The 72,089-nt window shown below is 37.3% G+C and overlaps 1 long non-coding RNA gene across 13 annotated transcripts; it reads left to right on the top strand.

Annotated features, from left to right (window-relative positions):
* Positions 1–29,750: 29,750 nt before the first annotated feature.
* On the top strand, positions 29,751–40,011 carry LOC309693820. 13 transcript variants are annotated; one of them, XR_014272709.1, is made up of 10 exons: positions 29,751–31,512; positions 32,179–32,335; positions 32,588–32,696; positions 32,802–32,921; positions 33,064–33,225; positions 37,100–37,213; positions 37,616–37,715; positions 37,940–38,097; positions 38,525–38,582; positions 39,536–40,011. It is a non-coding gene; the product is annotated as an uncharacterized lncRNA (long non-coding RNA). The 13 variants fall into 13 exon arrangements; XR_014272711.1 differs by lacking the exon at positions 37,616–37,715 and adding an exon at positions 31,828–31,908 and having other exon boundaries at positions 29,752–31,512; positions 32,174–32,335; positions 39,536–40,005; XR_014272719.1 differs by lacking the exon at positions 37,616–37,715 and having other exon boundaries at positions 29,753–30,134; positions 31,352–31,512; positions 39,536–39,996.
* Positions 40,012–72,089: the final 32,078 nt, after the last annotated feature.

Raw genomic sequence — 72,089 nt, forward strand, 5'->3', positions numbered from 1 at the left:
AAGACAGTGCGTTTCTCACTGTTACATGCATTTGAATGGGGAACTCGACCGAAACAAAGTATAGGTTTTCATTATGTGTATAACTTGAAAATCTTAGCTCAAACAGCTGCAAAACCTGTTTTCCCAGCAGGGGACCTTGAGTTCTATAAGATAAAGCCATAAACATGTGTATCCGAGTCTTCTACCAAAAGTTACAGCTATTTATATGAAGTTGTACAAAAACGCTTTATTTCGCCAAGACAGTGCGTTTCTCACTGTTACATGCATTTGAATGGGGAACTCGACCGAAACAAAGTATAGGTTTTCATTATGTGTATAACTTGAAAATCCTAGCTCAAACGGCTGCAAAACCTGTTTTCCCAGCACGGGAACCTTGAGTTCTATAAGATAAAGCCATAAACATGTTTGTCTGAGTCTTCTACCAAAAGTTACAGCTATTTATATGAAGTTGTACAAAAACGCTTTATTTCGCCAAGACAGTGCGTTTCTCACTGTTACATGCATTTGAATGGGGAACTCGACCAAAACAAAGTATAGGTTTTCATTATGTGTATAACTTGAAAATCCTAGCTCAAACAGCTGCAAATCCTGTTTTCCCAGCACGGGGACCTTGAGTTCTATAAGATAAAGCCATAAACATGTGTATCCGAGTCTTCTATCAAAAGTTACAGCTATTTATATGAGGTTGTTCAAAAACGCTTTCTTTCGCCAAGACAGTGCGTTTCTCACTGTTACATGCATTTGAATGGGGAACTCGACCGAAACAAAGTATAGGTTTTCATTATGTGTATAACTTGGAAATCTTAGTTCAAACAGCTGCAAATCCTGTTTTCCCAGCACAGGGACCCTGAGTTCTATAAGATAAAGCCATGAACATGTGTTTCCGAGTCTTCCATCAAAAGTTACAGCTATTTATATGAAGTTGTACAAAAACGCTTTCTTTCGCCAAGACAGTGCGTTTCTCACTGTTACATGCATTTGAATGGGGAACTCGACCGAAACAAAGTATAGGTTTTCATTATGTGTATAACTTGAAAATCTTAGCTCAAACAGCTGCAAAACCTGTTTTCCCAGCAGGGGACCTTGAGTTCTATAAGATAAAGCCATAAACATGTGTATCCGAGTCTTCTACCAAAAGTTACAGCTATTTATATGAAGTTGTACAAAAACGCTTTCTTTCGCCAAGACAGTGCGTTTCTCACTGTTACATGCATTTGAATGGGGAACTCGACCGAAACAAAGTATAGGTTTTCATTATGTGTATAACTTGAAAATCTTAGCTCAAACAGCTGCAAAACCTGTTTTCCCAGCAGGGGACCTTGAGTTCTATAAGATAAAGCCATAAACATGTGTATCCGAGTCTTCTACCAAAAGTTACAGCTATTTATATGAAGTTGTACAAAAACGCTTTATTTCGCCAAGACAGTGCGTTTCTCACTGTTACATGCATTTGAATGGGGAACTCGACCAAAACAAAGTATAGGTTTTCATTATGTGTATAACTTGAAAATCCTAGCTCAAACAGCTGCAAATCCTGTTTTCCCAGCACGGGGACCTTGAGTTCTATAAGATAAAGCCATAAACATGTTTGTCTGAGTCTTCTATCAAAAGTTACAGCGATTTATATGAAGTTGTACAAAAACGCTTTCTTTCGCCAAGACAGTGCGTTTCTCACTGTTACATGCATTTGAATGGGGAACTCGACCAAAACAAAGTATAGGTTTTCATTATGTGTATAACTTGAAAATCCTAGCTCAAACAGCTGCAAATCCTGTTTTCCCAGCACGGGGACCTTGAGTTCTATAAGATAAAGCCATAAACATGTGTATCCGCTTCTTCTATCAAAAGTTACAGCTATTTATATGAAGTTGTTCAAAAACGCTTTATTTCGCCAAGACAGTGCGTTTCTCACTGTTACATGCATTTGAATGGGGAACTCGACCGAAACAAAGTATAGGTTTTCATTATGTGTATAACTTGAAAATCCTAGCTCAAACGGCTGCAAAACCTGTTTTCCCAGCACGGGGATCTTGAGTTCTATAAGATAAAGCCATAAACATGTTTGTCTGAGTCTTCTACCAAAAGTTACAGCTATTTATATGAAGTTGTACAAAAACGCTTTATTTCGCCAAGACAGTGCGTTTCTCACTGTTACATGCATTTGAATGGGGAACTCGACCAAAACAAAGTATAGGTTTTCATTATGTGTATAACTTGAAAATCCTAGCTCAAACAGCTGCAAATCCTGTTTTCCCAGCACGGGGACCTTGAGTTCTATAAGATAAAGCCATAAACATGTGTATCCGAGTCTTCCATCAAAAGTTACAGCTATTTATATGAAGTTGTTCAAAAACGCTTTCTTTCGCCAAGACAGTGCGTTTCTCACTGTTACATGCATTTGAATGGGGAACTCGACCGAAACAAAGTATAGGTTTTCATTATGTGTATAACTTGAAAATCTTAGCTCAAACAGCTGCAAATCCTGTTTTCCCAGCACGGGGACCTTGAGTTCTATAAGATAAAGCCATGAACATGTGTTTCTGAGTCTTCCATCAAAAGTTACAGCTATTTATATGAAGTTGTACAAAAACGCTTTCTTTCGCCAAGACAGTGCGTTTCTCACTGTTATATGCATTTGAATGGGGAACTCGACCGAAACAAAGTATAGGTTTTCATTATGTGTATAACTTGAAAATCTTAGCTCAAACAGCTGCAAATCCTGTTTGCCCAGCACGGGGACCTTGAGTTCTATAAGATAAAGCCATAAACATGTGTATCCGAGTCTTCTATCAAAAGTTACAGCTATTTATATGAGGTTGTTCAAAAACGCTTTCTTTCGCCAAGACAGTGCGTTTCTCACTGTTACATGCATTTGAATGGGGAACTCGACCGAAACAAAGTATAGGTTTTCATTATGTGTATAACTTGAAAATCCTAGCTCAAACGGCTGCAAAACCTGTTTTCCCAGCACGGGGATCTTGAGTTCTATAAGATAAAGCCATAAACATGTTTGTCTGAGTCTTCTACCAAAAGTTACAGCTATTTATATGAAGTTGTACAAAAACGCTTTATTTCGCCAAGACAGTGCGTTTCTCACTGTTACATGCATTTGAATGGGGAACTCGACCAAAACAAAGTATAGGTTTTCATTATGTGTATAACTTGAAAATCCTAGCTCAAACAGCTGCAAATCCTGTTTTCCCAGCACGGGGACCTTGAGTTCTATAAGATAAAGCCATAAACATGTGTATCCGAGTCTTCTATCAAAAGTTACAGCTATTTATATGAAGTTGTTCAAAAACGCTTTCTTTCGCCAAGACAGTGCGTTTCTCACTGTTACATGCATTTGAATGGGGAACTCGACCGAAACAAAGTATAGGTTTTCATTATGTGTATAACTTGAAAATCTTAGCTCAAACAGCTGCAAATCCTGTTTTCCCAGCACGGGGACCTTGAGTTCTATAAGATAAAGCCATAAACATGTGTATCCGAGTCTTCTATCAAAAGTTACAACTATTTATATGAGGTTGTTCAAAAACGCTTTCTTTCGCCAAGACAGTGCGTTTCTCACTGTTACATGCATTTGAATGGGGAACTCGACCGAAACAAAGTATAGGTTTTCATTATGTGTATAACTTGGAAATCTTATCTCAAACAGCTGCAAATCCTGTTTTCCCAGCACGGGGACCTTGAGTTCTATAAGATAAAGCCATAAACATGTGTATCCGAGTCTTCTATCAAAAGTTACAGCTATTTATATGAAGTTGTTCAAAAACGCTTTCTTTCGCCAAGACAGTGCGTTTCTCACTGTTACATGCATTTGAATGGGGAACTGACCGAAACAAAGTATAGGTTTTCATTATGTGTATAACTTGAAAATCTTAGCTCAAACAGCTGCAAATCCTGTTTGCCCAGCACGGGGACCTTGAGTTCTATAAGATAAAGCCATAAACATGTGTATCCGAGTCTTCTATCAAAAGTTACAGCTATTTATATGAGGTTGTTCAAAAACGCTTTCTTTCGCCAAGACAGTGCGTTTCTCACTGTTACATGCATTTGAATGGGGAACTCGACCGAAACAAAGTATAGGTTTTCATTATGTGTATAACTTGGAAATCTTAGTTCAAACAGCTGCAAATCCTGTTTTCCCAGCACAGGGACCCTGAGTTCTATAAGATAAAGCCATGAACATGTGTTTCCGAGTCTTCCATAAAAAGTTACAGCTATTTATATGAAGTTGTACAAAAACGCTTTATTTCGCCAAGACAGTGCGTTTCTCACTGTTACATGCATTTGAATGGGGAACTCGACCAAAACAAAGTATAGGTTTTCATTATGTGTATAACTTGAAAATCCTAGCTCAAACAGCTGCAAATCCTGTTTTCCCAGCACGGGGACCTTGAGTTCTATAAGATAAAGCCATAAACATGTGTATCCGAGTCTTCTATCAAAAGTTACAGCTATTTATATGAGGTTGTTCAAAAACGCTTTCTTTCGCCAAGACAGTGCGTTTCTCACTGTTACATGCATTTGAATGGGGAACTCGACCGAAACAAAGTATAGGTTTTCATTATGTGTATAACTTGGAAATCTTAGTTCAAACAGCTGCAAATCCTGTTTTCCCAGCACAGGGACCCTGAGTTCTATAAGATAAAGCCATGAACATGTGTTTCCGAGTCTTCCATCAAAAGTTACAGCTATTTATATGAAGTTGTACAAAAACGCTTTCTTTCGCCAAGACAGTGCGTTTCTCACTGTTACATGCATTTGAATGGGGAACTCGACCGAAACAAAGTATAGGTTTTCATTATGTGTATAACTTGAAAATCTTAGCTCAAACAGCTGCAAAACCTGTTTTCCCAGCAGGGGACCTTGAGTTCTATAAGATAAAGCCATAAACATGTGTATCCGAGTCTTCTACCAAAAGTTACAGCTATTTATATGAAGTTGTACAAAAACGCTTTCTTTCGCCAAGACAGTGCGTTTCTCACTGTTACATGCATTTGAATGGGGAACTCGACCGAAACAAAGTATAGGTTTTCATTATGTGTATAACTTGAAAATCTTAGCTCAAACAGCTGCAAAACCTGTTTTCCCAGCAGGGGACCTTGAGTTCTATAAGATAAAGCCATAAACATGTGTATCCGAGTCTTCTACCAAAAGTTACAGCTATTTATATGAAGTTGTACAAAAACGCTTTATTTCGCCAAGACAGTGCGTTTCTCACTGTTACATGCATTTGAATGGGGAACTCGACCAAAACAAAGTATAGGTTTTCATTATGTGTATAACTTGAAAATCCTAGCTCAAACAGCTGCAAATCCTGTTTTCCCAGCACGGGGACCTTGAGTTCTATAAGATAAAGCCATAAACATGTTTGTCTGAGTTTTCTATCAAAAGTTACAGCGATTTATATGAAGTTGTTCAAAAACGCTTTATTTCGCCAAGACAGTGCGTTTCTCACTGTTACATGCATTTGAATGGGGAACTCGACCAAAACAAAGTATAGGTTTTCATTATGTGTATAACTTGAAAATCCTAGCTCAAACAGCTGCAAATCCTGTTTTCCCAGCACGGGGACCTTGAGTTCTATAAGATAAAGCCATAAACATGTGTATCCGCTTCTTCTATCAAAAGTTACAGCTATTTATATGAAGTTGTTCAAAAACGCTTTATTTCGCCAAGACAGTGCGTTTCTCACTGTTATATGCATTTGAATGGGGAACTCGACCGAAACAAAGTATAGGTTTTCATTATGTGTATAACTTGGAAATCTTAGCTCAAACAGCTGCAAATCCTGTTTTCCCAGCACAGGGACCCTGAGTTCTATAAGATAAAGCCATGAACATGTTTTTCTGAGTCTTCCATCAAACGTTACAGCTATTTATATGAAGTTGTACAAAAACGCTTTCTTTCGCCAAGACAGTGCGTTTCTCACTGTTACATGCATTTGAATGGGGAACTCGACCGAAACAAAGTATAGGTTTTCATTATGTGTATAACTTGGAAATCTTATCTCAAACAGCTGCAAATCCTGTTTTCCCAGCACGGGGACCTTGAGTTCTATAAGATAAAGCCATAAACATGTGTATCCGAGTCTTCTATCAAAAGTTACAGCTATTTATATGAAGTTGTACAAAAACGCTTTCTTTCGCCAAGACAATGCGTTTCTCACTGTTGCAAACATTTGAATGGGGAACTCGCCCGAAACAAAGTATAGGTTTTCATTATGTGTATAACTTGAAAATCTTAGCTCAAACAGCTGCAAATCCTGTTTGCCCAGCACGGGGACCTTGAGTTCTATAAGATAAAGCCATAAACATGTGTATCCGAGTCTTCTATCAAAAGTTACAGCTATTTATATGAGGTTGTTCAAAAACGCTTTCTTTCGCCAAGACAGTGCGTTTCTCACTGTTACATGCATTTGAATGGGGAACTCGACCGAAACAAAGTATAGGTTTTCATTATGTGTATAACTTGAAAATCCTAGCTCAAACGGCTGCAAAACCTGTTTTCCCAGCACGGGGATCTTGAGTTCTATAAGATAAAGCCATAAACATGTTTGTCTGAGTCTTCTACCAAAAGTTACAGCTATTTATATGAAGTTGTACAAAAACGCTTTATTTCGCCAAGACAGTGCGTTTCTCACTGTTACATGCATTTGAATGGGGAACTCGACCAAAACAAAGTATAGGTTTTCATTATGTGTATAACTTGAAAATCCTAGCTCAAACAGCTGCAAATCCTGTTTTCCCAGCACGGGGACCTTGAGTTCTATAAGATAAAGCCATAAACATGTGTATCCGAGTCTTCTATCAAAAGTTACAGCTATTTATATGAAGTTGTTCAAAAACGCTTTCTTTCGCCAAGACAGTGCGTTTCTCACTGTTACATGCATTTGAATGGGGAACTCGACCGAAACAAAGTATAGGTTTTCATTATGTGTATAACTTGAAAATCTTAGCTCAAACAGCTGCAAATCCTGTTTTCCCAGCACAGGGACCCTGAGTTCTATAAGATAAAGCCATGAACATGTGTTTCTGAGTCTTCCATCAAAAGTTACAGCTATTTATATGAAGTTGTACAAAAACGCTTTCTTTCGCCAAGACAGTGCGTTTCTCACTGTTATATGCATTTGAATGGGGAACTCGACCGAAACAAAGTATAGGTTTTCATTATGTGTATAACTTGAAAATCTTAGCTCAAACAGCTGCAAATCCTGTTTGCCCAGCACGGGGACCTTGAGTTCTATAAGATAAAGCCATAAACATGTGTATCCGAGTCTTCTATCAAAAGTTACAGCTATTTATATGAAGTTGTTCAAAAACGCTTTCTTTCGCCAAGACAGTGCGTTTCTCACTGTTACATGCATTTGAATGGGGAACTCGACCGAAACAAAGTATAGGTTTTCATTATGTGTATAACTTGAAAATCTTAGCTCAAACAGCTGCAAATCCTGTTTTCCCAGCACAGGGACCCTGAGTTCTATAAGATAAAGCCATGAACATGTGTTTCTGAGTCTTCCATCAAAAGTTACAGCTATTTATATGAAGTTGTACAAAAACGCTTTCTTTCGCCAAGACAGTGCGTTTCTCACTGTTATATGCATTTGAATGGGGAACTCGACTGAAACAAAGTATAGGTTTTCATTATGTGTATAACTTGAAAATCTTAGCTCAAACAGCTGCAAATCCTGTTTGCCCAGCACGGGGACCTTGAGTTCTATAAGATAAAGCCATAAACATGTGTATCCGAGTCTTCTATCAAAAGTTACAGCTATTTATATGAGGTTGTTCAAAAACGCTTTCTTTCGCCAAGACAGTGCGTTTCTCACTGTTACATGCATTTGAATGGGGAACTCGACCGAAACAAAGTATAGGTTTTCATTATGTGTATAACTTGGAAATCTTAGCTCAAACAGCTGCAAATCCTGTTTTCCCAGCACAGGGACCCTGAGTTCTATAAGATAAAGCCATGAACATGTTTTTCTGAGTCTTCTATCAAAAGTTACAGCTATTTATATGAAGTTGTACAAAAACGCTTTCTTTCGCCAAGACAGTGCGTTTCTCACTGTTACATGCATTTGAATGGGGAACTCGACCGAAACAAAGTATATGTTTTCATTATGTGTATAACTTTAAAATCTTAGCTCAAACAGCTGCAAATCCTGTTTTCCCAGCACGGGGACCTTGAGTTCTATAAGATAAAGCCATAAACATGTGTATCCGAGTCTTCTATCAAAAGTTACAGCTATTTATATGAAGTTGTACAAAAACGCTTTATTTCGCCAAGACAGTGCGTTTCTCACTGTTACATGCATTTGAATGGGGAACTCGACCAAAACAAAGTATAGGTTTTCATTATGTGTATAACTTGAAAATCTTAGCTCAAACAGCTGCAAAACCTGTTTTCCTAGCACGGGGACGTTGAGTTCTATAAGATAAAGCCATAAACATGTCTATCCGCGTCTTCTATCAAAAGTTACAGCTATTTATATGAAGTTGTTCAAAAACGCTTTCTTTCGCCAAGACAGTGCGTTTCTCACTGTTACATGCATTTGAATGGGGAACTCGACCAAAACAAAGTATAGGTTTTCATTATGTGTATAACTTGAAAATCTTAGCTCAAACAGCTGCAAAACCTGTTTTCCCAGCAAGGGGACCTTGAGTTCTATAAGATAAAGCCATAAACATGTGTATCCGAGTCTTCTACCAAAAGTTACAGCTATTTATATGAAGTTGTTCAAAAACGCTTTCTTTCGCCAAGACAGTGCGTTTCTCACTGTTACATGCATTTGAATGGGGAACTCGACCAAAACAAAGTATAGGTTTTCATTATGTGTATAACTTGGAAATCTTAGCTCAAACAGCTGCAAATCCTGTTTTCCCACCACAGGGACCCTGAGTTCTATAAGATAAAGCCATGAACATGTTTTTCTGAGTCTTCCATCAAAAGTTACAGCTATTTATATGAAGTTGTACAAAAACGCTTTCTTTCGCCAAGACAGTGCGTTTCTCACTGTTACATGCATTTGAATGGGGAACTCGACCGAAACAAAGTATAGGTTTTCATTATGTGTATAACTTGAAAATCCTAGCTCAAACGGCTGCAAAACCTGTTTTCCCAGCACGGGGATCTTGAGTTCTATAAGATAAAGCCATAAACATGTGTATCCGCTTCTTCTATCAAAAGTTACAGCTATTTATATGAAGTTGTTCAAAAACGCTTTCTTTCGCCAAGACAGTGCGTTTCTCACTGTTACATGCATTTGAATGGGGAACTCGACCAAAACAAAGTATAGGTTTTCATTATGTGTATAACTTGAAAATCCTAGCTCAAACAGCTGCAAATCCTGTTTTCCCAGCACGGGGACCTTGAGTTCTATAAGACAAAGCCATAAACATGTTTGTCTGAGTCTTCTATCAAAAGTTACAGCGATTTATATGAAGTTGTACAAAAACGCTTTCTTTCGCCAAGACAGTGCGTTTCTCACTGTTACATGCATTTGAATGGGGAACTCGACCGAAACAAAGTATAGGTTTTCATTATGTGTATAACTTGAAAATCTTAGCTCAAACAGCTGCAAAACCTGTTTTCCCAGCAAGGGGACCTTGAGTTCTATAAGATAAAGCCATAAACATGTTTGTCTGAGTCTTCTATCAAAAGTTACAGCTATTTATATGAAGTTGTACAAAAACGCTTTATTTCGCCAAGACAGTGCGTTTCTCACTGTTACATGCATTTGAATGGGGAACTCGACCGAAACAAAGTATAGGTTTTCATTATGTGTATAACTTGAAAATCCTAGCTCAAACGGCTGCAAAACCTGTTTTCCCAGCACGGGGATCTTGAGTTCTATAAGATAAAGCCATAAACATGTTTGTCTGAGTCTTCTACCAAAAGTTACAGCTATTTATATGAAGTTGTACAAAAACGCTTTATTTCGCCAAGACAGTGCGTTTCTCACTGTTACATGCATTTGAATGGGGAACTCGACCAAAACAAAGTATAGGTTTTCATTATGTGTATAACTTGAAAATCCTAGCTCAAACAGCTGCAAATCCTGTTTTCCCAGCACGGGGACCTTGAGTTCTATAAGATAAAGCCATAAACATGTGTATCCGAGTCTTCTATCAAAAGTTACAGCGATTTATATGAAGTTGCACAAAAACGCTTTCTTTCGCCAAGACAGTGCGTTTCTCACTGTTACATGCATTTGAATGGGGAACTCGACCAAAACAAAGTATAGGTTTTCATTATGTGTATAACTTGAAAATCCTAGCTCAAACAGCTGCAAATCCTGTTTTCCCAGCACGGGGACCTTGAGTTCTATAAGATAAAGCCATAAACATGTGTATCCGCTTCTTCTATCAAAAGTTACAGCTATTTATATGAAGTTGTTCAAAAACGCTTTCTTTCGCCAAGACAGTGCGTTTCTCACTGTTACATGCATTTGAATGGGGAACTCGACCGAAACAAAGTATAGGTTTTCATTATGTGTATAACTTGGAAATCTTAGCTCAAACAGCTGCAAATCCTGTTTTCCCAGCACGGGGACCTTGAGTTCTATAAGATAAAGCCATAAACATGTTTGTCTGAGTCTTCCATCAAAAGTTACAGCTATTTATATGAAGTTGTACAAAAACGCTTTCTTTCGCCAAGACAGTGCGTTTCTCACTGTTATATGCATTTGAATGGGGAACTCGACCGAAACAAAGTATAGGTTTTCATTATGTGTATAACTTGGAAATCTTAGCTCAAACAGCTGCAAATCCTGTTTTCCCAGCACAGGGACCCTGAGTTCTATAAGATAAAGCCATGAACATGTGTTTCTGAGTCTTCCATCAAAAGTTACAGCTATTTATATGAAGTTGTACAAAAACGCTTTGTTTCGCCAAGACAGTGCGTTTCTCACTGTTATATGCATTTGAATGGGGAACTCGACCGAAACAAAGTATAGGTTTTCATTATGTGTATAACTTGAAAATCTTAGCTCAAACAGCTGCAAATCCTGTTTGCCCAGCACGGGGACCTTGAGTTCTATAAGATAAAGCCATAAACATGTGTATCCGAGTCTTCTATCAAAAGTTACAGCTATTTATATGAGGTTGTTCAAAAACGCTTTCTTTCGCCAAGACAGTGCGTTTCTCACTGTTACATGCATTTGAATGGGGAACTCGACCGAAACAAAGTATAGGTTTTCATTATGTGTATAACTTGGAAATCTTAGCTCAAACAGCTGCAAATCCTGTTTTCCCAGCACAGGGACCCTGAGTTCTATAAGATAAAGCCATGAACATGTTTTTCTGAGTCTTCCATCAAAAGTTACAGCTATTTATATGAAGTTGTACAAAAACGCTTTCTTTCGCCAAGACAGTGCGTTTCTCACTGTTACATGCATTTGAATGGGGAACTCGACCGAAACAAAGTATAGGTTTTCATTATGTGTATAACTTTAAAATCTTAGCCCAAACAGCTGCAAATCCTGTTTTCCCAGCACGGGGACCTTGAGTTCTATAAGATAAAGCCATAAACATGTGTATCCGAGTCTTCTATCAAAAGTTACAGCTATTTATATGAAGTTGTACAAAAACGCTTTCTTTCGCCAAGACAGTGCGTTTCTCACTGTTACATGCATTTGAATGGGGAACTCGACCAAAACAAAGTATAAGTTTTCATTATGTGTATAACTTGGAAATCTTAGCTCAAACAGCTGCAAATCCTGTTTTCCCAGCACAGGGACCCTGAGTTCTATAAGATAAAGCCATGAACATGTTTTTCTGAGTCTTCCATCAAACGTTACAGCTATTTATATGAAGTTGTACAAAAACGCTTTCTTTCGCCAAGACAGTGCGTTTCTCACTGTTACATGCATTTGAATGGGGAACTCGACCGAAACAAAGTATAGGTTTTCATTATGTGTATAACTTGGAAATCTTATCTCAAACAGCTGCAAATCCTGTTTTCCCAGCACGGGGACCTTGAGTTCTATAAGATAAAGCCATAAACATGTGTATCCGAGTCTTCTATCAAAAGTTACAGCTATTTATATGAAGTTGTACAAAAACGCTTTCTTTCGCCAAGACAATGCGTTTCTCACTGTTGCAAACATTTGAATGGGGAACTCGCCCGAAACAAAGTATAGGTTTTCATTATGTGTATAACTTGAAAATCTTAGCTCAAACAGCTGCAAATCCTGTTTGCCCAGCACGGGGACCTTGAGTTCTATAAGATAAAGCCATAAACATGTGTATCCGAGTCTTCTATCAAAAGTTACAGCTATTTATATGAGGTTGTTCAAAAACGCTTTCTTTCGCCAAGACAGTGCGTTTCTCACTGTTACATGCATTTGAATGGGGAACTCGACCGAAACAAAGTATAGGTTTTCATTATGTGTATAACTTGGAAATCTTAGCTCAAACAGCTGCAAATCCTGTTTTCCCAGCACAGGGACCCTGAGTTCTATAAGATAAAGCCATGAACATGTTTTTCTGAGTCTTCCATCAAAAGTTACAGCTATTTATATGAAGTTGTACAAAAACGCTTTCTTTCGCCAAGACAGTGCGTTTCTCACTGTTACATGCATTTGAATGGGGAACTCGACCGAAACAAAGTATAGGTTTTCATTATGTGTATAACTTGAAAATCCTAGCTCAAACGGCTGCAAAACCTGTTTTCCCAGCACGGGGATCTTGAGTTCTATAAGATAAAGCCATAAACATGTTTGTCTGAGTCTTCTACCAAAAGTTACAGCTATTTATATGAAGTTGTACAAAAACGCTTTCTTTCGCCAAGACAATGCGTTTCTCACTGTTGCAAACATTTGAATGGGGAACTCGCCCGAAACAAAGTATAGGTTTTCATTATGTGTATAACTTGAAAATCTTAGCTCAAACAGCTGCAAATCCTGTTTTCCCAGCACAGGGACCCTGAGTTCTATAAGATAAAGCCATGAACATGTTTTTCTGAGTCTTCCATCAAAAGTTACAGCTATTTATATGAAGTTGTACAAAAACGCTTTCTTTCGCCAAGACAGTGCGTTTCTCACTGTTACATGCATTTGAATGGGGAACTCGACCAAAACAAAGTATAGGTTTTCATTATGTGTATAACTTGGAAATCTTAGCTCAAACAGCTGCAAATCCTGTTTTCCCAGCACAGGGACTCTGAGTTCTATAAGATAAAGCCATGAACATGTTTTTCTGAGTCTTCCATCAAAAGTTACAGCTATTTATATGAAGTTGTACAAAAACGCTTTCTTTCGCCAAGACAGTGCGTTTCTCACTGTTACATGCATTTGAATGGGGAACTCGACCGAAACAAAGTATATGTTTTCATTATGTGTATAACTTTAAAATCTTAGCTCAAACAGCTGCAAATCCTGTTTTCCCAGCACGGGGACCTTGAGTTCTATAAGATAAAGCCATAAACATGTGTATCCGAGTCTTCTATCAAAAGTTACAGCTATTTATATGAAGTTGTACAAAAACGCTTTATTTCGCCAAGACAGTGCGTTTCTCACTGTTACATGCATTTGAATGGGGAACTCGACCAAAACAAAGTATAGGTTTTCATTATGTGTATAACTTGAAAATCTTAGCTCAAACAGCTGCAAAACCTGTTTTCCTAGCACGGGGACCTTGAGTTCTATAAGATAAAGCCATAAACATGTCTATCCGCGTCTTCTATCAAAAGTTACAGCTATTTATATGAAGTTGTTCAAAAACGCTTTCTTTCGCCAAGACAGTGCGTTTCTCACTGTTACATGCATTTGAATGGGGAACTCGACCAAAACAAAGTATAGGTTTTCATTATGTGTATAACTTGAAAATCTTAGCTCAAACAGCTGCAAAACCTGTTTTCCCAGCAAGGGGACCTTGAGTTCTATAAGATAAAGCCATAAACATGTGTATCCGAGTCTTCTACCAAAAGTTACAGCTATTTATATGAAGTTGTACAAAAACGCTTTCTTTCGCCAAGACAGTGCGTTTCTCACTGTTACATGCATTTGAATGGGGAACTCGACCAAAACAAAGTATAGGTTTTCATTATGTGTATAACTTGAAAATCCTAGCTCAAACGGCTGCAAAACCTGTTTTCCCAGCACGGGGATCTTGAGTTCTATAAGATAAAGCCATAAACATGTGTATCCGCTTCTTCTATCAAAAGTTACAGCTATTTATATGAAGTTGTACAAAAACGCTTTATTTCGCCAAGACAATGCGTTTCTCACTGTTGCAAACATTTGAATGGGGAACTCCCCGAAACAAAGTATAGGTTTTCATTATGTGTATAACTTGAAAATCTTAGCTCAAACAGCTGCAAAACCTGTTTTCCCAGCACGGGGACCTTGAGTTCTATAAGATAAAGCCATAAACATGTCTATCCGCGTCTTCTATCAAAAGTTACAGCTATTTATATGAAGTTGTTCAAAAACGCTTTCTTTCGCCAAGACAGTGCGTTTCTCACTGTTACATGCATTTGAATGGGGAACTCGACCGAAACAAAGTATAGGTTTTCATTATGTGTATAACTTGAAAATCTTAGCTCAAACAGCTGCAAATCCTGTTTTCCCAGCACGGGGACCTTGAGTTCTATAAGATAAAGCCATAAACATGTATATCCGAGTCTTCTATCAAAAGTTACAGCTATTTATATGAAGTTGTACAAAAACGCTTTATTTCGCCAAGACAATGCGTTTCTCACTGTTACATGCATTTGAATGGGGAACTCGACCGAAACAAAGTATAGGTTTTCATTATGTGTATAACTTGAAAATCCTAGCTCAAACAGCTGCAAATCCTTTTTTCCCAGCACGGGGACCTTGAGTTCTATAAGATAAAGCCATAAACATGTGTATCCGAGTCTTCTATCAAAAGTTACAGCTATTTATATGAAGTTGTACAAAAACGCTTTCTTTCGCCAAGACAATAAGTTTCTCACTGTTGCAAACATTTGAATGGGGAACTCGACCGAAACAAAGTATAGGTTTTCATTATGTGTATAACTTGAAAATCTTAGCTCAAACAGCTGCAAAACCTGTTTTCCCAGCACGGGGACCTTGAGTTCTATAAGATAAAGCCATAAACATGTCTATCCGCGTCTTCTATCAAAAGTTACAGCTATTTATATGAAGTTGTTCAAAAACGCTTTCTTTCGCCAAGACAGTGCGTTTCTCACTGTTACATGCATTTGAATGGGGAACTCGACCGAAACAAAGTATAGGTTTTCATTATGTGTATAACTTGAAAATCTTAGCTCAAACAGCTGCAAATCCTGTTTTCCCAGCACAGGGACCCTGAGTTCTATAAGATAAAGCCATAAACATGTTTGTCTGAGTCTTCTATCAAAAGTTACAGCTATTTATATGAAGTTGTACAAAAACGCTTTATTTCGCCAAGACAATGCGTTTCTCACTGTTACATGCATTTGAATGGGGAACTCGACCGAAACAAAGTATAGGTTTTCATTATGTGTATAACTTTAAAATCTTAGCTCAAACAGCTGCAAATCCTGTTTTCCCAGCACGGGGACCTTGAGTTCTATAAGATAAAGCCATAAACATGTTTGTCTGAGTCTTCTACCAAAAGTTACAGCTATTTATATGAAGTTGTACAAAAACGCTTTATTTCGCCAAGACAGTGCGTTTCTCACTGTTACATGCATTTGAATGGGGAACTCGACCAAAACAATGTATAGGTTTTCATTATGTGTATAACTTGAAAATCTTAGCTCAAACAGCTGCAAATCCTGTTTTCCCAGCACGGGGACCTTGAGTTCTATAAGATAAAGCCATGAACATGTTTTTCTGAGTCTTCCATCAAAAGTTACAGCTATTTATATGAAGTTGTACAAAAACGCTTTATTTCGCCAAGACAGTGCGTTTCTCACTGTTACATGCATTTGAATGGGGAACTCGACCGAAACAAAGTATAGGTTTTCATTATGTGTATAACTTGAAAATCTTAGCTCAAACAGCTGCAAATCCTGTTTGCCCAGCACGGGGACCTTGAGTTCTATAAGATAAAGCCATAAACATGTGTATCCGAGTCTTCTATCAAAAGTTACAGCTATTTATATGAAGTTGTACAAAAAAGCTTTCTTTCGCCAGACAGTGCGTTTCTCACTGTTATATGCATTTGAATGGGGAACTCGACCGAAACAAAGTATAGGTTTTCATTATGTGTATAACTTGGAAATCTTAGCTCAAACAGCTGCAAAACCTGTTTTCCCAGCACGGGGACCTTGAGTTCTATAAGATAAAGCCATAAACATGTTTGTCTGAGTCTTCTACCAAAAGTTACAGCTATTTATATGAAGTTGTACAAAAACGCTTTATTTCGCCAAGACAGTGCGTTTCTCACTGTTATATGCATTTGAATGGGGAACTCGACCAAAACAAAGTATAGGTTTTCATTATGTGTATAACTTGAAAATCCTAGCTCAAACAGCTGCAAAACCTGTTTTCCCAGCACGGGGACCTTGAGTTCTATAAGATAAAGCCATAAACATGTTTGTCTGAGTCTTCTATCAAAAGTTACAGCTATTTATATGAAGTTGTACAAAAACGCTTTATTTCGCCAAGACAGTGCGTTTCTCACTGTTATATGCATTTGAATGGGGAACTCGACCAAAACAAAGTATAGGTTTTCATTATGTGTATAACTTGAAAATCCTAGCTCAAACAGCTGCAAAACCTGTTTTCCCAGCACGGGGACCTTGAGTTCTATAAGATAAAGCCATAAACATGTTTGTCTGAGTCTTCTATCAAAAGTTACAGCTATTTATATGAAGTTGTACAAAAACGCTTTCTTTCGCCAAGACAGTGCGTTTCTCACTGTTACATGCATTTGAATGGGGAACTCGACCAAAACAAAGTATAGGTTTTCATTATGTGTATAACTTGAAAATCTTAGTTCAAACAGCTGCAAATCCTGTTTTCCCAGCACGGGGACCTTGAGTTCTATAAGATAAAGCCATAAACATGTGTATCCGAGTCTTCTACCAAAAGTTACAGCTATTTATATGAAGTTGTACAAAAACGCTTTATTTCGCCAAGACAGTGCGTTTCTCACTGTTACATGCATTTGAATGGGGAACTCGACCGAAACAAAGTATAGGTTTTCATTATGTGTATAACTTGGAAATCTTAGCTCAAACAGCTGCAAAACCTGTTCTGTTTTCCCAGCACAGGGACCTTGAGTTCTATAAGATAAAGCCATGAACATGTGTTTCTGAGTCTTCCATCAAAAGTTACAGCTATTTATAGGAAGTTGTACAAAAACGCTTTATTTCGCCAAGACAGTGCGTTTCTCACTGTTACATGCATTTGAATGGGGAACTCGACCGAAACAAAGTATAGGTTTTCATTATGTGTATAACTTGGAAATCTTAGCTCAAACAGCTGCAAAACCTGTTTTCCCAGCACGGGGACCTTGAGTTCTATAAGATAAAGCCATAAACATGTGTATCCGAGTCTTCTACCAAAAGTTACAGCTATTTATATGAAGTTGTACAAAAACGCTTTATTTCGCCAAGACAGTGCGTTTCTCACTGTTACATGCATTTGAATGGGGAACTCGACCGAAACAAAGCATAGGTTTTCATTATGTGTTTAACTTGAAAATCTTAGCTCAAACAGCTGCAAATCCTGTGCAAATCCTGTTTTCCCAGCACGGGGACCTTAAGTTCTATAAGATAAAGCCATAAACATGTGTATCCGAGTCTTCTATCAAAAGTTACAGCTATTTATATGAAGTTGTACAAAAACGCTTTCTTTCGCCAAGACAGTGCGTTTCTCACTGTTACATGCATTTGAATGGGGAACTCGACCGAAACAAAGTATAGGTTTTCATTATGTGTATAACTTGGAAATCTTAGCTCAAACAGCTGCAAAACCTGTTCTGTTTTCCCAGCACAGGGACCTTGAGTTCTATAAGATAAAGCCATGAACATGTGTTTCTGAGTCTTCCATCAAAAGTTACAGCTATTTATAGGAAGTTGTACAAAAATGCTTTATTTCGCCAAGACAGTGCGTTTCTCACTGTTACATGCATTTGAATGGGGAACTCGACCGAAACAAAGTATAGGTTTTCATTATGTGTATAACTTGGAAATCTTAGCTCAAACAGCTGCAAAACCTGTTTTCCCAGCACGGGGACCTTGAGTTCTATAAGATAAAGCCATAAACATGTTTGTCTGAGTCTTTCATCAAAAGTTACAGCTATTTATATAAAGTTGTACAAAAACGCTTTCTTTCGCCAAGACAGTGCGTTTCTCACTGTTACATGCATTTGAATGGGGAACTCGACCGAAACAAAGTATAGGTTTTCATTATGTGTATAACTTGGAAATCTTAGCTCAAACAGCTGCAAAACCTGTTTTCCCAGCACGGGGACCTTGAGTTCTATAAGATAAAGCCATAAACATGTTTGTCTGAGTCTTTCATCAAAAGTTACAGCTATTTATATGAAGTTGTACAAAAACGCTTTCTTTCGCCAAGACAGTGCGTTTCTCACTGTTACATGCATTTGAATGGGGAACTTGACCGAAACAAAGTATAGGTTTTCATTATGTGTATAAATTGAAAATCTTAGCTCAAACAGCTGCAAATCCTGTTTTCCCAGCACGGGGACCTTGAGTTCTATAAGATAAAGCCATAAACATGTGTATCCGAGTCTTCTATCAAAAGTTACAGCTATTTATATGAAGTTGTACAAAAACGCTTTCTTTCGCCAAGACAGTGCGTTTCTCACTGTTACATGCATTTGAATGGGGAACTCGACCGAAACAAAGTATAGGTTTTCATTATGTGTATAACTTGGAAATCTTAGCTCAAACAGCTGCAAATCATGTTTTCCCAGCACGGGGACCTTGAGTTCTATAAGATAAAGCCATAAACATGTTTGTCTGAGTCTTCCATCAAAAGTTACAGCTATTTATATGAAGTTGTACAAAAACGCTTTCTTTCGCCAAGACAGTGCGTTTCTCACTGTTATATGCATTTGAATGGGGAACTCGACCGAAACAAAGTATAGGTTTTCATTATGTGTATAACTTTAAAATCTTAGCTCAAACAGCTGCAAAACCTGTTTTCCCAGCACGGGGACCTTGAGTTCTATAAGATAAAGCCATAAACATGTTTGTCTGAGTCTTCTACCAAAAGTTACAGCTATTTATATGAAGTTGTTCAAAAACGCTTTATTTCGCCAAGACAGTGCGTTTCTCACTGTTATATGCATTTGAATGGGGAACTCGACCAAAACAAAGTATAGGTTTTCATTATGTGTATAACTTGAAAATCCTAGCTCAAACAGCTGCAAAACCTGTTTTCCCAGCACGGGGACCTTGAGTTCTATAAGATAAAGCCATAAACATGTATATCCGAGTCTTCTATCAAAAGTTACAGCTATTTATATGAAGTTGTACAAAAACGCTTTATTTCGCCAAGACAATGCGTTTCTCACTGTTACATGCATTTGAATGGGGAACTCGACCGAAACAAAGTATAGGTTTTCATTATGTGTATAACTTGAAAATCTTAGCTCAAAACAGCTGCAAATCCTGTTTTCCCAGCAAGGGGACCTTGAGTTCTATAAGATAAAGCCATAAACATGTTTGTCTGAGTCTTCTATCAAAAGTTACAGCTATTTATATGAAGTTGTACAAAAAAGCTTTCTTTCGCCAAGACAGTGCGTTTCTCACTGTTACATGCATTTGAATGGGGAACTCGACCGAAACAAAGTATAGGTTTTCATTATATGTATAACTTGAAAATCTAAGCTCAAACAGCTGCAAATCCTGTTTTCCCAGCACGGGGACCTTGAGTTCTATAAGATAAAGCCATAAACATGTTTGTCTGAGTCTTCTATCAAAAGTTACAGCTATTTATATGAAGTTGTACAAAAACGCTTTCTTTCGCCAAGACAGTGCGTTTCTCACTGTTACATGCATTTGAATGGGGAACTGACCGAAACAAAGTATAGGTTTTCATTATGTGTATAACTTGGAAATCTTAGCTCAAACAGCTGCAAAACCTGTTTTCCCAGCACGGGGACCTTGAGTTCTATAAGATAAAGCCATAAACATGTGTATCCGAGTCTTCTACCAAAAGTTACAGCTATTTATATGAAGTTGTACAAAAACGCTTTATTTCGCCAAGACAGTGCGTTTCTCACTGTTACATGCATTTGAATGGGGAACTCGACCGAAACAAAGCATAGGTTTTCATTATGTGTTTAACTTGAAAATCTTAGCTCAAACAGCTGCAAATCCTGTGCAAATCCTGTTTTCCCAGCACGGGGACCTTAAGTTCTATAAGATAAAGCCATAAACATGTGTATCCGAGTCTTCTATCAAAAGTTACAGCTATTTATATGAAGTTGTACAAAAACGCTTTCTTTCGCCAAGACAGTGCGTTTCTCACTGTTACATGCATTTGAATGGGGAACTCGACCGAAACAAAGTATAGGTTTTCATTATGTGTATAACTTGGAAATCTTAGCTCAAACAGCTGCAAAACCTTTTCTGTTTTCCCAGCACAGGGACCTTGAGTTCTATAAGATAAAGCCATGAACATGTGTTTCTGAGTCTTCCATCAAAAGTTACAGCTATTTATAGGAAGTTGTACAAAAATGCTTTATTTCGCCAAGACAGTGCGTTTCTCACTGTTACATGCATTTGAATGGGGAACTCGACCGAAACAAAGTATAGGTTTTCATTATGTGTATAACTTGGAAATCTTAGCTCAAACAGCTGCAAAACCTGTTTTCCCAGCACGGGGACCTTGAGTTCTATAAGATAAAGCCATAAACATGTTTGTCTGAGTCTTCTACCAAAAGTTACAGCTATTTATATGAAGTTGTTCAAAAACGCTTTATTTCGCCAAGACAGTGCGTTTCTCACTGTTATATGCATTTGAATGGGGAACTCGACCAAAACAAAGTATAGGTTTTCATTATGTGTATAACTTGAAAATCCTAGCTCAAACAGCTGCAAAACCTGTTTTCCCAGCACGGGGACCTTGAGTTCTATAAGATAAAGCCATAAACATGTATATCCGAGTCTTCTATCAAAAGTTACAGCTATTTATATGAAGTTGTACAAAAACGCTTTATTTCGCCAAGACAATGCGTTTCTCACTGTTACATGCATTTGAATGGGGAACTCGACCGAAACAAAGTATAGGTTTTCATTATGTGTATAACTTGAAAATCTTAGCTCAAACAGCTGCAAATCCTGTTTCTCCAGCAAGGGGACCTTGAGTTCTATAAGATAAAGCCATAAACATGTTTGTCTGAGTCTTCTATCAAAAGTTACAGCTATTTATATGAAGTTGTACAAAAAAGCTTTCTTTCGCCAAGACAGTGCGTTTCTCACTGTTACATGCATTTGAATGGGGAACTCGACTGAAACAAAGTATAGGTTTTCATTATGTGAATAATTTTAAAATCTGTTCTGTTTTCCCAGCACGGGGACCTTGAGTTCTATAAGATAAAGTCATGAATAGTATATCTGAATCTTCCATCAAAAGTTACAGCGATTTATATGAAGTTGTTCAAAAACGCTTTCTTTCGCCAAGACAGTGCGTTTCTCACTGTTACATGCATTTGAATGGGGAACTCGACCGAAACAAAGTATAGGTTTTCATTATGTGTATAACTTGGAAATCTTAGCTCAAACAGCTGCAAAACCTGTTTTCCCAGCACGGGGACCTTGAGTTCTATAAGATAAAGCACTAAACATGTTTGTCTGAGTCTTCTATCAAAAGTTACAGCTATTTATATGAAGTTGTACAAAAACGCTTTCTTTCGCCAAGACAGTGCGTTTCTCACTGTTACATGCATTTGAATGGGGAAGTCGACCGAAACAAAGTATAGGTTTTCATTATGTGTATAACTTGAAAATCTTAGCTCAAACAGCTGCACATCCTGTTTTCCCAGCACGGGGACCTTGAGTTCTATAAGATAAAGCCATAAACATGTGTATCCGAGTCTTCTATCAAAAGTTACAGCTATTTATATGAAGTTGTACAAAAACCCTTTCTTTCGCCAAGACAGTGTGTTTCTCACTGTTGCAAACATTTGAATGGGGAACTCGCCCGAAACAAAGTATAGGTTTTCATTATGTGTATAACTTGAAAATCTTAGCTCAAACAGCTGCAAATCCTGTTTTCCCAGCACGGGGACCTTGAGTTCTATAAGATAAAGCAATAAACATGTTTGTCTGAGTCTTCCATCAAAAGTTACAGCTATTTATATGAAGTTGTACAAAAACGCTTTCTTTCGCCAAGACAGTGCGTTTCTCACTGTTATATGCATTTGAATGTGGAACTCGACCGAAACAAAGTATAGGTTTTCATTATGTGTATAACTTGGAAATCTTAGCTCAAACAGCTGCAAATCCTGTTTTCCCAGCACAGGGACCCTGAGTTCTATAAGATAAAGCCATGAACATGTGTTTCTGAGTCTTCCATCAAAAGTTACAGCTATTTATATGAAGTTGTACAAAAACGCTTTCTTTCGCCAAGACAGTGCGTTTCTCACTGTTACATGCATTTGAATGGGGAACTCGACGGAAACAAAGTATAGGTTTTCATTATGTGAATAATTTTAAAATCTTAGCTCAAACGGCTGCAAAATCTGTTCTGTTTTCCCAGCACGGGGACCTTGAGTTCTATAAGATAAAGTCATGAATAGTATATCTGAATCTTCCATCAAAAGTTACAGCGATTTATATGAAGTTGTTCAAAAACGCTTTCTTTCGCCAAGACAGTGCGTTTCTCACTGTTACATGCATTTGAATGGGGAACTCGACCGAAACAAAGTATAGGTTTTCATTATGTGTATAACTTGGAAATCTTAGCTCAAACAGCTGCAAAACCTGTTTTCCCAGCACGGGGACCTTGAGTTCTATAAGATAAAGCACTAAACATGTTTGTCTGAGTCTTCTATCAAAAGTTACAGCTATTTATATGAAGTTGTACAAAAACGCTTTCTTTCGCCAAGACAGTGCGTTTCTCACTGTTACATGCATTTGAATGGGGAAGTCGACCGAAACAAAGTATAGGTTTTCATTATGTGTATAACTTGAAAATCTTAGCTCAAACAGCTGCAAATCCTGTTTTCCCAGCACGGGGACCTTGAGTTCTATAAGATAAATGTTTGTCTGAGTCTTCTATCAAAAGTTACAGCTATTTATATAAAGTTGTACAAAAACGCTTTATTTCGCCAAGACAGTGCGTTTCTCACTGTTACATGCATTTGAATGGGGAACTCGACCGAAACAAAGTATAGGTTTTTATTATGTGAATAACTTGAAAATCTTAGCTCAAACGGCTGCAAATCCTGTTTGCCCAGCACGGGGACCTTGAGTTCTATAAGATAAAGCCATAAACATGTGTATCCGAGTCTTCTATCAAAAGTTACAGCTATTTATATGAAGTTGTACAAAAACGCTTTCTTTCGCCAAGACAGTGCGTTTCTCACTGTTACATGCATTTGAATGGGGAACTCGACCGAAACAAAGTATAGGTTTTCATTATGTGTATAACTTGGAAATCTTAGCTCAAACAGCTGCAAAACCTGTTTTCCCAGCACGGGGACCTTGAGTTCTATAAGATAAAGTCATGAATAGTATATCTGAATCTTCCATCAAAAGTTACAGCGATTTATATGAAGTTGTTCAAAAACGCTTTCTTTCGCCAAGACAGTGCGTTTCTCACTGTTACATGCATTTGAATGGGGAACTCGACCGAAACAAAGTATAGGTTTTCATTATGTGTATAACTTGGAAATCTTAGCTCAAACAGCTGCAAAACCTGTTTTCCCAGCACGGGGACCTTGAGTTCTATAAGATAAATGTTTGTCTGAGTCTTCTATCAAAAGTTACAGCTATTTATATGAAGTTGTACAAAAACGCTTTATTTCGCCAAGACAGTGCGTTTCTCACTGTTACATGCATTTGAATGGGGAACTCGACCGAAACAAAGTATAGGTTTTTATTATGTGAATAACTTGAAAATCTTAGCTCAAACGGCTGCAAATCCTGTTTGCCCAGCACGGGGACCTTGAGTTCTATAAGATAAAGCCATAAACATGTGTATCCGAGTCTTCTATCAAAAGTTACAGCTATTTATATGAAGTTGTACAAAAACGCTTTCTTTCGCCAAGACAGTGCGTTTCTCACTGTTACATGCATTTGAATGGGGAACTCGACCGAAACAAAGTATAGGTTTTCATTATGTGTATAACTTGGAAATCTTAGCTCAAACAGATGCAAATCCTGTTTTCCCAGCACGGGGACCTTGAGTTCTATAAGATAAATGTTTGTCTGAGTCTTCTATCAAAAGTTACAGCTATTTATATGAAGTTGTACAAAAACGCTTTATTTCGCCAAGACAGTGCGTTTCTCACTGTTACATGCATTTGAATGGGGAACTCGACCGAAACAAAGTATAGGTTTTTATTATGTGAATAACTTGAAAATCTTAGCTCAAACAGCTGCAAATCCTGTTTGCCCAGCACGGGGACCTTGAGTTCTATAAGATAAAGCCATAAACATGTGTATCCGAGTCTTCTATCAAAAGTTACAGCTATTTATATGAAGTTGTACAAAAACGCTTTCTTTCGCCAAGACAGTGCGTTTCTCACTGTTACATGCATTTGAATGGGGAACTCGACCGAAACAAAGTATAGGTTTTCATTATGTGTATAACTTGGAAATCTTAGCTCAAACAGATGCAAATCCTGTTTTCCCAGCACGGGGACCTTGAGTTCTATAAGATAAATGTTTGTCTGAGTCTTCTATCAAAAGTTACAGCTATTTATATGAAGTTGTACAAAAACGCTTTATTTCGCCAAGACAGTGCGTTTCTCACTGTTACATGCATTTGAATGGGGAACTCGACCGAAACAAAGTATAGGTTTTTATTATGTGAATAACTTGAAAATCTTAGCTCAAACAGCTGCAAATCCTGTTTGCCCAGCACGGGGACCTTGAGTTCTATAAGATAAAGCCATAAACATGTGTATCCGAGTCTTCTATCAAAAGTTACAGCTATTTATATGAAGTTGTACAAAAACGCTTTCTTTCGCCAAGACAGTGCGTTTCTCACTGTTACATGCATTTGAATGGGGAACTCGACCGAAACAAAGTATAGGTTTTCATTATGTGTATAACTTGGAAATCTTAGCTCAAACAGCTGCAAAACCTGTTTTCCCAGCACGGGGACCTTGAGTTCTATAAGATAAATGTTTGTCTGAGTCTTCTATCAAAAGTTACAGCTATTTATATGAAGTTGTACAAAAACGCTTTATTTCGCCAAGACAATGCGTTTCTCACTGTTACATGCATTTGAATGGGGAACTCGACCGAAACAAAGTATAGGTTTTCATTATGTGAATAATTTTAAAATCTTAGCTCAAACGGCTGCAAAATCTGTTCTGTTTTCCCAGCACGGGGACCTTGAGTTCTATAAGATAAAGTCATGAATAGTATATCTGAATCTTCTATCAAAAGTTACAGCGATTTATATGAAGTTGTTCAAAAACGCTTTCTTTCGCCAAGACAGTGCGTTTCTCACTGTTACATGCATTTGAATGGGGAACTCGACCGAAACAAAGTATAGGTTTTCATTATGTGTATAACTTGGAAATCTTAGCTCAAACAGCTGCAAAACCTGTTTGCCCAGCACGGGGATATTGAGTTCTATAAGATAAAGCCATAAACATGTTTGTCTGAGTCTTCTATCAAAAGTTACAGCGATTTATATGAAGTTGTTCAAAAACGCTTTATTTCGCCAAGACAATGCGTTTCTCACTGTTACATGCATTTGAATGGGGAACTCGCCCGAAACAAAGTATAGGTTTTCATTATGTGAATAATTTTAAAATCTTAGCTCAAACGGCTGCAAAATCTGTTCTGTTTTCCCAGCACGGGGACCTTGAGTTCTATAAGATAAAGCCATAAACATGTGTATCCGAGTCTTCTATCAAAAGTTACAGCTATTTATATGAAGTTGTACAAAAACGCTTTCTTTCGCCAAGACAGTGCGTTTCTCACTGTTACATGCATTTGAATGGGGAACTCGACCGAAACAAAGTATATGTTTTCATTATGTGTATAACTTGGAAATCTTAGCTCAAACAGCTGCAAAACCTGTTTTCCCAGCACGGGGACCTTGAGTTCTATAAGATAAATGTTTGTCTGAGTCTTCTATCAAAAGTTACAGCTATTTATATGAAGTTGTACAAAAACGCTTTATTTCGCCAAGACAATGCGTTTCTCACTGTTACATGCATTTGAATGGGGAACTCGACCGAAACAAAATATAGGTTTTCATTATGTGTATAACTTGAAAATCTTAGCTCAAACAGCTGCAAAACCTGTTCTGTTTTCCCAGCACAGGGACCTTGAGTTCTATAAGAGAAATGTTTGTCTGAGTCTTCTATCAAAAGTTACAGCTATTTATATGAAGTTGTACAAAAACGCTTTATTTCGCCAAGACAGTGCGTTTCTCACTGTTACATGCATTTGAATGGGGAACTCGACCGAAACAAAGTATAGGTTTTCATTATGTGTATAACTTGGAAATCTTAGCTCAAACAGCTGCAAAACCTGTTCTGTTTTCCCAGCACAGGGACCTTGAGTTCTATAAGATAAATGTTTGTCTGAGTCTTCTATCAAAAGTTACAGCTATTTATATGAAGTTGTACAAAAACGCTTTATTTCGCCAAGACAGTGCGTTTCTCACTGTTACATGCATTTGAATGGGGAACTCGACCGAAACAAAGTATAGGTTTTCATTATGTGTATAACTTGGAAATCTTAGCTCAAACAGCTGCAAAACCTGTTTGCCCAGCACGGGGATATTGAGTTCTATAAGATAAAGCCATAAACATGTGTATCCGAGTCTTCTATCAAAAGTTACAGCTATTTATATGAAGTTGTACAAAAACGCTTTCTTTCGCCAAGACAGTGCGTTTCTCACTGTTACATGCATTTGAATGGGGAACTCGACCGAAACAAAGTATAGGTTTTCTTTATGTGTATAACTTGGAAATCTTAGCTCACACAGCTGCAAAACCTGTTTGCCCAGCACGGGGATATTGAATTCTATAAGATAAAACCATAAATACATAAATCTGAGCCTTCTATCAAAAGTTACAGCTGTCTTCGTGAAGCTGTACAAAAACACTTTATTTCGCCGAGACAGTGCGTTTCTGACTATTACATGCATTTGAATGCAGTTCTCGCACGAAACAAAGTATAGGTTTTCATTATGTGAATAACTCGAAAATCTTAGCTCAAACCTGTTTGCTCAACACGGGGATACTGAATATTATAAGATAAAGCCATAACTACGTAAATCTGAAACTTCTATCAAAAGTTACAGCTAACTTCATGAAGTTGTACAAAAAGGCTTTATTTTACAAAGATAGTGCGTTTCTGACTATTACATGCGAGACATGTGTCTCTTTACTGTGTTTAAGACACTTTACAGGTCCCTCCCCTAATGAAGAGTAGTGAGCAGCTGATTGGACCATGGAACAGGTGACCACGTTCAAAAAGCCGCTCTGACAGCTCCAGAGGGGAGAGAGGGAGAGAGTGTGTGCAACGAGCGAGTAGCCTGACAGCCGTCGCGGTCCTGACCATGGTTTTCCCAGCCTGTGCTTATCTTGTGTATTTGTGTGAGGGTGAATTGTAAAAGCCGCTCCTAGTGCATTAGCTGAGAGCTTAGGCACTCGTGGGCTGAAGCGGAAGGGGTGAGCTGCCTTTTCTTTTGGAATCGTTTTCTCCTGTTTTCTTGGTCAGGGAGCGAGGGATAGCTCTGTCATTTGTTTGTTCTTTTTCTTTCCTAGGGTTTAGTTAGTCTTTTCTGGTTGGTCTTAGTTGGTTTTGTTTATTATTTTGGCCTGGGCTCACCCTGGAGCTATGCTTCTTGTCCTTAAATAAAATCACCTTTTTTTACTCACAACTGGTTTGGATGTTTGGCTTGGGAACCAGGGCGGGGATTTGTATCTCTCTCCTCCAACCTTATGTGCGTCCCTACACGCCTAGATTAGGGGCGTAACATAAATGGAGTTCTCACACGAAACAAAGTATAGCTTTTTATTTTGTGAATAACTTAAAAATCTTAGCTCACATAGCTTTAAAACTGTTTGCTCAATGGGGATATTGAATTCTATAAGATAAAGCCATAAATACGTATATCTGAGTTTCCTATCAAAAGTTACAGCTGTCTTCATGAAGTTGTAAACCCTTTATTTCGCCGAGACAGTGCGTTTCTGACTTTTACATGCATTTGAATGGAGTTCTCGCACGAAACAAAGTATAGGCTTTCATTTTTTCAATAACTGGAAGCTCTTGGCTCAAACAGCTGCAAAACCTGTTTCCCAGCACGGAGATGCTGAATTGTATAAGGCAAAGCCATATTGATGTGTGTCTGAGCCTTCTATCAAAAGTTACAGGTAACTTCAAGCTGTACAAAAACACAAAAACACAAAAGTTACAGCTGTCTTGAATGAAAGCATTATAGCAGCTTACCTCGATCATGTGGTAGAACAGACACATGGGCCACCTACGTGTCCTTCTACGGCAGGAGTAGTTGCCACAAACCTGCAAAACAAAAAGAAATGATCAGGTGACATGAACAGATTTATACAGCCATAAGCAAGAGATTCTTCCTGCCTGTGGGCGTCAAACTGGACCCCCCCCCCCCCCCCCCCCTCCTTACTGTAACTATCAAAACTATCATAGTCTAAAACTATCATCTCATATCAAAACTATTATAATCACATTATCTGACTTTATCAGTTATAACAATGAGAAACGGTAAACAATTTGGCAAATAAATTACTTATAATTGTGCTTACCTGGTCCAAATGATCCACAGTCCCTTTGCATTTGTTATAATCCAGGATGATGTGGGGCTTTCTCTTCCCAGAGTCCTGGACTTGTAGCTCACGGTGCCTGGTGCTCAATAAGACAACCTTTTTTCTTTGCTCAAATCTTTTTTTTTTTTTTGACATGGTAGCATGAAACAGAAGAGCCCTGTCTCCCCATTTCACAGGCTTGTTGTCGTTTCATGTTGAGACCTGTACAGGCCAGCCAGCATCACAAGCCCCATGTAAGCCTGCAACTCCTCATCTATGTCCTTCCAGTCTTTTACTGACCTGTTGCCCCTGCAGGTTGGTGAAATGCAGGATTAACTGCATAATGTCCTCTGCAAAAAAAAGATGGAAAGTGCTCACAGGGCTGCTGATCCTATACGAATTGCATAATGGGTTGGTCCTGGGGTTAAAATGGGGGGAGGAAAAAATGGCAGGACCTCTTCGTGTGTGGGTTGCCACATGATTTCTCCATTTTTAGATCTCTACTGGCCATCCTCCAGTCTTGTCTCTTCCTCCTGCTCTTCTTCCTCCTTCTCCTTCTCCTCCTCCGCACATGAGCTGCAAAGCTCCTCGGTGCCTGGCAAAAATTCTTCTTCGCTGTCAGAAGTATCTCCACTGCTTGTGGAGAGTGCAAAACTGCAGCAACAGCCTCCTCTAAACTGAGTGCACGCTTCATTGTGTCTGTGCAGAAATGACCACTCAGACCAGGCTGCAAAGTATTCTCATAGACTTCAAAGGTGCACCTGAATAAACATGCTATACCATACATCCAATAAGAGAGAGGAGGCACACTTTTGATCAAGAAAAAACATAAGCGCACGCCTTTGATCTCTCTCTCTTTTCTCTCTCTCTCTCTCTCTCTCTCTCTCTCTCTCACACACACACACACACACACACACACACACATAATACCATTTTATGGTGGTTAGCTGTTTTATTGTCATGCATTTTACAAGGTAAGATAACCATGTCCTGCATTCAAAACCACTGAAAATGTCTATGGTGGTGCTGTGCCTAATATTGTGCTGGTGTATGCTGGGTAATCGCACAGCTAGCGACTGGGTGACTTTATTCACCCGCTTCGGCTGTTATCAGTCCATATCCCCTAGATATGGACCATCTCCTGCTAGATTGTTCAGAAGGTTGTTATCATCCATCCAGATGGAGGATCACTAACAGGAGCGTGGGATGACTCCAGAATCCACTCTGGCTGCAATCCGGTGGATACAGCAGTGTGTACAGGTAAGACCGTTTAAACGGACAGCATTTATAGAATGACTATTAAAAGTCAGACCAGCGAGTGTCAATAATGTTAATGTGGTTATGTTAGTAATACACCGAGTGCTAATATAACAGCTTTAAGATGCATTTGTAGATGTTATTACGTGTTTTACCGTCTTTATGGTGCTAGCTTAAAGTTACGGTGTAAACGTTAGCTTATATTGGAGTAAAGCTGTTGCTGTTTAAACGATGTTAGCACAGAAATATTAGCTTCTGTCATGACTGACGAAGTTACTAGTTAATAAAGTTTCCAGTAAAGTGTTTAATCGCAGCCACAGACTGACAGCAAATATCTCGATTAGCTTCAGTGCATCTGTAATAAATATGTGCAAGTTTCAGTGCTTCGTTTAAACTGTATGATACTTATACTGACCCAGGGTCAGTGTAAAATACAATCCTAGCTGTGTGAACAAAGCCTGGCTCCTTTAATCCTGCATGAAAAACCTCAGGATGCAGGCTATTATTACTCTTTCCTGCTGGCACACCTGTCACACCTGAGAGTCAGCTAGAAACTTACAGTGACGTGGACATCATGCAAAGACTGCCAGACTCTGTAATACTGCAAATGATCAGTGACTCAAGTTAACACTAAACTTTAAACGGTACCTCTGTGTCTCTGTGTGCTGAACATTTAGGATTGAGTCAGGCTGCATCTGTGTTAGTCCTCTGACAGACTGGTGACCTGTCCAGGTGTGCTCTACCTATGACTACTGGGACAGGCTCTAGCTCCTGTAATAGAAATTTTATGTTATTCTCATTTAAAGCATTTAAGTGCTTATGCATATGCTTAGTTGTGACACTGTTATAGACTGTTCAATGAAAGTTTCTAAAACTAGATGAACTTACTTCAGCAGTTTGAGAAAACAACTCCCTTTACAGGTGCTGATAACGTCAAGGGCACAAAACAGCATAACCATTGATCCGTTAGGTTTCATAGCGAGACACGTGAAGTGGCAGAGCTGACATGACTGAACTGTGATGTTTGATGTGTGTTTGCTCTCCTGTGCACAGTAATAAATAGCATGATCACAGCTCTTTCTGTGTTGCAGACTTTATTAAAAAAATTCCATGACATCTACTATAACTGAACCAACCTGGTGCTCTTCATTTATGGAGGCTGTTGAGTCTGAATGTTGGATGTTGTGTATCTCGTGTTCTCTGGGCTTTGTTGTCCTCAGTCTTTTTGCAGGATCAGAAAACAAAACCGGGAGGCGCGTAAATGTTTCTTCTCCATGATGTTTCTTCAAATGTTTCTTCTGGATGATGATATGACCGTGACACGGGATGCCACCTTTGGTCTTGTGACGAAGCAAAGCTCAGGAAGAAGTGTGATTAAATGGTACCCACATGTTGAGAAGGATGTACAGGGCACCTGCAGCCAAATCCAAGCTTCAGCTTAGTTGTAGTTGCAGAATGCTATAGGACTGAGACATCTAAGGCATCAAATGTTTGATTAAACGGATGAAAAAGAGAAGTTTTTTCCCTATAATTATCACTTCTTAAAATCTGTAGCAACTTCAAGTCTGTCAGCATGCTGAGCATGCTCAAAATGTGACAATATATTTTTGTTCAATATTTAATTTCTTTCAGTTGCAATTGTTAAATGAAAAAATATATATTCTTATAATTTTTTATTAATCCTTTATTTATCCAGGTAAAAAATCTCATTGAGATTAAAAATCTCATTTCCAAGAGAGACCTGGCATCATAGCAACAAAAGTCACACACCACATAGGTATACAACATTTAAATTTAGCAAACGAATTTATCAAAAAAAAAACACATATATCTGTATTAGTTTTAGTAAATTAATTTGACACCTGTATTGAAAATACCATATTGTATTCATACAGAATCAGTATGGTATCATTGTTTGTCTGTTCACTGATTGTTGAAGCTAAGAGCTACTTTGATCTGTTTAGATCTAAAGTATCCAAAGTTGAGTTCTAATGTTTCTTCACCCCTGTGTGTGTGATATGTGATTTCCTACATGCTGGCAGGGCAGAGCAGCAGTTTGTGCTCACAGATGGTGACGGTGTGGAGAGACGGTGGTATTTCCTCAGAAGAACCAGCAGAGTCACAAAGGACACCAGTCCATCTCACCACCTTGACTTGCTGACTGATGTTCGTCTGCACTGCACAGAGGAAATCAACTGACCGAGGTTTGTCCAGTGACGTGTTATGAAATGTATATTTGTTTTATGCTTACAGATATGTTTTTCTTGACAGAGGCTCTGCAGAGGTTAGACAAAGCAGAGAAAACATGTGCTTTACATTTTACTGTGATTTATTGAGATATTTGTTGCCTGATGTTCAGCAGGAATGGAGAAATAGAATCAAAGGGAGATGTTTTTCCTGTTTTTGTAATGATGTAAGTAAATCTTCAATATTATTTATTTGCTTGGTTATATTAGGAGCGTTTCTGAGTGAGGGGGAGAGGAGTCATCATCCAGGTAAAGTGACGTGGATCAGTGGATACACTTGTCTCCCCTTTAAAGGAGACGATCCAAGTCATCCTTAAATGTTAGCGCTTTCAAATACACAAACATTTTTAAAGGACAAAAATGAACATCCAACTTTGACTGTAATACAAAATAAATCTTTGCATGTGTGTTTTCAAACTCTCAGATGGGCAGTATATCAGTCTTGGACTGTCTAACCTGCCGGAGCAGCACTGAATGACCACCGCACGAGCATGTTCCTGCAACATTCAGCATCTGATCCTTCATCTGTGTGCTTCTGCTTTTGGTAAGTAGAGTTACCCAACTCCAGTAACTCTAAACACATGCCATCCATTTCTAACGGCCTGGTTACTTCCTGTCAGTTACTTTAGAAACCATGTGGTCACCTGACCTAACACTGTTTCTTCTTCTTCCCCTTAATGTTGAAGTGTCAAATGTCAAACAGCTGGAGAGGAAACTACACCAGTGTACTGGGATGTTTCAGCAACACGTGCCAGATGCTGTTCCTTCATGGTGACATCACCAGAGGCAGTCCCGCCCACCTCAGGACCCATTGATTATGATGATCTGATCCATCAAACCCCCAGCAGGTGAACTTTATTCATGACATAACACCGCAACAATGTAAAAAATTAAACAGCAACAGTCTAAATGTAAAGTGCATTCTAAAGTCCTCTTCAATAAATTGTATGCAAAGAGTCATTCAGGTCACTACAGAACCCAGAGTCTTCATCTTCATCTGGTTGCTTCATTTTTTCTATCCTATATCAGATATTTTAAAGGTTAGCTTAGGTAAAGTTCCATTCTCATGGTGAGGCAAAGTGCTTTATGTGTGTGTGTGCGTGTCATGAACGGCTATAAAAGGCCTATAATTAAAGAACAAAGTGGGGTTTGAGTTCGAGTTGCGGCAGACTGTCACTACTTGTAAATGGAACGCAGCCTTCCTACGGCGGACAGCTAATAACAGGAATCGGACGCGGTCCAGCCAAGTCCACAGCAACCACCATAGCAACCGCCTAGCATGACCTTAAAAACATATTCTGTCTTCATAACTATCAAAATCGTGAAATGATTTGCAAAGTGTGAAAGTGTTACAGCTGCAGAGAGCTATGGCGGTATCTATGGAAGCTGTTTACATAGCTAATAATATACGATGTAACCATGGAGACAGTCAGTCACTTGAGCTAGCGGTGCATGTTTACTACAGTGAATAAGGTGATTGAGTGCACAGCGTCCACACTCTGCAGGGGGTAAAGACATTACTTCAATATTGTTTTATATTGATATATATTAGCCTTCTGTTGACCATCACCTCAGGTTCACCATTACAGTTTCAGATTACAGATGCACACTGTCTAAACACATTCAAAAACTCATGTCTCAGAAATAAGCACAGCTGTTCATGTTTGTCATTAGAGTTTTATTTGTAAGAAAATTATGAACTTCATATTGTGCATTAAATAAAAGAACATTTCACAACTCTGAGTCAACAGAAACAGGTAACAGAAATGTCTCTAATGTGTACAGTGTAGTGTAAGCATTAAAAGATCATAAAGGAAAAACTAACATTTATGTGAAACTAATTGTAATAAAAAATGAGCAGGTGCTTTATAGATTTAAAAGAAAGAATCTGAAAACAACACTTTTTTGGTCTAAGTGATCAAAGTAGAAAACAGAACTGATGTTCAAGAACAAACCGTAGCTGCACTAATATTACACATCTCCATTGTTGTGGTGAACAGACATGTTGCTTTTAAAACCACATGCAGTGTGTGACCATGACTGTTCACTGAGACCATGAACGCCACTTCGCTGAAGCATTCTTCTTCTTCTTCTTGCCATTAAATTGGAAGCAGAAGCAGCACGAGCTGATTTGATCTACTGAAAGGAAAAAGCAGAACATCTGAGTTGAAACCAGTCAGCTGAAATCATTAAGACAGGAACAAATTCAATGCAGTGTCTCAAGTGGCTTAGCCTGTTACAACTGTTGATACAAGCTAAATACGGTTAACACACAGTGTCAGGGAGCTCCAGTGTGGGAACTAGTGGCTTTAGGTTTGTAGTCATTTAACTTTCATCCATTCATTCATTTAATTCAGGAGGAAGAAATGCCAGGTTGGTGCAGGCTGGTTACATGCATTTGGTCCCATGCTGTCTTTAATTAAATGACTTGGTTCATTTTATGGCTGGGCTGTATGTGGGGTTATATCATGTTATTTGGGCAGGAGTACCTGTCCCCTGTTAGACTTAGAAAGTTTCTCCATAAGTAGAGTTTCTAACTCTTCTAGCACATCTGTGGCTGACAGCTTTTTGGTGGCTCTTTTTACCCCACACTGGTTGTGAGTGTGTAAATAGCCCCACTAGTTATTTTGGGTTGCAGTTAACTAGGGAGGAAGGGGTGGGTATGCCATGATTAGGTGAATAACAATTATATGTGATACATAAATTTCACAATGCATGCATATATCTCTATCAATTAAACCTGGCCTGAGGGCTGCCATTTTTTACATTCAGTTATTTCTCTTAGAAATGTTGGAACTAAATAATGAATGTGTTACAGCTAAAGTGAAACACTGGTCAGTGTAAATGGCTCATTGGGACACAGAAACCTTTAAATTAAACCTGATATCTAGTGTCAAACAATATCAAAGCTGTAAAAGATGTTTACATTCAGAATTTATAAAACTATGATTGTAAATAAATTCAAACAAGTGAGCTTTTCTCTTTGTGCTGAATATCAACACTGTGGTTTCTTAGACTGTAAGCTTTACTTTAGTGCAACCAGTTGCAGAAGCTGCCACTCCAAATGTCTTTTGATAACAAGAAAAAAATACCTTTTCAGTACACGGCCTGAAGTTCTTCTCCGACATCTTCTGCAATCGGCTTTGTCTGCTGGTTTGAAGACAATAAACCATAAAAAAGATGATTTAGTCACTTTGTCTGCGTCATGCAGCTCGAATGTGTCGTGTAACGATGTTGAATAGCCGTCGTTATCCCTCTGCTTTGAGCCTTTTATCAAAAGTTACAGCTAACTTCATGAAGTTGTACAAAAAGGCTTCATTTCGCCGAGACAGTGCGTTTCTGACTATTACATGCATTTGAATGGAGTTCTTGCACGAAACAAAGTATAAGTTTTCATTATGTGAATAACTTGTATTTTACACTGACCCTGGGTCAGTATCAACTTCATGAAGACAGCTGTAACTTTTGATAGAGGACTCACACACACACATATTTATGGCTTTGCCTTATAGAATTCAGCATCTCCGTGCTGAGGAAATAGGTTTTGCAGCTGTTTGAGCTAAGATTTTCAAGTTATTCACAAATTGAAAACCTATACTTTGTGTCGGGCGAGAACTCCATTCAAATGCATGTAATAGCGAGAAACGCACTAACGTGGTGAAATAAAGCGTTTTTCCATAAACTTCATAAAGACAGCTGTAAATTTTGAGAGAAGACTCACACACACATTGGGGGGATATTGAAGTCTATAAGATAAAGCCATGAATATGTTTGTCTGAGTCTTCTATCAAAAGTTACAGCAAGCTCTATGAAGTTGATGAGAAACGCTTTACTTCGCCAAGACAGTGCGTTTCTCACTGTTACATGCATTTGAATTTAGTTCTTGCCCGACACAAAGTATAGGTTTTAATTTGTGAATAACTTGAAAATCTTAGCTCAAACAGCTGCAAAACCTATTTCCTGAGCACTGAGATGCTGAATTCTATAAGGCAAAGCCATAAATATGTGTGTGTGATTCTTCTATCAACAGTTACAGCTGTCTTCTTGAAGTTGATACTGACCCACGGTCAGTGTAAAATACAATCCTAGCTGTGTGAACAAAGCTTGGCTCCTTTAATCCTGCATGACAAACCTCAGGATGCAGGTTATTATTACTCTTTCCTGCTGGCACACCTGAGAGTCAGCTAGAAACTTACAGTGACGTGGACATCATGCAAAGACTGCCAGACTCTGTAATACTGTGAATGATCAGTGACTCAAGTTAACACTAAACTTTAAACAGTACCTCTGTGTCTCTGTGTGCTGAACATTTAGGATTGAGTCTGCATTGACTTTATTTATTGAGACTTTAATGTGCTAAAAGCAGGTTGAAGACAGCTCAGAAACATTTGAAGATTAAAATTTAGCATTATGGCTGCTGGTGGTTTGTAAAGCCTATACTCAGCTGTAGTTTTTGTTACTAATTTATGTTTGTTGTTGTTTAACACAGATTTCAGAAGAGCAAATATGCTTAATAGTTTAACTAGATTTCATTTGTCAGTGTGGGACTGCTGAGTCACCTGAAGAACTCATTTCATTCATTCTCCACATGATGTTCATATACAGAAATGTTTCACAGGAACTGGTTCCTCCCAAACTGTGAACTAGTGTGTTTCCATAGATTATCTCTGTATGAATGTACTTTTAAATGAAGGCAAGTGTTTGTCCTTTTTTGTTCCTCAGTTACAGTACGTGATATCTTGATATCAGGCGGTCAACACTGGGGGAAGACAAGAAGCAGACGTACTTCCAAGAGGGAGCTGCAGTGAGGACACAGCCAGGTCACTGAGGTCAGAGGTCAGAATCTGAAACAGCTCAGGTTTATATTTTAGGGGTTATAAAAAATCAAAATGTATTTATGAAGAAACCTTTAAATAATAGTCATAATTATGATTATTATAAGAAATATCAAACATTTAAGTGGATTTTCTGTTACACATATTGTATTAGCCCTGCAATAAACTGGCAGCCTGTCTTTGTCCTGTATCAGCTGGGATAGGCTTCATCCTCCCGCAACCCTGAATTGGATACATTGTATTCCAATTATGTAATCTGATCATTTACAAACTCAAGGTATCTAATCAAAATGTAAGTAATAATTATAAAATGGGAAAGCAGAAATAAGTGTGACATAAATGTAAATGTGTTAGCTGACATAGAGGACAGCTACATGTAGTCTGAAAAACCTTTGTTGTCAAGTTTGCAGGTATATCAGCACGAGACATTCTTACATAGAAGAGTCTGTTAAAGTCTCTAACTCAGCGAAGCATTATTGGTCCCGTCTGTTTGGATAAATATAGTAAGTTGATGTTTGTCCATTTATTGACACATTTTCTTAAGTGCTTATCCAGTTCAGGATCACAGTGGAGCTGCAGCTGGATATGTTCATTAAATAAACCTTACAAAAGTTAACAATAAACCTGCATCCATGTACGTTGTTGTCCACAGGATAAGAAAATCAAACTGGAACACTGTGGAACATGTTAATAAATGTTTGTGTGTTTATGCCTGTGTCTTTCACAGGAGGCGCTGGAAGGTTTCCCTAATAGTTCCTGGTGAATCAAAGCAGAACCATAAAGGTTGCTGGATTGCATGATGGCCTTACCCCTGAGCAGTCATCCTGTTAAAGGAGGAACCAGTTAGAAGCTGTTTTCAAAGTAGCTGAGCAGATTTCATCTCAAGTAAGCGATTAACTGTTTGTTCATCTGTTCTGCCACTTAAAGAGCATTTAAGGACGTCTTTTGAGTGTCCAGCTGAATTAATTCTACTGGCTCTCATGGTCATTTGTTATTATAAACATATTTTTCATGTTCATCCAGCTATTTAGTAAATTCTATCTATTTAGTAAAATCCGTCAGCTATAAAATGTAATATAAATATAAAAAATATCTAAATATCTCCTGCACTTTATATTTTAATGATGTAAGTCTGTTATCGTGTTACATTAGCATTCCTCACATATCAATGAGATGCTGTACAGTACAATCCTACTGATGCAGCAGAGGGATAACGACGGCTATTCAACATCGTTACACGACACATTCGAGCTGCATGACACAGACAAAGTGACTAAATCATCTTTTTTATGGTTTATTGTCTTCAAACCAGCAGACAAAGCCGATTGCAGAAGATTTCGGAGAAGAACTTCAGGCCGTGTACTGAAAAGGTATTTTTTTCTTGTTATCAAAAGACATTTGGAGTGGCAGCTTCTGCAACTGGTTGCACTAAAGTAAAGCTTACAGTCTAAGAAACCACAGTGTTGATATTCAGCACAAAGAGAAAAGCTCACTTGTTTGAATTTATTTACAATCATAGTTTTATAAATTCTGAATGTAAACATCTTTTACAGCTTTGATATTGTTTGACACTAGATATCAGGTTTAATTTAAAGGTTTCTGTGTCCCAATGAGCCATTTACACTGACCAGTGTTTCACTTTAACTGTAACACATTCATTATTTAGTTCCAACATTTCTAAGAGAAATAACTGAATGTAAAAAATGGCAGCCCTCAGGCCAGGTTTAATTGATAGAGATATATGCATGCATTGTGAAATTTATGTATCACATATAATTGTTATTCACCTAATCATGGCATACCCACCCCTTCCTCCCTAGTTAACTGCAACCCAAAATAACTAGTGGGGCTATTTACACACTCACAACCAGTGTGGGGTAAAAAGAGCCACCAAAAAGCTGTCAGCCACAGATGTGCTAGAAGAGTTAGAAACTCTACTTATGGAGAAACTTTCTAAGTCTAACAGGGGGCAGGTACTCCTGCCCAAATAACATGATATAACCCCACATACAGCCCAGCCATAAAATGAACCAAGTCATTTAATTAAAGACAGCATGGGACCAAATGCATGTAACCAGCCTGCACCAACCTGGCATTTCTTCCTCCTGAATTAAATGAATGAATGGATGAAAGTTAAATGACTACAAACCTAAAGCCACTAGTTCCCACACTGGAGCTCCCTGACACTGTGTGTTAACCGTATTTAGCTTGTATCAACAGTTGTAACAGGCTAAGCCACTTGAGACACTGCATTGAATTTGTTCCTGTCTTAATGATTTCAGCTGACTGGTTTCAACTCAGATGTTCTGCTTTTTCCTTTCAGTAGATCAAATCAGCTCGTGCTGCTTCTGCTTCCAATTTAATGGCAAGAAGAAGAAGAAGAATGCTTCAGCGAAGTGGCGTTCATGGTCTCAGTGAACAGTCATGGTCACACACTGCATGTGGTTTTAAAAGCAACATGTCTGTTCAGTACAACGATCGAGATGTGTAATATTAGTGCAGCTACGGTTTGTTCTTGAACATCAGTTCTGTTTTCTACTTTGATCACTTAGACCAAAAAAGTGTTGTTTTCAGATTCTTTCTTTTAAATCTATAAAGCACCTGCTCATTTTTTATTACAATTAGTTTCACATAAATGTTAGTTTTTCCTTTATGATCTTTTAATGCTTACACTACACTGTACACATTAGAGACATTTCTGTTACCTGTTTCTGTTGACTCAGAGTTGTGAAATGTTCTTTTATTTAATGCACAATATGAAGTTCATAATTTTCTTACAAATAAAACTCTAATGACAAACATGAACAGCTGTGCTTATTTCTGAGACATGAGTTTTTGAATGTGTTTAGACAGTGTGCATCTGTAATCTGAAACTGTAATGGTGAACCTGAGGTGATGGTCAACAGAAGGCTAATATATATCAATATAAAACAATATTGAAGTAATGTCTTTACCCCCTGCAGAGTGTGGACGCTGTGCACTCAATCACCTTATTCACTGTAGTAAACATGCACCGCTAGCTCAAGTGACTGACTGTCTCCATGGTTACATCGTATATTATTAGCTATGTAAACAGCTTCCATAGATACCGCCATAGCTCTCTGCAGCTGTAACACTTTCACACTTTGCAAATCATTTCACGATTTTGATAGTTATGAAGACAGAATATGTTTTTAAGGTCATGCTAGGCGGTTGCTATGGTGGTTGCTGTGGACTTGGCTGGACCGCGTCCGATTCCTGTTATTAGCTGTCCGCAGTAGGAAGGCTGCGTTCCATTTACAAGTAGTGACAGTCTGCCGCAACTCGAACTCAAACCCCACTTTGTTCTTTAATTATAGGCCTTTTATAGCCGTTCATGACACGCACACACACACATAAAGCACTTTGCCTCACCATGAGAATGGAACTTTACCTAAGCTAACCTTTAAAATATCTGATATAGGATAGAAAAAATGAAGCAACCAGAGATTTAATGATGAAGACTCTAAAACCCACTGTCTTGAAAAGCGTTTTTGTACAACTTCATATAAATAGCTGTAACTTTTGATAGAAGATTCAGATATACGTATTCATGACTTTATCTTATAGAACTCAATGTCCCCGTGCTGGGCAAACAGGTTTTGCAGCCGTTTGAGCTAAGATTTTAAAATTATTCACATAATGAAAACCTATACTTTGTTTCAGGCGAGTTTCCCATTCAAATGCATGTAACAGTGAGAAACGCATTGTCTTGGCGAAATAAAACGTTTTTGAACAACTTCATATAAATCGCTGTAACTTTTGATAGAAGACTCAGACAAACATGTTTATGGCTTTATCTTATAGAACTCAATATCCCCGTGCTGGGCAAACAGAACAGGTTTTGCAGCCGTTTGAGCTAAGATTTTAAAATTATTCACATAATGAAAACCTATACTTTGTCTCAGGCGAGTTTCCCATTCAAATGCATGTAACAGTGAGAAACGCATTGTCTTGGCGAAATAAAGCGTTTTTGAACAACTTCATATAAATCGCTGTAACTTTTGATAGAAGACTCAGACAAACATGTTTATGGCTTTATCTTATAGAACTCAATATCCCCGTGCTGGGCAAACAGGTTTTGCAGCCGTTTGAGCTAAGATTTTAAAATTATTCACATAATGAAAACCTATACTTTGTCTCAGGCGAGTTTCCCATTCAAATGCATGTAACAGTGAGAAACGCATTGTCTTGGCGAAATAAAGCGTTTTTGAACAACTTCATATAAATCGCTGTAACTTTTGATAGAAGACTCAGACAAACATGTTTATGGCTTTATCTTATAGAACTCAATATCCCCGTGCTGGGCAAACAGAACAGGTTTTGCAGCCGTTTGAGCTAAGATTTTAAAATTATTCACATAATGAAAACCTATACTTTGTTTCAGGCGAGTTTCCCATTCAAATGCATGTAACAGTGAGAAACGCATTGTCTTGGCGAAATAAAGCGTTTTTGAACAACTTCATATAAATCGCTGTAACTTTTGATAGAAGACTCAGACAAACATGTTTATGGCTTTATCTTATAGAACTCAATATCCCCGTGCTGGGCAAACAGGTTTTGCAGCCGTTTGAGCTAAGATTTTAAAATTATTCACATAATGAAAACCTATACTTTGTCTCAGGCGAGTTTCCCATTCAAATGCATGTAACAGTGAGAAACGCATTGTCTTGGCGAAATAAAGCGTTTTTGAACAACTTCATATAAATCGCTGTAACTTTTGATAGAAGACTCAGACAAACATGTTTATGGCTTTATCTTATAGAACTCAATATCCCCGTGCTGGGCAAACAGGTTTTGCAGCCGTTTGAGCTAAGATTTTAAAATTATTCACATAATGAAAACCTATACTTTGTCTCAGGCGAGTTTCCCATTCAAATGCATGTAACAGTGAGAAACGCATTGTCTTGGCGAAATAAAGCGTTTTTGAACAACTTCATATAAATCGCTGTAACTTTTGATAGAAGACTCAGACAAACATGTTTATGGCTTTATCTTATAGAACTCAATATCCCCGTGCTGGGCAAACAGGTTTTGCAGCCGTTTGAGCTAAGATTTTAAAATTATTCACATAATGAAAACCTATACTTTGTTTCAGGCGAGTTTCCCATTCAAATGCATGTAACAGTGAGAAACGCATTGTCTTGGCGAAATAAAGCGTTTTTGAACAACTTCATATAAATCGCTGTAACTTTTGATAGAAGACTCAGACAAACATGTTTATGGCTTTATCTTATAGAACTCAATATCCCCGTGCTGGGCAAACAGAACAGGTTTTGCAGCCGTTTGAGCTAAGATTTTAAAATTATTCACATAATGAAAACCTATACTTTGTTTCAGGCGAGTTTCCCATTCAAATGCATGTAACAGTGAGAAACGCATTGTCTTGGCGAAATAAAGCGTTTTTGAACAACTTCATATAAATCGCTGTAACTTTTGATAGAAGACTCAGACAAACATGTTTATGGCTTTATCTTATAGAACTCAATATCCCCGTGCTGGGCAAACAGGTTTTGCAGCCGTTTGAGCTAAGATTTTAAAATTATTCACATAATGAAAACCTATACTTTGTCTCAGGCGAGTTTCCCATTCAAATGCATGTAACAGTGAGAAACGCATTGTCTTGGCGAAATAAAGCGTTTTTGAACAACTTCATATAAATCGCTGTAACTTTTGATAGAAGACTCAGACAAACATGTTTATGGCTTTATCTTATAGAACTCAATATCCCCGTGCTGGGCAAACAGGTTTTGCAGCCGTTTGAGCTAAGATTTTAAAATTATTCACATAATGAAAACCTATACTTTGTTTCAGGCGAGTTTCCCATTCAAATGCATGTAACAGTGAGAAACGCATTGTCTTGGCGAAATAAAGCGTTTTTGAACAACTTCATATAAATCGCTGTAACTTTTGATAGAAGACTCAGACAAACATGTTTATGGCTTTATCTTATAGAACTCAATATCCCCGTGCTGGGCAAACAGAACAGGTTTTGCAGCCGTTTGAGCTAAGATTTTAAAATTATTCACATAATGAAAACCTATACTTTGTTTCAGGCGAGTTTCCCATTCAAATGCATGTAACAGTGAGAAACGCATTGTCTTGGCGAAATAAAGCGTTTTTGAACAACTTCATATAAATCGCTGTAACTTTTGATAGAAGACTCAGACAAACATGTTTATGGCTTTATCTTATAGAACTCAATATCCCCGTGCTGGGCAAACAGAACAGGTTTTGCAGCCGTTTGAGCTAAGATTTTAAAATTATTCACATAATGAAAACCTATACTTTGTTTCGGGCGAGTTTCCCATTCAAATGCATGTAACAGTGAGAAACGCATTGTCTTGGCGAAATAAAGCGTTTTTGAACAACTTCATATAAATCGCTGTAACTTTTGATAGAAGACTCAGACAAACATGTTTATGGCTTTATCTTATAGAACTCAATATCCCCGTGCTGGGCAAACAGGTTTTGCAGCCGTTTGAGCTAAGATTTTAAAATTATTCACATAATGAAAACCTATACTTTGTCTCAGGCGAGTTTCCCATTCAAATGCATGTAACAGTGAGAAACGCATTGTCTTGGCGAAATAAAGCGTTTTTGAACAACTTCATATAAATCGCTGTAACTTTTGATAGAAGACTCAGACAAACATGTTTATGGCTTTATCTTATAGAACTCAATATCCCCGTGCTGGGCAAACAGAACAGGTTTTGCAGCCGTTTGAGCTAAGATTTTAAAATTATTCACATAATGAAAACCTATACTTTGTTTCGGGCGAGTTTCCCATTCAAATGCATGTAACAGTGAGAAACGCATTGTCTTGGCGAAATAAAGCGTTTTTGAACAACTTCATATAAATCGCTGTAACTTTTCATAGAAGACTCGGACAAACATGTTTATGGCTTTATATTATAGAACTCAATATCCCCGTGCTGGGCAAACAGGTTTTGCAGCCGTTTGAGCTAAGATTTTAAAATTATTCACATAATGAAAACCTATACTTTGTCTCAGGCGAGTTTCCCATTCAAATGCATGTAACAGTGAGAAACGCATTGTCTTGGCGAAATAAAGCGTTTTTGAACAACTTCATATAAATCGCTGTAACTTTTCATAGAAGACTCAGACAAACATGTTTATGGCTTTATATTATAGAACTCAATATCCCCGTGCTGGGCAAACAGGTTTTGCAGCCGTTTGAGCTAAGATTTTAAAATTATTCACATAATGAAAACCTATACTTTGTTTCAGGCGAGTTTCCCATTCAAATGCATGTAACAGTGAGAAACGCATTGTCTTGGCGAAATAAAGCGTTTTTGAACAACTTCATATAAATCGCTGTAACTTTTGATAGAAGACTCAGACAAACATGTTTATGGCTTTATCTTATAGAACTCAATATCCCCGTGCTGGGCAAACAGGTTTTGCAGCCGTTTGAGCTAAGATTTTAAAATTATTCACATAATGAAAACCTATACTTTGTCTCAGGCGAGTTTCCCATTCAAATGCATGTAACAGTGAGAAACGCATTGTCTTGGCGAAATAAAGCGTTTTTGAACAACTTCATATAAATCGCTGTAACTTTTGATAGAAGACTCAGACAAACATGTTTATGGCTTTATCTTATAGAACTCAGTATCCCCGTGCTGGGCAAACAGAACAGGTTTTGCAGCCGTTTGAGCTAAGATTTTAAAATTATTCACATAATGAAAACCTATACTTTGTCTCAGGCGAGTTTCCCATTCAAATGCATGTAACAGTGAGAAACGCATTGTCTTGGCGAAATAAAGCGTTTTTGAACAACTTCATATAAATCGCTGTAACTTTTGATAGAAGACTCAGACAAACATGTTTATGGCTTTATCTTATAGAACTCAATATCCCCGTGCTGGGCAAACAGAACAGGTTTTGCAGCCGTTTGAGCTAAGATTTTAAAATTATTCACATAATGAAAACCTATACTTTGTTTCGGGCGAGTTTCCCATTCAAATGCATGTAACAGTGAGAAACGCATTGTCTTGGCGAAATAAAGCGTTTTTGAACAACTTCATATAAATCGCTGTAACTTTTGATAGAAGACTCAGACAAACATGTTTATGGCTTTATCTTATAGAACTCAATATCCCCGTGCTGGGCAAACAGGTTTTGCAGCCGTTTGAGCTAAGATTTTAAAATTATTCACATAATGAAAACCTATACTTTGTCTCAGGCGAGTTTCCCATTCAAATGCATGTAACAGTGAGAAACGCATTGTCTTGGCGAAATAAAGCGTTTTTGAACAACTTCATATAAATCGCTGTAACTTTTGATAGAAGACTCAGACAAACATGTTTATGGCTTTATCTTATAGAACTCAATATCCCCGTGCTGGGCAAACAGAACAGGTTTTGCAGCCGTTTGAGCTAAGATTTTAAAATTATTCACATAATGAAAACCTATACTTTGTTTCAGGCGAGTTTCCCATTCAAATGCATGTAACAGTGAGAAACGCATTGTCTTGGCGAAATAAAGCGTTTTTGAACAACTTCATATAAATCGCTGTAACTTTTGATAGAAGACTCAGACAAACATGTTTATGGCTTTATCTTATAGAACTCAATATCCCCGTGCTGGGCAAACAGGTTTTGCAGCCGTTTGAGCTAAGATTTTAAAATTATTCACATAATGAAAACCTATACTTTGTTTCAGGCGAGTTTCCCATTCAAATGCATGTAACAGTGAGAAACGCATTGTCTTGGCGAAATAAAGCGTTTTTGAACAACTTCATATAAATCGCTGTAACTTTTGATAGAAGACTCAGACAAACATGTTTATGGCTTTATCTTATAGAACTCAATATCCCCGTGCTGGGCAAACAGAACAGGTTTTGCAGCCGTTTGAGCTAAGATTTTAAAATTATTCACATAATGAAAACCTATACTTTGTTTCAGGCGAGTTTCCCATTCAAATGCATGTAACAGTGAGAAACGCATTGTCTTGGCGAAATAAAGCGTTTTTGAACAACTTCATATAAATCGCTGTAACTTTTGATAGAAGACTCAGACAAACATGTTTATGGCTTTATCTTATAGAACTCAATATCCCCGTGCTGGGCAAACAGGTTTTGCAGCCGTTTGAGCTAAGATTTTAAAATTATTCACATAATGAAAACCTATACTTTGTTTCAGGCGAGTTTCCCATTCAAATGCATGTAACAGTGAGAAACGCATTGTCTTGGCGAAATAAAGCGTTTTTGAACAACTTCATATAAATCGCTGTAACTTTTCATAGAAGACTCAGACAAACATGTTTATGGCTTTATATTATAGAACTCAATATCCCCGTGCTGGGCAAACAGGTTTTGCAGCCGTTTGAGCTAAGATTTTAAAATTATTCACATAATGAAAACCTATACTTTGTTTCAGGCGAGTTTCCCATTCAAATGCATGTAACAGTGAGAAACGCATTGTCTTGGCGAAATAAAGCGTTTTTGAACAACTTCATATAAATCGCTGTAACTTTTGATAGAAGACTCAGACAAACATGTTTATGGCTTTATCTTATAGAACTCAGTATCCCCGTGCTGGGCAAACAGAACAGGTTTTGCAGCCGTTTGAGCTAAGATTTTAAAATTATTCACATAATGAAAACCTATACTTTGTCTCAGGCGAGTTTCCCATTCAAATGCATGTAACAGTGAGAAACGCATTGTCTTGGCGAAATAAAGCGTTTTTGAACAACTTCATATAAATCGCTGTAACTTTTGATAGAAGACTCAGACAAACATGTTTATGGCTTTATCTTATAGAACTCAATATCCCCGTGCTGGGCAAACAGAACAGGTTTTGCAGCCGTTTGAGCTAAGATTTTAAAATTATTCACATAATGAAAACCTATACTTTGTTTCGGGCGAGTTTCCCATTCAAATGCATGTAACAGTGAGAAACGCATTGTCTTGGCGAAATAAAGCGTTTTTGAACAACTTCATATAAATCGCTGTAACTTTTGATAGAAGACTCAGACAAACATGTTTATGGCTTTATCTTATAGAACTCAATATCCCCGTGCTGGGCAAACAGGTTTTGCAGCCGTTTGAGCCAAGATTTTAAAATTATTCACATAATGAAAACCTATACTTTGTTTCAGGCGAGTTTCCCATTCAAATGCATGTAACAGTGAGAAACGCATTGTCTTGGCGAAATAAAGCGTTTTTGAACAACTTCATATAAATCGCTGTAACTTTTGATAGAAGACTCAGACAAACATGTTTATGGCTTTATCTTATAGAACTCAATATCCCCGTGCTGGGCAAACAGGTTTTGCAGCCGTTTGAGCTAAGATTTTAAAATTATTCACATAATGAAAACCTATACTTTGTCTCAGGCGAGTTTCCCATTCAAATGCATGTAACAGTGAGAAACGCATTGTCTTGGCGAAATAAAGCGTTTTTGAACAACTTCATATAAATCGCTGTAACTTTTGATAGAAGACTCAGACAAACATGTTTATGGCTTTATCTTATAGAACTCAATATCCCCGTGCTGGGCAAACAGAACAGGTTTTGCAGCCGTTTGAGCTAAGATTTTAAAATTATTCACATAATGAAAACCTATACTTTGTTTCAGGCGAGTTTCCCATTCAAATGCATGTAACAGTGAGAAACGCATTGTCTTGGCGAAATAAAGCGTTTTTGAACAACTTCATATAAATCGCTGTAACTTTTGATAGAAGACTCAGACAAACATGTTTATGGCTTTATCTTATAGAACTCAATATCCCCGTGCTGGGCAAACAGGTTTTGCAGCCGTTTGAGCTAAGATTTTAAAATTATTCACATAATGAAAACCTATACTTTGTTTCAGGCGAGTTTCCCATTCAAATGCATGTAACAGTGAGAAACGCATTGTCTTGGCGAAATAAAGCGTTTTTGAACAACTTCATATAAATCGCTGTAACTTTTGATAGAAGACTCAGACAAACATGTTTATGGCTTTATCTTATAGAACTCAATATCCCCGTGCTGGGCAAACAGAACAGGTTTTGCAGCCGTTTGAGCTAAGATTTTAAAATTATTCACATAATGAAAACCTATACTTTGTTTCAGGCGAGTTTCCCATTCAAATGCATGTAACAGTGAGAAACGCATTGTCTTGGCGAAATAAAGCGTTTTTGAACAACTTCATATAAATCGCTGTAACTTTTGATAGAAGACTCAGACAAACATGTTTATGGCTTTATCTTATAGAACTCAATATCCCCGTGCTGGGCAAACAGAACAGGTTTTGCAGCCGTTTGAGCTAAGATTTTAAAATTATTCACATAATGAAAACCTATACTTTGTTTCGGGCGAGTTTCCCATTCAAATGCATGTAACAGTGAGAAACGCATTGTCTTGGCGAAATAAAGCGTTTTTGAACAACTTCATATAAATCGCTGTAACTTTTGATAGAAGACTCAGACAAACATGTTTATGGCTTTATCTTATAGAACTCAATATCCCCGTGCTGGGCAAACAGGTTTTGCAGCCGTTTGAGCTAAGATTTTAAAATTATTCACATAATGAAAACCTATACTTTGTCTCAGGCGAGTTTCCCATTCAAATGCATGTAACAGTGAGAAACGCATTGTCTTGGCGAAATAAAGCGTTTTTGAACAACTTCATATAAATCGCTGTAACTTTTGATAGAAGACTCAGACAAACATGTTTATGGCTTTATCTTATAGAACTCAATATCCCCGTGCTGGGCAAACAGAACAGGTTTTGCAGCCGTTTGAGCTAAGATTTTAAAATTATTCACATAATGAAAACCTATACTTTGTTTCAGGCGAGTTTCCCATTCAAATGCATGTAACAGTGAGAAACGCATTGTCTTGGCGAAATAAAGCGTTTTTGAACAACTTCATATAAATCGCTGTAACTTTTGATAGAAGACTCAGACAAACATGTTTATGGCTTTATCTTATAGAACTCAATATCCCCGTGCTGGGCAAACAGGTTTTGCAGCCGTTTGAGCTAAGATTTTAAAATTATTCACATAATGAAAACCTATACTTTGTTTCAGGCGAGTTTCCCATTCAAATGCATGTAACAGTGAGAAACGCATTGTCTTGGCGAAATAAAGCGTTTTTGAACAACTTCATATAAATCGCTGTAACTTTTCATAGAAGACTCAGACAAACATGTTTATGGCTTTATATTATAGAACTCAATATCCCCGTGCTGGGCAAACAGGTTTTGCAGCCGTTTGAGCTAAGATTTTAAAATTATTCACATAATGAAAACCTATACTTTGTTTCAGGCGAGTTTCCCATTCAAATGCATGTAACAGTGAGAAACGCATTGTCTTGGCGAAATAAAGCGTTTTTGAACAACTTCATATAAATCGCTGTAACTTTTGATAGAAGACTCAGACAAACATGTTTATGGCTTTATCTTATAGAACTCAATATCCCCGTGCTGGGCAAACAGGTTTTGCAGCCGTTTGAGCTAAGATTTTAAAATTATTCACATAATGAAAACCTATACTTTGTCTCAGGCGAGTTTCCCATTCAAATGCATGTAACAGTGAGAAACGCATTGTCTTGGCGAAATAAAGCGTTTTTGAACAACTTCATATAAATCGCTGTAACTTTTGATAGAAGACTCAGACAAACATGTTTATGGCTTTATCTTATAGAACTCAGTATCCCCGTGCTGGGCAAACAGAACAGGTTTTGCAGCCGTTTGAGCTAAGATTTTAAAATTATTCACATAATGAAAACCTATACTTTGTCTCAGGCGAGTTTCCCATTCAAATGCATGTAACAGTGAGAAACGCATTGTCTTGGCGAAATAAAGCGTTTTTGAACAACTTCATATAACGAAATAAAACGTTTTTGAACAACTTCATATAAATCGCTGTAACTTTTGATAGAAGACTCAGACAAACATGTTTATGGCTTTATCTTATAGAACTCAATATCCCCGTGCTGGGCAAACAGAACAGGTTTTGCAGCCGTTTGAGCTAAGATTTTAAAATTATTCACATAATGAAAACCTATACTTTGTCTCAGGCGAGTTCCCCATTCAAATGCATGTAACAGTGAGAAACGCAATGTCTTGGCGAAATAAAGCGTTTTTGAACAACTTCATATAAATCGCTGTAACTTTTGATAGAAGACTCAGACAAACATGTTTATGACTTTATCTTATAGAACTCAATATCCCCGTGCTGGGCAAACAGGTTTTGCAGCCGTTTGAGCTAAGATTTTAAAATTATTCACATAATGAAAACCTATACTTTGTTTCAGGCGAGTTTCCCATTCAAATGCATGTAACAGTGAGAAACGCATTGTCTTGGCGAAATAAAGCGTTTTTGAACAACTTCATATAAATCGCTGTAACTTTTGATAGAAGACTCAGACAAACATGTTTATGGCTTTATCTTATAGAACTCAATATCCCCGTGCTGGGCAAACAGAACAGGTTTTGCAGCCGTTTGAGCTAAGATTTTAAAATTATTCACATAATGAAAACCTATACTCTGTCTCAGGCGAGTTTCCCATTCAAATGCATGTAACAGTGAGAAACGCATTGTCTTGGCGAAATAAAGCGTTTTTGAACAACTTCATATAAATCGCTGTAACTTTTGATAGAAGACTCAGACAAACATGTTTATGGCTTTATCTTATAGAACTCAATATCCCCGTGCTGGGCAAACAGGTTTTGCAGCCGTTTGAGCTAAGATTTTAAAATTATTCACATAATGAAAACCTATACTTTGTTTCGGGCGAGTTTCCCATTCAAATGCATGTAACAGTGAGAAACGCATTGTCTTGGCGAAATAAAGCGTTTTTGAACAACTTCATATAAATCGCTGTAACTTTTGATAGAAGACTCAGACAAACATGTTTATGGCTTTATCTTATAGAACTCAATATCCCCGTGCTGGGCAAACAGAACAGGTTTTGCAGCCGTTTGAGCTAAGATTTTAAAATTATTCACATAATGAAAACCTATACTTTGTCTCAGGCGAGTTCCCCATTCAAATGCATGTAACAGTGAGAAACGCAATGTCTTGGCGAAATAAAGCGTTTTTGAACAACTTCATATAAATCGCTGTAACTTTTGATAGAAGACTCAGACAAACATGTTTATGACTTTATCTTATAGAACTCAATATCCCCGTGCTGGGCAAACAGGTTTTGCAGCCGTTTGAGCTAAGATTTTAAAATTATTCACATAATGAAAACCTATACTTTGTTTCAGGCGAGTTTCCCATTCAAATGCATGTAACAGTGAGAAACGCATTGTCTTGGCGAAATAAAGCGTTTTTGAACAACTTCATATAAATCGCTGTAACTTTTGATAGAAGACTCAGACAAACATGTTTATGGCTTTATCTTATAGAACTCAATATCCCCGTGCTGGGCAAACAGAACAGGTTTTGCAGCCGTTTGAGCTAAGATTTTAAAATTATTCACATAATGAAAACCTATACTCTGTCTCAGGCGAGTTTCCCATTCAAATGCATGTAACAGTGAGAAACGCATTGTCTTGGCGAAATAAAGCGTTTTTGAACAACTTCATATAAATCGCTGTAACTTTTGATAGAAGACTCAGACAAACATGTTTATGGCTTTATCTTATAGAACTCAATATCCCCGTGCTGGGCAAACAGGTTTTGCAGCCGTTTGAGCTAAGATTTTAAAATTATTCACATAATGAAAACCTATACTTTGTTTCGGGCGAGTTTCCCATTCAAATGCATGTAACAGTGAGAAACGCATTGTCTTGGCGAAATAAAGCGTTTTTGAACAACTTCATATAAATCGCTGTAACTTTTGATAGAAGACTCAGACAAACATGTTTATGGCTTTATCTTATAGAACTCAATATCCCCGTGCTGGGCAAACAGAACAGGTTTTGCAGCCGTTTGAGCTAAGATTTTAAAATTATTCACATAATGAAAACCTATACTTTGTTTCAGGCGAGTTTCCCATTCAAATGCATGTAACAGTGAGAAACGCATTGTCTTGGCGAAATAAAGCGTTTTTGAACAACTTCATATAAATCGCTGTAACTTTTGATAGAAGACTCAGACAAACATGTTTATGGCTTTATCTTATAGAACTCAATATCGTGCTGGGCAAACAGAACAGGTTTTGCAGCCGTTTGAGCTAAGATTTTAAAATTATTCACATAATGAAAACCTATACTTTGTTTCGGGCGAGTTTCCCATTCAAATGCATGTAACAGTGAGAAACGCATTGTCTTGGCGAAATAAAACGTTTTTGAACAACTTCATATAAATCGCTGTAACTTTTGATAGAAGACTCAGACAAACATGTTTATGGCTTTATCTTATAGAACTCAATATCCCCGTGCTGGGCAAACAGAACAGGTTTTGCAGCCGTTTGAGCTAAGATTTTAAAATTATTCACATAATGAAAACCTATACTTTGTCTCAGGCGAGTTTCCCATTCAAATGCATGTAACAGTGAGAAACGCATTGTCTTGGCGAAATAAAGCGTTTTTGAACAACTTCATATAAATCGCTGTAACTTTTGATAGAAGACTCAGACAAACATGTTTATGGCTTTATCTTATAGAACTCAATATCCCCGTGCTGGGCAAACAGAACAGGTTTTGCAGCCGTTTGAGCTAAGATTTTAAAATTATTCACATAATGAAAACCTATACTTTGTTTCGGGCGAGTTTCCCATTCAAATGCATGTAACAGTGAGAAACGCATTGTCTTGGCGAAATAAAGCGTTTTTGAACAACTTCATATAAATCGCTGTAACTTTTGATAGAAGACTCAGACAAACATGTTTATGGCTTTATCTTATAGAACTCAATATCCCCGTGCTGGGCAAACAGAACAGGTTTTGCAGCCGTTTGAGCTAAGATTTTAAAATTATTCACATAATGAAAACCTATACTTTGTCTCAGGCGAGTTTCCCATTCAAATGCATGTAACAGTGAGAAACGCATTGTCTTGGCGAAATAAAGCGTTTTTGAACAACTTCATATAAATCGCTGTAACTTTTGATAGAAGACTCAGACAAACATGTTTATGGCTTTATCTTATAGAACTCAATATCCCCGTGCTGGGCAAACAGAACAGGTTTTGCAGCCGTTTGAGCTAAGATTTTAAAATTATTCACATAATGAAAACCTATACTTTGTTTCAGGCGAGTTTCCCATTCAAATGCATGTAACAGTGAGAAACGCATTGTCTTGGCGAAATAAAGCGTTTTTGAACAACTTCATATAAATCGCTGTAACTTTTGATAGAAGACTCAGACAAACATGTTTATGGCTTTATCTTATAGAACTCAATATCGTGCTGGGCAAACAGAACAGGTTTTGCAGCCGTTTGAGCTAAGATTTTAAAATTATTCACATAATGAAAACCTATACTTTGTTTCGGGCGAGTTTCCCATTCAAATGCATGTAACAGTGAGAAACGCATTGTCTTGGCGAAATAAAGCGTTTTTGAACAACTTCATATAAATCGCTGTAACTTTTGATAGAAGACTCAGACAAACATGTTTATGGCTTTATCTTATAGAACTCAATATCCCCGTGCTGGGCAAACAGGTTTTGTAGCCGTTTGAGCTAAGATTTTAAAATTATTCACATAATGAAAACCTATACTTTGTTTCAGGCGAGTTTCCCATTCAAATGCATGTAACAGTGAGAAACGCATTGTCTTGGCGAAATAAAACGTTTTTGAACAACTTCATATAAATCGCTGTAACTTTTGATAGAAGACTCAGACAAACATGTTTATGGCTTTATCTTATAGAACTCAATATCCCCGTGCTGGGCAAACAGAACAGGTTTTGCAGCCGTTTGAGCTAAGATTTTAAAATTATTCACATAATGAAAACCTATACTTTGTTTCGGGCGAGTTTCCCATTCAAATGCATGTAACAGTGAGAAACGCATTGTCTTGGCGAAATAAAGCGTTTTTGAACAACTTCATATAAATCGCTGTAACTTTTCATAGAAGACTCAGACAAACATGTTTATGGCTTTATCTTATAGAACTCAATATCCCCGGGCTGGGCAAACAGGTTTTGCAGCCGTTTGAGCTAAGATTTTAAAATTATTCACATAATGAAAACCTATACTTTGTTTCAGGCGAGTTTCCCATTCAAATGCATGTAACAGTGAGAAACGCATTGTCTTGGCGAAATAAAGCGTTTTTGAACAACTTCATATAAATCGCTGTAACTTTTGATAGAAGACTCAGACAAACATGTTTATGGCTTTATCTTATAGAACTCAATATCCCCGTGCTGGGCAAACAGGTTTTGCAGCCGTTTGAGCTAAGATTTTAAAATTATTCACATAATGAAAACCTATACTTTTTCTCAGGCGAGTTTCCCATTCAAATGCATGTAACAGTGAGAAACGCATTGTCTTGGCGAAATAAAGCGTTTTTGAACAACTTCATATAAATCGCTGTAACTTTTGATAGAAGACTCAGACAAACATGTTTATGGCTTTATCTTATAGAACTCAATATCCCCGTGCTGGGCAAACAGAACAGGTTTTGCAGCCGTTTGAGCTAAGATTGTAAAATTATTCACATAATGAAAACCTATACTTTGTCTCAGGCGAGTTTCCCATTCAAATGCATGTAACAGTGAGAAACGCATTGTCTTGGCGAAATAAAGCGTTTTTGAACAACTTCATATAAATCGCTGTAACTTTTGATAGAAGACTCAGACAAACATGTTTATGGCTTTATCTTATAGAACTCAATATCCCCGTGCTGGGCAAACAGAACAGGTTTTGCAGCCGTTTGAGCTAAGATTTTAAAATTATTCACATAATGAAAACCTATACTTTGTTTCGGGCGAGTTTCCCATTCAAATGCATGTAACAGTGAGAAACGCATTGTCTTGGCGAAATAAAGCGTTTTTGAACAACTTCATATAAATCGCTGTAACTTTTGATAGAAGACTCAGACAAACATGTTTATGGCTTTATCTTATAGAACTCAATATCCCCGTGCTGGGCAAACAGAACAGGTTTTGCAGCCGTTTGAGCTAAGATTTTAAAATTATTCACATAATGAAAACCTATACTTTGTTTCGGGCGAGTTTCCCATTCAAATGCATGTAACAGTGAGAAACGCATTGTCTTGGCGAAATAAAGCGTTTTTGAACAACTTCATATAAATCGCTGTAACTTTTGATAGAAGACTCAGACAAACATGTTTATGGCTTTATCTTATAGAACTCAATATCCCCGTGCTGGGAAAACAGAACAGGTTTTGCAGCCGTTTGAGCTAAGATTTTAAAATTATCCACATAATGAAAACCTATACTTTTTCTCAGGCGAGTTTCCCATTCAAATGCATGTAACAGTGAGAAACGCATTGTCTTGGCGAAATAAAGCGTTTTTGAACAACTTCATATAAATCGCTGTAACTTTTCATAGAAGACTCAGACAAACATGTTTATGGCTTTATATTATAGAACTCAATATCCCCGTGCTGGGCAAACAGGTTTTGCAGCCGTTTGAGCTAAGATTTTAAAATTATTCACATAATGAAAACCTATACTTTTTCTCAGGCGAGTTTCCCATTCAAATGCATGTAACAGTGAGAAACGCATTGTCTTGGCGAAATAAAGCGTTTTTGAACAACTTCATATAAATCGCTGTAACTTTTGATAGAAGACTCAGACAAACATGTTTATGGCTTTATCTTATAGAACTCAATATCCCCGTGCTGGGCAAACAGAACAGGTTTTGCAGCCGTTTGAGCTAAGATTGTAAAATTATTCACATAATGAAAACCTATACTTTGTCTCAGGCGAGTTTCCCATTCAAATGCATGTAACAGTGAGAAACGCATTGTCTTGGCGAAATAAAGCGTTTTTGAACAACTTCATATAAATCGCTGTAACTTTTGATAGAAGACTCAGACAAACATGTTTATGGCTTTATCTTATAGAACTCAATATCCCCGTGCTGGGCAAACAGGTTTTGCAGCCGTTTGAGCTAAGATTTTAAAATTATTCACATAATGAAAACCTATACTTTGTTTCGGGCGAGTTTCCCATTCAAATGCATGTAACAGTGAGAAACGCATTGTCTTGGCGAAATAAAACGTTTTTGAACAACTTCATATAAATCGCTGTAACTTTTGATAGAAGACTCAGACAAACATGTTTATGGCTTTATCTTATAGAACTCAATATCCCCGTGCTGGGCAAACAGAACAGGTTTTGCAGCCGTTTGAGCTAAGATTTTAAAATTATTCACATAATGAAAACCTATACTTTGTCTCAGGCGAGTTTCCCATTCAAATGCATGTAACAGTGAGAAACGCATTGTCTTGGCGAAATAAAGCGTTTTTGAACAACTTCATATAAATCGCTGTAACTTTTGATAGAAGACTCAGACAAACATGTTTATGGCTTTATCTTATAGAACTCAATATCGTGCTGGGCAAACAGAACAGGTTTTGCAGCCGTTTGAGCTAAGATTTTAAAATTATTCACATAATGAAAACCTATACTTTGTTTCGGGCGAGTTTCCCATTCAAATGCATGTAACAGTGAGAAACGCATTGTCTTGGCGAAATAAAACGTTTTTGAACAACTTCATATAAATCGCTGTAACTTTTGATAGAAGACTCAGACAAACATGTTTATGGCTTTATCTTATAGAACTCAATATCCCCGTGCTGGGCAAACAGAACAGGTTTTGCAGCCGTTTGAGCTAAGATTTTAAAATTATTCACATAATGAAAACCTATACTTTGTCTCAGGCGAGTTTCCCATTCAAATGCATGTAACAGTGAGAAACGCAATGTCTTGGCGAAATAAAGCGTTTTTGAACAACTTCATATAAATCGCTGTAACTTTTGATAGAAGACTCAGACAAACATGTTTATGACTTTATCTTATAGAACTCAATATCCCCGTGCTGGGCAAACAGAACAGGTTTTGCAGCCGTTTGAGCTAAGATTTTAAAATTATTCACATAATGAAAACCTATACTTTGTTTCAGGCGAGTTTCCCATTCAAATGCATGTAACAGTGAGAAACGCATTGTCTTGGCGAAATAAAGCGTTTTTGAACAACTTCATATAAATCGCTGTAACTTTTGATAGAAGACTCAGACAAACATGTTTATGGCTTTATCTTATAGAACTCAATATCCCCGTGCTGGGCAAACAGAACAGGTTTTGCAGCCGTTTGAGCTAAGATTTTAAAATTATTCACATAATGAAAACCTATACTCTGTCTCAGGCGAGTTTCCCATTCAAATGCATGTAACAGTGAGAAACGCATTGTCTTGGCGAAATAAAGCGTTTTTGAACAACTTCATATAAATCGCTGTAACTTTTGATAGAAGACTCAGACAAACATGTTTATGGCTTTATCTTATAGAACTCAATATCCCCGTGCTGGGCAAACAGGTTTTGCAGCCGTTTGAGCTAAGATTTTAAAATTATTCACATAATGAAAACCTATACTTTGTCTCAGGCGAGTTTCCCATTCAAATGCATGTAACAGTGAGAAACGCATTGTCTTGGCGAAATAAAGCGTTTTTGAACAACTTCATATAAATCGCTGTAACTTTTGATAGAAGACTCAGACAAACATGTTTATGGCTTTATCTTATAGAACTCAATATCCCCGTGCTGGGCAAACAGAACAGGTTTTGCAGCCGTTTGAGCTAAGATTTTAAAATTATTCACATAATGAAAACCTATACTTTGTTTCGGGCGAGTTTCCCATTCAAATGCATGTAACAGTGAGAAACGCATTGTCTTGGCGAAATAAAGCGTTTTTGAACAACTTCATATAAATCGCTGTAACTTTTGATAGAAGACTCAGACAAACATGTTTATGGCTTTATCTTATAGAACTCAATATCCCCGTGCTGGGCAAACAGGTTTTGCAGCCGTTTGAGCCAAGATTTTAAAATTATTCACATAATGAAAACCTATACTTTGTTTCAGGCGAGTTTCCCATTCAAATGCATGTAACAGTGAGAAACGCATTGTCTTGGCGAAATAAAGCGTTTTTGAACAACTTCATATAAATCGCTGTAACTTTTGATAGAAGACTCAGACAAACATGTTTATGGCTTTATCTTATAGAACTCAATATCCCCGTGCTGGGCAAACAGGTTTTGCAGCCGTTTGAGCTAAGATTTTAAAATTATTCACATAATGAAAACCTATACTTTGTCTCAGGCGAGTTTCCCATTCAAATGCATGTAACAGTGAGAAACGCATTGTCTTGGCGAAATAAAGCGTTTTTGAACAACTTCATATAAATCGCTGTAACTTTTGATAGAAGACTCAGACAAACATGTTTATGGCTTTATCTTATAGAACTCAATATCCCCGTGCTGGGCAAACAGAACAGGTTTTGCAGCCGTTTGAGCTAAGATTTTAAAATTATTCACATAATGAAAACCTATACTTTGTTTCGGGCGAGTTTCCCATTCAAATGCATGTAACAGTGAGAAACGCATTGTCTTGGCGAAATAAAGCGTTTTTGAACAACTTCATATAAATCGCTGTAACTTTTGATAGAAGACTCAGACAAACATGTTTATGGCTTTATCTTATAGAACTCAATATCCCCGTGCTGGGCAAACAGAACAGGTTTTGCAGCCGTTTGAGCTAAGATTTTAAAATTATTCACATAATGAAAACCTATACTTTGTCTCAGGCGAGTTTCCCATTCAAATGCATGTAACAGTGAGAAACGCATTGTCTTGGCGAAATAAAGCGTTTTTGAACAACTTCATATAAATCGCTGTAACTTTTGATAGAAGACTCAGACAAACATGTTTATGGCTTTATCTTATAGAACTCAATATCCCCGTGCTGGGCAAACAGAACAGGTTTTGCAGCCGTTTGAGCTAAGATTTTAAAATTATTCACATAATGAAAACCTATACTTTGTTTCAGGCGAGTTTCCCATTCAAATGCATGTAACAGTGAGAAACGCATTGTCTTGGCGAAATAAAGCGTTTTTGAACAACTTCATATAAATCGCTGTAACTTTTGATAGAAGACTCAGACAAACATGTTTATGGCTTTATCTTATAGAACTCAATATCGTGCTGGGCAAACAGAACAGGTTTTGCAGCCGTTTGAGCTAAGATTTTAAAATTATTCACATAATGAAAACCTATACTTTGTTTCGGGCGAGTTTCCCATTCAAATGCATGTAACAGTGAGAAACGCATTGTCTTGGCGAAATAAAGCGTTTTTGAACAACTTCATATAAATCGCTGTAACTTTTGATAGAAGACTCAGACAAACATGTTTATGGCTTTATCTTATAGAACTCAATATCCCCGTGCTGGGCAAACAGGTTTTGTAGCCGTTTGAGCTAAGATTTTAAAATTATTCACATAATGAAAACCTATACTTTGTTTCAGGCGAGTTTCCCATTCAAATGCATGTAACAGTGAGAAACGCATTGTCTTGGCGAAATAAAACGTTTTTGAACAACTTCATATAAATCGCTGTAACTTTTGATAGAAGACTCAGACAAACATGTTTATGGCTTTATCTTATAGAACTCAATATCCCCGTGCTGGGCAAACAGAACAGGTTTTGCAGCCGTTTGAGCTAAGATTTTAAAATTATTCACATAATGAAAACCTATACTTTGTTTCGGGCGAGTTTCCCATTCAAATGCATGTAACAGTGAGAAACGCATTGTCTTGGCGAAATAAAGCGTTTTTGAACAACTTCATATAAATCGCTGTAACTTTTCATAGAAGACTCAGACAAACATGTTTATGGCTTTATCTTATAGAACTCAATATCCCCGGGCTGGGCAAACAGGTTTTGCAGCCGTTTGAGCTAAGATTTTAAAATTATTCACATAATGAAAACCTATACTTTGTTTCAGGCGAGTTTCCCATTCAAATGCATGTAACAGTGAGAAACGCATTGTCTTGGCGAAATAAAGCGTTTTTGAACAACTTCATATAAATCGCTGTAACTTTTGATAGAAGACTCAGACAAACATGTTTATGGCTTTATCTTATAGAACTCAATATCCCCGTGCTGGGCAAACAGGTTTTGCAGCCGTTTGAGCTAAGATTTTAAAATTATTCACATAATGAAAACCTATACTTTTTCTCAGGCGAGTTTCCCATTCAAATGCATGTAACAGTGAGAAACGCATTGTCTTGGCGAAATAAAGCGTTTTTGAACAACTTCATATAAATCGCTGTAACTTTTGATAGAAGACTCAGACAAACATGTTTATGGCTTTATCTTATAGAACTCAATATCCCCGTGCTGGGCAAACAGAACAGGTTTTGCAGCCGTTTGAGCTAAGATTGTAAAATTATTCACATAATGAAAACCTATACTTTGTCTCAGGCGAGTTTCCCATTCAAATGCATGTAACAGTGAGAAACGCATTGTCTTGGCGAAATAAAGCGTTTTTGAACAACTTCATATAAATCGCTGTAACTTTTGATAGAAGACTCAGACAAACATGTTTATGGCTTTATCTTATAGAACTCAATATCCCCGTGCTGGGCAAACAGAACAGGTTTTGCAGCCGTTTGAGCTAAGATTTTAAAATTATTCACATAATGAAAACCTATACTTTGTTTCGGGCGAGTTTCCCATTCAAATGCATGTAACAGTGAGAAACGCATTGTCTTGGCGAAATAAAGCGTTTTTGAACAACTTCATATAAATCGCTGTAACTTTTGATAGAAGACTCAGACAAACATGTTTATGGCTTTATCTTATAGAACTCAATATCCCCGTGCTGGGCAAACAGAACAGGTTTTGCAGCCGTTTGAGCTAAGATTTTAAAATTATTCACATAATGAAAACCTATACTTTGTTTCGGGCGAGTTTCCCATTCAAATGCATGTAACAGTGAGAAACGCATTGTCTTGGCGAAATAAAGCGTTTTTGAACAACTTCATATAAATCGCTGTAACTTTTGATAGAAGACTCAGACAAACATGTTTATGGCTTTATCTTATAGAACTCAATATCCCCGTGCTGGGAAAACAGAACAGGTTTTGCAGCCGTTTGAGCTAAGATTTTAAAATTATCCACATAATGAAAACCTATACTTTTTCTCAGGCGAGTTTCCCATTCAAATGCATGTAACAGTGAGAAACGCATTGTCTTGGCGAAATAAAGCGTTTTTGAACAACTTCATATAAATCGCTGTAACTTTTCATAGAAGACTCAGACAAACATGTTTATGGCTTTATATTATAGAACTCAATATCCCCGTGCTGGGCAAACAGGTTTTGCAGCCGTTTGAGCTAAGATTTTAAAATTATTCACATAATGAAAACCTATACTTTTTCTCAGGCGAGTTTCCCATTCAAATGCATGTAACAGTGAGAAACGCATTGTCTTGGCGAAATAAAGCGTTTTTGAACAACTTCATATAAATCGCTGTAACTTTTGATAGAAGACTCAGACAAACATGTTTATGGCTTTATCTTATAGAACTCAATATCCCCGTGCTGGGCAAACAGAACAGGTTTTGCAGCCGTTTGAGCTAAGATTTTAAAATTATTCACATAATGAAAACCTATACTTTGTTTCGGGCGAGTTTCCCATTCAAATGCATGTAACAGTGAGAAACGCATTGTCTTGGCGAAATAAAGCGTTTTTGAACAACTTCATATAAATCGCTGTAACTTTTGATAGAAGACTCAGACAAACATGTTTATGGCTTTATCTTATAGAACTCAATATCCCCGTGCTGGGCAAACAGAACAGGTTTTGCAGCCGTTTGAGCTAAGATTTTAAAATTATCCACATAATGAAAACCTATACTTTGTTTCAGGCGAGTTTCCCATTCAAATGCATGTAACAGTGAGAAACGCATTGTCTTGGCGAAATAAAGCGTTTTTGAACAACTTCATATAAATCGCTGTAACTTTTGATAGAAGACTCAGACAAACATGTTTATGGCTTTATCTTATAGAACTCAATATCCCCGTGCTGGGCAAACAGGTTTTGCAGCCGTTTGAGCTAAGATTTTAAAATTATTCACATAATGAAAACCTATACTTTTTCTCAGGCGAGTTTCCCATTCAAATGCATGTAACAGTGAGAAACGCATTGTCTTGGCGAAATAAAGCGTTTTTGAACAACTTCATATAAATCGCTGTAACTTTTGATAGAAGACTCAGACAAACATGTTTATGGCTTTATCTTATAGAACTCAATATCCCCGTGCTGGGCAAACAGAACAGGTTTTGCAGCCGTTTGAGCTAAGATTGTAAAATTATTCACATAATGAAAACCTATACTTTGTCTCAGGCGAGTTTCCCATTCAAATGCATGTAACAGTGAGAAACGCATTGTCTTGGCGAAATAAAGCGTTTTTGAACAACTTCATATAAATCGCTGTAACTTTTGATAGAAGACTCAGACAAACATGTTTATGGCTTTATCTTATAGAACTCAATATCCCCGTGCTGGGCAAACAGGTTTTGCAGCCGTTTGAGCTAAGATTTTAAAATTATTCACATAATGAAAACCTATACTTTGTTTCGGGCGAGTTTCCCATTCAAATGCATGTAACAGTGAGAAACGCATTGTCTTGGCGAAATAAAGCGTTTTTGAACAACTTCATATAAATCGCTGTAACTTTTGATAGAAGACTCAGACAAACATGTTTATGGCTTTATCTTATAGAACTCAATATCCCCGTGCTGGGCAAACAGAACAGGTTTTGCAGCCGTTTGAGCTAAGATTTTAAAATTATTCACATAATGAAAACCTATACTTTTTCTCAGGCGAGTTTCCCATTCAAATGCATGTAACAGTGAGAAACGCATTGTCTTGGCGAAATAAAGCGTTTTTGAACAACTTCATATAAATCGCTGTAACTTTTGATAGAAGACTCAGACAAACATGTTTATGGCTTTATCTTATAGAACTCAATATCCCCGTGCTGGGCAAACAGAACAGGTTTTGCAGCCGTTTGAGCTAAGATTGTAAAATTATTCACATAATGAAAACCTATACTTTGTCTCAGGCGAGTTTCCCATTCAAATGCATGTAACAGTGAGAAACGCATTGTCTTGGCGAAATAAAGCGTTTTTGAACAACTTCATATAAATCGCTGTAACTTTTGATAGAAGACTCAGACAAACATGTTTATGGCTTTATCTTATAGAACTCAATATCCCCGTGCTGGGCAAACAGAACAGGTTTTGCAGCCGTTTGAGCTAAGATTTTAAAATTATTCACATAATGAAAACCTATACTTTGTTTCGGGGGAGTTTCCCATTCAAATGCATGTAACAGTGAGAAACGCATTGTCTTGGCGAAATAAAGCGTTTTTGAACAACTTCATATAAATCGCTGTAACTTTTGATAGAAGACTCAGACAAACATGTTTATGGCTTTATATTATAGAACTCAATATCCCCGTGCTGGGCAAACAGGTTTTGCAGCCGTTTGAGCTAAGATTTTAAAATTATTCACATAATGAAAACCTATACTTTGTTTCGGGCGAGTTTCCCATTCAAATGCATGTAACAGTGAGAAACGCATTGTCTTGGCGAAATAAAGCGTTTTTGAACAACTTCATATAAATCGCTGTAACTTTTCATAGAAGACTCAGACAAACATGTTTATGGCTTTATATTATAGAACTCAATATCGTGCTGGGCAAACAGAACAGGTTTTGCAGCCGTTTGAGCTAAGATTTTAAAATTATTCACATAATGAAAACCTATACTTTGTTTCGGGCGAGTTTCCCATTCAAATGCATGTAACAGTGAGAAACGCATTGTCTTGGCGAAATAAAGCGTTTTTGAACAACTTCATATAAATCGCTGTAACTTTTGATAGAAGACTCAGACAAACATGTTTATGGCTTTATCTTATAGAACTCAATATCCCCGTGCTGGGCAAACAGGTTTTGCAGCCGTTTGAGCTAAGATTTTAAAATTATTCACATAATGAAAACCTATACTTTTTCTCAGGCGAGTTTCCCATTCAAATGCATGTAACAGTGAGAAACGCATTGTCTTGGCGAAATAAAGCGTTTTTGAACAACTTCATATAAATCGCTGTAACTTTTGATAGAAGACTCAGACAAACATGTTTATGGCTTTATCTTATAGAACTCAATATCCCCGTGCTGGGCAAACAGAACAGGTTTTGCAGCCGTTTGAGCTAAGATTTTAAAATTATCCACATAATGAAAACCTATACTTTTTCTCAGGCGAGTTTCCCATTCAAATGCATGTAACAGTGAGAAACGCATTGTCTTGGCGAAATAAAGCGTTTTTGAACAACTTCATATAAATCGCTGTAACTTTTCATAGAAGACTCAGACAAACATGTTTATGGCTTTATATTATAGAACTCAATATCCCCGTGCTGGGCAAACAGGTTTTGCAGCCGTTTGAGCTAAGATTTTAAAATTATTCACATAATGAAAACCTATACTTTTTCTCAGGCGAGTTTCCCATTCAAATGCATGTAACAGTGAGAAACGCATTGTCTTGGCGAAATAAAGCGTTTTTGAACAACTTCATATAAATCGCTGTAACTTTTGATAGAAGACTCAGACAAACATGTTTATGGCTTTATCTTATAGAACTCAATATCCCCGTGCTGGGCAAACAGAACAGGTTTTGCAGCCGTTTGAGCTAAGATTGTAAAATTATTCACATAATGAAAACCTATACTTTGTCTCAGGCGAGTTTCCCATTCAAATGCATGTAACAGTGAGAAACGCATTGTCTTGGCGAAATAAAGCGTTTTTGAACAACTTCATATAAATCGCTGTAACTTTTGATAGAAGACTCAGACAAACATGTTTATGGCTTTATCTTATAGAACTCAATATCCCCGTGCTGGGCAAACAGAACAGGTTTTGCAGCCGTTTGAGCTAAGATTTTAAAATTATTCACATAATGAAAACCTATACTTTGTTTCGGGCGAGTTTCCCATTCAAATGCATGTAACAGTGAGAAACGCATTGTCTTGGCGAAATAAAGCGTTTTTGAACAACTTCATATAAATCGCTGTAACTTTTGATAGAAGACTCAGACAAACATGTTTATGGCTTTATCTTATAGAACTCAATATCCCCGTGCTGGGCAAACAGAACAGGTTTTGCAGCCGTTTGAGCTAAGATTTTAAAATTATTCACATAATGAAAACCTATACTTTGTTTCGGGCGAGTTTCCCATTCAAATGCATGTAACAGTGAGAAACGCATTGTCTTGGCGAAATAAAGCGTTTTTGAACAACTTCATATAAATCGCTGTAACTTTTGATAGAAGACTCAGACAAACATGTTTATGGCTTTATCTTATAGAACTCAATATCCCCGTGCTGGGAAAACAGAACAGGTTTTGCAGCCGTTTGAGCTAAGATTTTAAAATTATCCACATAATGAAAACCTATACTTTTTCTCAGGCGAGTTTCCCATTCAAATGCATGTAACAGTGAGAAACGCATTGTCTTGGCGAAATAAAGCGTTTTTGAACAACTTCATATAAATCGCTGTAACTTTTCATAGAAGACTCAGACAAACATGTTTATGGCTTTATATTATAGAACTCAATATCCCCGTGCTGGGCAAACAGGTTTTGCAGCCGTTTGAGCTAAGATTTTAAAATTATTCACATAATGAAAACCTATACTTTTTCTCAGGCGAGTTTCCCATTCAAATGCATGTAACAGTGAGAAACGCATTGTCTTGGCGAAATAAAGCGTTTTTGAACAACTTCATATAAATCGCTGTAACTTTTGATAGAAGACTCAGACAAACATGTTTATGGCTTTATCTTATAGAACTCAATATCCCCGTGCTGGGCAAACAGAACAGGTTTTGCAGCCGTTTGAGCTAAGATTTTAAAATTATTCACATAATGAAAACCTATACTTTGTTTCGGGCGAGTTTCCCATTCAAATGCATGTAACAGTGAGAAACGCATTGTCTTGGCGAAATAAAGCGTTTTTGAACAACTTCATATAAATCGCTGTAACTTTTGATAGAAGACTCAGACAAACATGTTTATGGCTTTATCTTATAGAACTCAATATCCCCGTGCTGGGCAAACAGAACAGGTTTTGCAGCCGTTTGAGCTAAGATTTTAAAATTATCCACATAATGAAAACCTATACTTTGTTTCAGGCGAGTTTCCCATTCAAATGCATGTAACAGTGAGAAACGCATTGTCTTGGCGAAATAAAGCGTTTTTGAACAACTTCATATAAATCGCTGTAACTTTTGATAGAAGACTCAGACAAACATGTTTATGGCTTTATCTTATAGAACTCAATATCCCCGTGCTGGGCAAACAGGTTTTGCAGCCGTTTGAGCTAAGATTTTAAAATTATTCACATAATGAAAACCTATACTTTTTCTCAGGCGAGTTTCCCATTCAAATGCATGTAACAGTGAGAAACGCATTGTCTTGGCGAAATAAAGCGTTTTTGAACAACTTCATATAAATCGCTGTAACTTTTGATAGAAGACTCAGACAAACATGTTTATGGCTTTATCTTATAGAACTCAATATCCCCGTGCTGGGCAAACAGAACAGGTTTTGCAGCCGTTTGAGCTAAGATTGTAAAATTATTCACATAATGAAAACCTATACTTTGTCTCAGGCGAGTTTCCCATTCAAATGCATGTAACAGTGAGAAACGCATTGTCTTGGCGAAATAAAGCGTTTTTGAACAACTTCATATAAATCGCTGTAACTTTTGATAGAAGACTCAGACAAACATGTTTATGGCTTTATCTTATAGAACTCAATATCCCCGTGCTGGGCAAACAGGTTTTGCAGCCGTTTGAGCTAAGATTTTAAAATTATTCACATAATGAAAACCTATACTTTGTTTCGGGCGAGTTTCCCATTCAAATGCATGTAACAGTGAGAAACGCATTGTCTTGGCGAAATAAAGCGTTTTTGAACAACTTCATATAAATCGCTGTAACTTTTGATAGAAGACTCAGACAAACATGTTTATGGCTTTATCTTATAGAACTCAATATCCCCGTGCTGGGCAAACAGAACAGGTTTTGCAGCCGTTTGAGCTAAGATTTTAAAATTATTCACATAATGAAAACCTATACTTTTTCTCAGGCGAGTTTCCCATTCAAATGCATGTAACAGTGAGAAACGCATTGTCTTGGCGAAATAAAGCGTTTTTGAACAACTTCATATAAATCGCTGTAACTTTTGATAGAAGACTCAGACAAACATGTTTATGGCTTTATCTTATAGAACTCAATATCCCCGTGCTGGGCAAACAGAACAGGTTTTGCAGCCGTTTGAGCTAAGATTGTAAAATTATTCACATAATGAAAACCTATACTTTGTCTCAGGCGAGTTTCCCATTCAAATGCATGTAACAGTGAGAAACGCATTGTCTTGGCGAAATAAAGCGTTTTTGAACAACTTCATATAAATCGCTGTAACTTTTGATAGAAGACTCAGACAAACATGTTTATGGCTTTATCTTATAGAACTCAATATCCCCGTGCTGGGCAAACAGAACAGGTTTTGCAGCCGTTTGAGCTAAGATTTTAAAATTATTCACATAATGAAAACCTATACTTTGTTTCGGGGGAGTTTCCCATTCAAATGCATGTAACAGTGAGAAACGCATTGTCTTGGCGAAATAAAGCGTTTTTGAACAACTTCATATAAATCGCTGTAACTTTTGATAGAAGACTCAGACAAACATGTTTATGGCTTTATATTATAGAACTCAATATCCCCGTGCTGGGCAAACAGGTTTTGCAGCCGTTTGAGCTAAGATTTTAAAATTATTCACATAATGAAAACCTATACTTTGTTTCGGGCGAGTTTCCCATTCAAATGCATGTAACAGTGAGAAACGCATTGTCTTGGCGAAATAAAGCGTTTTTGAACAACTTCATATAAATCGCTGTAACTTTTCATAGAAGACTCAGACAAACATGTTTATGGCTTTATATTATAGAACTCAATATCGTGCTGGGCAAACAGAACAGGTTTTGCAGCCGTTTGAGCTAAGATTTTAAAATTATTCACATAATGAAAACCTATACTTTGTTTCGGGCGAGTTTCCCATTCAAATGCATGTAACAGTGAGAAACGCATTGTCTTGGCGAAATAAAGCGTTTTTGAACAACTTCATATAAATCGCTGTAACTTTTGATAGAAGACTCAGACAAACATGTTTATGGCTTTATCTTATAGAACTCAATATCCCCGTGCTGGGCAAACAGGTTTTGCAGCCGTTTGAGCTAAGATTTTAAAATTATTCACATAATGAAAACCTATACTTTTTCTCAGGCGAGTTTCCCATTCAAATGCATGTAACAGTGAGAAACGCATTGTCTTGGCGAAATAAAGCGTTTTTGAACAACTTCATATAAATCGCTGTAACTTTTGATAGAAGACTCAGACAAACATGTTTATGGCTTTATCTTATAGAACTCAATATCCCCGTGCTGGGCAAACAGAACAGGTTTTGCAGCCGTTTGAGCTAAGATTTTAAAATTATCCACATAATGAAAACCTATACTTTTTCTCAGGCGAGTTTCCCATTCAAATGCATGTAACAGTGAGAAACGCATTGTCTTGGCGAAATAAAGCGTTTTTGAACAACTTCATATAAATCGCTGTAACTTTTCATAGAAGACTCAGACAAACATGTTTATGGCTTTATATTATAGAACTCAATATCCCCGTGCTGGGCAAACAGGTTTTGCAGCCGTTTGAGCTAAGATTTTAAAATTATTCACATAATGAAAACCTATACTTTTTCTCAGGCGAGTTTCCCATTCAAATGCATGTAACAGTGAGAAACGCATTGTCTTGGCGAAATAAAGCGTTTTTGAACAACTTCATATAAATCGCTGTAACTTTTGATAGAAGACTCAGACAAACATGTTTATGGCTTTATCTTATAGAACTCAATATCCCCGTGCTGGGCAAACAGAACAGGTTTTGCAGCCGTTTGAGCTAAGATTGTAAAATTATTCACATAATGAAAACCTATACTTTGTCTCAGGCGAGTTTCCCATTCAAATGCATGTAACAGTGAGAAACGCATTGTCTTGGCGAAATAAAGCGTTTTTGAACAACTTCATATAAATCGCTGTAACTTTTGATAGAAGACTCAGACAAACATGTTTATGGCTTTATCTTATAGAACTCAATATCCCCGTGCTGGGCAAACAGGTTTTGCAGCCGTTTGAGCTAAGATTTTAAAATTATTCACATAATGAAAACCTATACTTTGTTTCGGGCGAGTTTCCCATTCAAATGCATGTAACAGTGAGAAACGCATTGTCTTGGCGAAATAAAGCGTTTTTGAACAACTTCATATAAATCGCTGTAACTTTTGATAGAAGACTCAGACAAACATGTTTATGGCTTTATCTTATAGAACTCAATATCCCCGTGCTGGGCAAACAGAACAGGTTTTGCAGCCGTTTGAGCTAAGATTTTAAAATTATTCACATAATGAAAACCTATACTTTGTTTCGGGCGAGTTTCCCATTCAAATGCATGTAACAGTGAGAAACGCATTGTCTTGGCGAAATAAAGCGTTTTTGAACAACTTCATATAAATCGCTGTAACTTTTGATAGAAGACTCAGACAAACATGTTTATGGCTTTATCTTATAGAACTCAATATCCCCGTGCTGGGCAAACAGAACAGGTTTTGCAGCCGTTTGAGCTAAGATTTTAAAATTATCCACATAATGAAAACCTATACTTTTTCTCAGGCGAGTTTCCCATTCAAATGCATGTAACAGTGAGAAACGCATTGTCTTGGCGAAATAAAGCGTTTTTGAACAACTTCATATAAATCGCTGTAACTTTTCATAGAAGACTCAGACAAACATGTTTATGGCTTTATATTATAGAACTCAATATCCCCGTGCTGGGCAAACAGGTTTTGCAGCCGTTTGAGCTAAGATTTTAAAATTATTCACATAATGAAAACCTATACTTTTTCTCAGGCGAGTTTCCCATTCAAATGCATGTAACAGTGAGAAACGCATTGTCTTGGCGAAATAAAGCGTTTTTGAACAACTTCATATAAATCGCTGTAACTTTTGATAGAAGACTCAGACAAACATGTTTATGGCTTTATCTTATAGAACTCAATATCCCCGTGCTGGGCAAACAGAACAGGTTTTGCAGCCGTTTGAGCTAAGATTGTAAAATTATTCACATAATGAAAACCTATACTTTGTCTCAGGCGAGTTTCCCATTCAAATGCATGTAACAGTGAGAAACGCATTGTCTTGGCGAAATAAAGCGTTTTTGAACAACTTCATATAAATCGCTGTAACTTTTGATAGAAGACTCAGACAAACATGTTTATGGCTTTATCTTATAGAACTCAATATCCCCGTGCTGGGCAAACAGGTTTTGCAGCCGTTTGAGCTAAGATTTTAAAATTATTCACATAATGAAAACCTATACTTTGTTTCGGGCGAGTTTCCCATTCAAATGCATGTAACAGTGAGAAACGCATTGTCTTGGCGAAATAAAGCGTTTTTGAACAACTTCATATAAATCGCTGTAACTTTTGATAGAAGACTCAGACAAACATGTTTATGGCTTTATCTTATAGAACTCAATATCCCCGTGCTGGGCAAACAGAACAGGTTTTGCAGCCGTTTGAGCTAAGATTTTAAAATTATTCACATAATGAAAACCTATACTTTTTCTCAGGCGAGTTTCCCATTCAAATGCATGTAACAGTGAGAAACGCATTGTCTTGGCGAAATAAAGCGTTTTTGAACAACTTCATATAAATCGCTGTAACTTTTGATAGAAGACTCAGACAAACATGTTTATGGCTTTATCTTATAGAACTCAATATCCCCGTGCTGGGCAAACAGAACAGGTTTTGCAGCCGTTTGAGCTAAGATTGTAAAATTATTCACATAATGAAAACCTATACTTTGTCTCAGGCGAGTTTCCCATTCAAATGCATGTAACAGTGAGAAACGCATTGTCTTGGCGAAATAAAGCGTTTTTGAACAACTTCATATAAATCGCTGTAACTTTTGATAGAAGACTCAGACAAACATGTTTATGGCTTTATCTTATAGAACTCAATATCCCCGTGCTGGGCAAACAGAACAGGTTTTGCAGCCGTTTGAGCTAAGATTTTAAAATTATTCACATAATGAAAACCTATACTTTGTTTCGGGGGAGTTTCCCATTCAAATGCATGTAACAGTGAGAAACGCATTGTCTTGGCGAAATAAAGCGTTTTTGAACAACTTCATATAAATCGCTGTAACTTTTGATAGAAGACTCAGACAAACATGTTTATGGCTTTATATTATAGAACTCAATATCCCCGTGCTGGGCAAACAGGTTTTGCAGCCGTTTGAGCTAAGATTTTAAAATTATTCACATAATGAAAACCTATACTTTGTTTCGGGCGAGTTTCCCATTCAAATGCATGTAACAGTGAGAAACGCATTGTCTTGGCGAAATAAAGCGTTTTTGAACAACTTCATATAAATCGCTGTAACTTTTGATAGAAGACTCAGACAAACATGTTTATGGCTTTATATTATAGAACTCAATATCGTGCTGGGCAAACAGAACAGGTTTTGCAGCCGTTTGAGCTAAGATTTTAAAATTATTCACATAATGAAAACCTATACTTTGTTTCGGGCGAGTTTCCCATTCAAATGCATGTAACAGTGAGAAACGCATTGTCTTGGCGAAATAAAGCGTTTTTGAACAACTTCATATAAATCGCTGTAACTTTTGATAGAAGACTCAGACAAACATGTTTATGGCTTTATCTTATAGAACTCAATATCCCCGTGCTGGGCAAACAGGTTTTGTAGCCGTTTGAGCTAAGATTTTAAAATTATTCACATAATGAAAACCT

The sequence above is a fragment of the Aulonocara stuartgranti genome (genome assembly GCF_965226115.1).
Source record: "Aulonocara stuartgranti genome assembly, chromosome: 18".
In the NCBI taxonomy this organism is placed as follows: domain Eukaryota; kingdom Metazoa; phylum Chordata; class Actinopteri; order Cichliformes; family Cichlidae; genus Aulonocara; species Aulonocara stuartgranti.